This window comes from Zophobas morio, unplaced genomic scaffold, assembly GCF_036711695.1.
Source record: "Zophobas morio isolate AGI-343-1 ecotype UQ-CSIRO unplaced genomic scaffold, CSIRO_AGI_Zmor_V1 ptg000662l, whole genome shotgun sequence".
Lineage (NCBI taxonomy): Eukaryota > Metazoa > Arthropoda > Insecta > Coleoptera > Tenebrionidae > Zophobas > Zophobas morio.
The window spans coordinates 175-72,263 of NW_026972765.1; the positions used below are offsets into that span (position 1 = coordinate 175).

The 72,089-nt window shown below is 34.7% G+C and overlaps 1 protein-coding gene and 1 non-coding gene across 2 annotated transcripts; one reads left to right on the plus strand and one right to left on the minus strand.

Annotated features, from left to right (window-relative positions):
• Positions 1-22,854: 22,854 nt before the first annotated feature.
• On the plus strand, positions 22,855-26,178 carry LOC135121683 (uncharacterized). The gene is made up of 4 exons (XM_064045971.1): positions 22,855-23,051; positions 23,892-24,016; positions 24,071-24,278; positions 24,345-26,178. Exons 1-4 carry the CDS (start codon positions 22,855-22,857, stop codon positions 26,176-26,178), a joined length of 2,364 nt encoding a protein of 787 aa, XP_063902041.1.
• An 8,636-nt stretch (positions 26,179-34,814) lies between these two features.
• On the minus strand, positions 34,815-34,898 carry Trnal-uaa (transfer RNA leucine (anticodon UAA)). Its single transcript has one exon. It is a non-coding gene; the product is annotated as a tRNA-Leu (tRNA).
• Positions 34,899-72,089: the final 37,191 nt, after the last annotated feature.

A 72,089-nucleotide genomic window follows, 5' to 3' on the forward strand; every position in this document is an offset into this window, starting at 1 on the left:
AGTTTTCTTGTATCTACGAACGCCAGAATGCATAAAATTGACCTAAACGTCTCCTTTTCCTATTCTGAGTCGATTCTGCATGCTTTAAGTGTGTTTGGTGGCTCAGAACCATCAAAAAACGTTGAAATATAGTTCAAATTCAATAAAAATCGACAAAAATACAGTTTCTAGCTAAAATTTGATGGTTTCGTTGCACTTTCCGAGCCCGTAGGGTATCTGATTGGCTTAAAAGTACAAGAAAACACTTCAAAAGTGACGTTTCTGAAGAATTTTAACAGTTTTCTTGTATCTACGAACGCCAGAATGCATAAAATTGACCTAAACGTCTCCTTTTCCTATTCTGAGTCGATTCTGCATGCTTTAAGTGTGTTTGGTGGCTCAGAACCATCAAAAAACGTTTAAATATAGTTCAAATTCAATAAAAATCGACAAAAATACAGTTTCTAGCTAAAATTTGATGGTTTCGTTGCACTTTCCGAGCCCGTAGGGTATCTGATTGGCTTAAAAGTACAAGAAAACACTTCAAAAGTGACGTTTCTGAAGAATTTTAACAGTTTTCTTGTATCTACGAACGCCAGAATGCAAAAAATTGACCTAAACGTCTCCTTTTCCTATTCTGAGTCGATTCTGCATGCTTTAAGTGTGTTTGGTGGCTCAGAACCATCAAAAAACGTTGAAATATAGTTCAAATTCAATAAAAATCGACAAAAATACAGTTTCTAGCTAAAATTTGATGGTTTCGTTGCACTTTCCGAGCCCGTAGGGTATCTGATTGGCTTAAAAGTACAAGAAAACACTTCAAAAGTGACGTTTCTGAAGAATTTTAACAGTTTTCTTGTATCTACGAACGCCAGAATGCATAAAATTGACCTAAACGTCTCCTTTTCCTATTCTGAGTCGATTCTGCATGCTTTAAGTATGTTTGGTGGCTCAGAACCATCAAAAAACGTTGAAATATAGTTCAAATTCAATAAAAATCGACAAAAATACAGTTTCTAGCTAAAATTTGATGGTTTCGTTGCACTTTCCGAGCCCGTAGGGTATCTGATTGGCTTAAAAGTACAAGAAAACACTTCAAAAGTGACGTTTCTGAAGAATTTTAACAGTTTTCTTGTATCTACGAACGCCAGAATGCATAAAATTGACCTAAACGTCTCATTTTCCTATTCTGAGTCGATTCTGCATGCTTTAAGTGTGTTTGGTGGCTCAGAACCATCAAAAAACGTTGAAATATAGTTCAAATTCAATAAAAATCGACAAAAATACAGTTTCTAGCTAAAATTTGATGGTTTCGTTGCACTTTCCGAGCCCGTAGGGTATCTGATTGGCTTAAAAGTACAAGAAAACACTTCAAAAGTGACGTTTCTGAAGAATTTTAACAGTTTTCTTGTATCTACGAACGCCAGAATGCATAAAATTGACCTAAACGTCTCCTTTTCCTATTCTGAGTCGATTCTGCATGCTTTAAGTGTGTTTGGTGGCTCAGAACCATCAAAAAACGTTGAAATATAGTTCAAATTCAATAAAAATCGACAAAAATACAGTTTCTAGCTAAAATTTGATGGTTTCGTTGCACTTTCCGAGCCCGTAGGGTATCTGATTGGCTTAAAAGTACAAGAAAACACTTCAAAAGTGACGTTTCTGAAGAATTTTAACAGTTTTCTTGTATCTACGAACGCCAGAATGCAAAAAATTGACCTAAACGTCTCCTTTTCCTATTCTGAGTCGATTCTGCATGCTTTAAGTGTGTTTGGTGGCTCAGAACCATCAAAAAACGTTGAAATATAGTTCAAATTCAATAAAAATCGACAAAAATACAGTTTCTAGCTAAAATTTGATGGTTTCGTTGCACTTTCCGAGCCCGTAGGGTATCTGATTGGCTTAAAAGTACAAGAAAACACTTCAAAAGTGACGTTTCTGAAGAATTTTAACAGTTTTCTTGTATCTACGAACGCCAGAATGCATAAAATTGACCTAAACGTCTCCTTTTCCTATTCTGAGTCGATTCTGCATGCTTTAAGTATGTTTGGTGGCTCAGAACCATCAAAAAACGTTGAAATATAGTTCAAATTCAATAAAAATCGACAAAAATACAGTTTCTAGCTAAAATTTGATGGTTTCGTTGCACTTTCCGAGCCCGTAGGGTATCTGATTGGCTTAAAAGTACAAGAAAACACTTCAAAAGTGACGTTTCTGAAGAATTTTAACAGTTTTCTTGTATCTACGAACGCCAGAATGCATAAAATTGACCTAAACGTCTCATTTTCCTATTCTGAGTCGATTCTGCATGCTTTAAGTGTGTTTGGTGGCTCAGAACCATCAAAAAACGTTGAAATATAGTTCAAATTCAATAAAAATCGACAAAAATACAGTTTCTAGCTAAAATTTGATGGTTTCGTTGCACTTTCCGAGCCCGTAGGGTATCTGATTGGCTTAAAAGTACAAGAAAACACTTCAAAAGTGACGTTTCTGAAGAATTTTAACAGTTTTCTTGTATCTACGAACGCCAGAATGCATAAAATTGACCTAAACGTCTCCTTTTCCTATTCTGAGTCGATTCTGCATGCTTTAAGTGTGTTTGGTGGCTCAGAACCATCAAAAAACGTTGAAATATAGTTCAAATTCAATAAAAATCGACAAAAATACAGTTTCTAGCTAAAATTTGATGGTTTCGTTGCACTTTCCGAGCCCGTAGGGTATCTGATTGGCTTAAAAGTACAAGAAAACACTTCAAAAGTGACGTTTCTGAAGAATTTTAACAGTTTTCTTGTATCTACGAACGCCAGAATGCATAAAATTGACCTAAACGTCTCCTTTTCCTATTCTGAGTCGATTCTGCATGCTTTAAGTGTGTTTGGTGGCTCAGAACCATCAAAAAACGTTGAAATATAGTTCAAATTCAATAAAAATCGACAAAAATACAGTTTCTAGCTAAAATTTGATGGTTTCGTTGCACTTTCCGAGCCCGTAGGGTATCTGATTGGCTTAAAAGTACAAGAAAACACTTCAAAAGTGACGTTTCTGAAGAATTTTAACAGTTTTCTTGTATCTACGAACGCCAGAATGCATAAAATTGACCTAAAAGTCTCCTTTTCCTATTCTGAGTCGATTCTGCATGCTTTAAGTGTGTTTGGTGGCTCAGAACCATCAAAAAACGTTGAAATATAGTTCAAATTCAATAAAAATCGACAAAAATACAGTTTCTAGCTAAAATTTGATGGTTTCGTTGCACTTTCCGAGCCCGTAGGGTATCTGATTGGCTTAAAAGTACAAGAAAACACTTCAAAAGTGACGTTTCTGAAGAATTTTAACAGTTTTCTTGTATCTACGAACGCCAGAATGCATAAAATTGACCTAAACGTCTCCTTTTCCTATTCTGAGTCGATTCTGCATGCTTTAAGTGTGTTTGGTGGCTCAGAACCATCAAAAAACGTTGAAATATAGTTCAAATTCAATAAAAATCGACAAAAATACAGTTTCTAGCTAAAATTTGATGGTTTCGTTGCACTTTCCGAGCCCGTAGGGTATCTGATTGGCTTAAAAGTACAAGAAAACACTTCAAAAGTGACGTTTCTCAAGAATTTTAACAGTTTTCTTGTATCTACGAACGCCAGAATGCATAAAATTGACCTAAACGTCTCCTTTTCCTATTCTGAGTCGATTCTGCATGCTTTAAGTGTGTTTGGTGGCTCAGAACTATCAAAAAACGTTGAAATATAGTTCAAATTCAATAAAAATCGACAAAAATACAGTTTCTAGCTAAAATTTGATGGTTTCGTTGCACTTTCCGAGCCCGTAGGGTATCTGATTGGCTTAAAAGTACAAGAAAACACTTCAAAAGTGACGTTTCTGAAGAATTTTAACAGTTTTCTTGTATCTACGAACGCCAGAATGCATAAAATTGACCTAAACGTCTCCTTTTCCTATTCTGAGTCGATTCTGCATGCTTTAAGTGTGTTTGGTGGCTCAGAACCATCAAAAAACGTTGAAATATAGTTCAAATTCAATAAAAATCGACAAAAATACAGTTTCTAGCTAAAATTTGATGGTTTCGTTGCACTTTCCGAGCCCGTAGGGTATCTGATTGGCTTAAAAGTACAAGAAAACACTTCAAAAGTGACGTTTCTGAAGAATTTTAACAGTTTTCTTGTATCTACGAACGCCAGAATGCATAAAATTGACCTAAACGTCTCCTTTTCCTATTCTGAGTCGATTCTGCATGCTTTAAGTGTGTTTGGTGGCTCAGAACCATCAAAAAACGTTGAAATATAGTTCAAATTCAATAAAAATCGACAAAAATACAGTTTCTAGCTAAAATTTGATGGTTTCGTTGCACTTTCCGAGCCCGTTGGGTATCTGATTGGCTTAAAAGTACAAGAAAACACTTCAAAAGTAACGTTTCTGAAGAATTTTAACAGTTTTCTTGTATCTACGAACGCCAGAATGCATAAAATTGACCTAAACGTCTCCTTTTCCTATTCTGAGTCGATTCTGCATGCTTTAAGTGTGTTTGGTGGCTCAGAACCATCAAAAAACGTTGAAATATAGTTCAAATTCAATAAAAATCGACAAAAATACAGTTTCTAGCTAAAATTTGATGGTTTCGTTGCACTTTCCGAGCCCGTAGGGTATCTGATTGGCTTAAAAGTACAAGAAAACACTTCAAAAGTGACGTTTCTGAAGAATTTTAACAGTTTTCTTGTATCTACGAACGCCAGAATGCATAAAATTGACCTAAACGTCTCCTTTTCCTATTCTGAGTCGATTCTGCATGCTTTAAGTGTGTTTGGTGGCTCAGAACCATCAAAAAACGTTGAAATATAGTTCAAATTCAATAAAAATCGACAAAAATACAGTTTCTAGCTAAAATTTGATGGTTTCGTTGCACTTTCCGAGCCCGTAGGGTATCTGATTGGCTTAAAAGTACAAGAAAACACTTCAAAAGTGACGTTTCTGAAGAATTTTAACAGTTTTCTTGTATCTACGAACGCCAGAATGCATAAAATTGACCTAAACGTCTCCTTTTCCTATTCTGAGTCGATTCTGCATGCTTTAAGTGTGTTTGGTGGCTCAGAACCATCAAAAAACGTTGAAATATTGTTCAAATTCAATAAAAATCGACCAAAATACAGTTTCTAGCCAAAATTTGATGGTTTCGTTGCACTTTCCGAGCCCGTGGGGTATCTGATTGGCTTAAAAGTACAAGAAAACACTTCAAAAGTGACGTTTCTGAAGAATTTTAACAGTTTTCTTGTATCTACGAACGCCAGAATGCATAAAATTGACCTAAACGTCTCCTTTTCCTATTCTGAGTCGATTCTGCATGCTTTAAGTGTGTTTGGTGGCTCAGAACCATCAAAAAACGTTGAAATATAGTTTAAATTCAATAAAAATCGACAAAAATACAGTTTCTAGCTAAAATATGATGGTTTCGTTGCACTTTCCGAGCCCGTAGGGTATCTGATTGGCTTAAAAGTACAAGAAAACACTTCAAAAGTGACTTTTCTGAAGAATTTTAACAGTTTTCTTGTATCTACGAACGCCAGAATGCATAAAATTGACCTAAACGTCTCCTTTTCCTATTCTGAGTCGATTCTGCATGCTTTAAGTGTGTTTGGTGGCTCAGAACCATCAAAAAACGTTGAAATATAGTTCAAATTCAATAAAAATCGACAAAAATACAGTTTCTAGCTAAAATTTGATGGTTTCGTTGCACTTTCCGAGCCCGTAGGGTATCTGATTGGCTTAAAAGTACAAGAAAACACTTCAAAAGTGACGTTTCTGAAGAATTTTAACAGTTTTCTTGTATCTACGAACGCCAGAATGCATAAAATTGACCTAAACGTCTCCTTTTCCTATTCTGAGTCGATTCTGCATGCTTTAAGTGTGTTTGGTGGCTCAGAACCATCAAAAAACGTTGAAATATAGTTCAAATTCAATAAAAATCGACAAAAATACAGTTTCTAGCTAAAATTTGATGGTTTCGTTGCACTTTCCGAGCCCGTAGGGTATCTGATTGGCTTAAAAGTACTAGAAAACACTTCAAAAGTGACGTTTCTGAAGAATTTTAACAGTTTTCTTGTATCTACGAACGCCAGAATGCATAAAATTGACCTAAACGTCTCCTTTTCCTATTCTGAGTCGATTCTGCATGCTTTAAGTGTGTTTGGTGGCTCAGAACCATCAAAAAACGTTGAAATATAGTTCAAATTCAATAAAAATCGACAAAAATACAGTTTCTAGCTAAAATTTGATTGTTTCGTTGCACTTTCCGAGCCCGTTGGGTATCTGATTGGCTTAAAAGTACAAGAAAACACTTCAAAAGTGACGTTTCTGAAGAATTTTAACAGTTTTCTTGTATCTACGAACGCCAGAATGCATAAAATTGACCTAAACGTCTCCTTTTCCTATTCTGAGTCGATTCTGCATGCTTTAAGTGTGTTTGGTGGCTCAGAACCATCAAAAAACGTTGAAATATAGTTCAAATTCAATAAAAATCGACAAAAATACAGTTTCTAGCTAAAATTTGATGGTTTCGTTGCACTTTCCGAGCCCGTTGGGTATCTGATTGGCTTAAAAGTACAAGAAAACACTTCAAAAGTGACGTTTCTGAAGAATTTTAACAGTTTTCTTGTATCTACGAACGCCAGAATGCATAAAATTGACCTAAACGTCTCCTTTTCCTATTCTGAGTCGATTCTGCATGCTTTAAGTGTGTTTGGTGGCTCAGAACCATCAAAAAACGTTGAAATATAGTTCAAATTCAATAAAAATCGACAAAAATACAGTTTCTAGCTAAAATTTGATGGTTTCGTTGCACTTTCCGAGCCCGTAGGGTATCTGATTGGCTTAAAAGTACAAGAAAACACTTAAAAAGTGACGTTTCTGAAGAATTTTAACAGTTTTCTTGTATCTACGAACGCCAGAATGCATAAAATTGACCTAAACGTGTCCTTTTCCTATTCTGAGTCGATTCTGCATGCTTTAAGTGTGTTTGGTGGCTCAGAACCATCAAAAAACGTTGAAATATAGTTCAAATTCAATAAAAATCGACAAAAATACAGTTTCTAGCTAAAATTTGATGGTTTCGTTGCACTTTCCGAGCCCGTAGGGTATCTGATTGGCTTAAAAGTACAAGAAGACACTTCAAAAGTGACGTTTCTGAAGAATTTTAACAGTTTTCTTGTATCTACGAACGCCAGAATGCATAAAATTGACCTAAACGTCTCCTTTTCCTATTCTGAATCGATTCTGCATGCTTTAAGTGTGTTTGGTGGCTCAGAACCATCAAAAAACGTTGAAATATAGTTCAAATTCAATAAAAATCGACAAAAATACAGTTTCTAGCTAAAATTTGATGGTTTCGTTGCACTTTCCGAGCCCGTTGGGTATCTGATTGGCTTAAAAGTACAAGAAAACACTTCAAAAGTAACGTTTCTGAAGAATTTTAACAGTTTTCTTGTATCTACGAACGCCAGAATGCATAAAATTGACCTAAACGTCTCCTTTTCCTATTCTGAGTCGATTCTGCATGCTTTAAGTGTGTTTGGTGGCTCAGAACCATCAAAAAACGTTGAAATATAGTTCAAATTCAATAAAAATCGACAAAAATACAGTTTCTAGCTAAAATTTGATGGTTTCGTTGCACTTTCCGAGCCCGTAGGGTATCTGATTGGCTTAAAAGTACAAGAAAACACTTCAAAAGTGACGTTTCTGAAGAATTTTAACAGTTTTCTTGTATCTACGAACGCCAGAATGCATAAAATTGACCTAAACGTCTCCTTTTCCTATTCTGAGTCGATTCTGCATGCTTTAAGTGTGTTTGGTGGCTCAGAACCATCAAAAAACGTTGAAATATTGTTCAAATTCAATAAAAATCGACAAAAATACAGTTTCTAGCTAAAATTTGATGGTTTCGTTGCACTTTCCGAGCCCGTAGGGTATCTGATTGGCTTAAAAGTACAAGAAAACACTTCAAAAGTGACGTTTCTGAAGAATTTTAACAGTTTTCTTGTATCTACGAACGCCAGAATGCATAAAATTGACCTAAACGTCTCCTTTTCCTATTCTGAGTCGATTCTGCATGCTTTAAGTGTGTTTGGTGGCTCAGAACCATCAAAAAACGTTGAAATATAGTTCAAATTCAATAAAAATCGACAAAAATACAGTTTCTAGCTAAAATTTGATGGTTTCGTTGCACTTTCCGAGCCCGTTGGGTATCTGATTGGCTTAAAAGTACAAGAAAACACTTCAAAAGTGACGTTTCTGAAGAATTTTAACAGTTTTCTTGTATCTACGAACGCCAGAATGCATAAAATTGACCTAAACGTCTCCTTTTCCTATTCTGAGTCGATTCTGCATGCTTTAAGTGTGTTTGGTGGCTCAGAACCATCAAAAAACGTTGAAATATAGTTCAAATTCAATAAAAATCGACAAAAATACAGTTTCTAGCTAAAATTTGATGGTTTCGTTGCACTTTCCGAGCCCGTAGGGTATCTGATTGGCTTAAAAGTACAAGAAAACACTTCAAAAGTGACGTTTCTGAAGAATTTTAACAGTTTTCTTGTATCTACGAACGCCAGAATGCATAAAATTGACCTAAACGTGTCCTTTTCCTATTCTGAGTCGATTCTGCATGCTTTAAGTGTGTTTGGTGGCTCAGAACCATCAAAAAACGTTGAAATATAGTTCAAATTCAATAAAAATCGACAAAAATACAGTTTCTAGCTAAAATTTGATGGTTTCGTTGCACTTTCCGAGCCCGTAGGGTATCTGATTGGCTTAAAAGTACAAGAAGACACTTCAAAAGTGACGTTTCTGAAGAATTTTAACAGTTTTCTTGTATCTACGAACGCCAGAATGCATAAAATTGACCTAAACGTCTCCTTTTCCTATTCTGAGTCGATTCTGCATGCTTTAAGTGTGTTTGGTGGCTCAGAACCATCAAAAAACGTTGAAATATAGTTCAAATTCAATAAAAATCGACAAAAATACAGTTTCTAGCTAAAATTTGATGGTTTCGTTGCACTTTCCGAGCCCGTAGGGTATCTGATTGGCTTAAAAGTACAAGAAAACACTTCAAAAGTGACGTTTCTGAAGAATTTTAACAGTTTTCTTGTATCTACGAACGCCAGAATGCATAAAATTGACCTAAACGTCTCCTTTTCCTATTCTGAGTCGATTCTGCATGCTTTAAGTGTGTTTGGTGGCTCAGAACCATCAAAAAACGTTGAAATATAGTTCAAATTCAATAAAAATCGACAAAAATACAGTCTCTAGCTAAAATTTGATGGTTTCGTTGCACTTTCCGAGCCCGTAGGGTATCTGATTGGCTTAAAAGTACAAGAAAACACTTCAAAAGTGACGTTTCTGAAGAATTTTAACAGTTTTCTTGTATCTACGAACGCCAGAATGCATAAAATTGACCTAAACGTCTCCTTTTCCTATTCTGAGTCGATTCTGCATGCTTTAAGTGTGTTTGGTGGCTCAGAACCATCAAAAAACGTTGAAATATAGTTCAAATTCAATAAAAATCGACAAAAATACAGTTTCTAGCTAAAATTTGATGGTTTCGTTGCACTTTCCGAGCCCGTAGGGTATCTGATTGGCTTAAAAGTACAAGAAAACACTTCAAAAGTGACGTTTCTGAAGAATTTTAACAGTTTTCTTGTATCTACGAACGCCAGAATGCATAAAATTGATCTAAACGTCTCCTTTTCCTATTCTCAGTCGATTCTGCATGCTTTAAGTGTGTTTGGTGGCTCAGAACCATCAAAAAACGTTGAAATATAGTTCAAATTCAATAAAAATCGACAAAAATACAGTTTCTAGCTAAAATTTGATGGTTTCGTTGCACTTTCCGAGCCCGTAGGGTATCTGATTGGCTTAAAAGTACAAGAAAACACTTCAAAAGTGACGTTTCTGAAGAATTTTAACAGTTTTCTTGTATCTACGAACGCCAGAATGCATAAAATTGACCTAAACGTCTCCTTTTCCTATTCTGAGTCGATTCTGCATGCTTTAAGTGTGTTTGGTGGCTCAGAACCATCAAAAAACGTTGAAATATAGTTCAAATTCAATAAAAATCGACAAAAATACAGTTTCTAGCTAAAATTTGATGGTTTCGTTGCACTTTCCGAGCCCGTAGGGTATCTGATTGGCTTAAAAGTACAAGAAGACACTTCAAAAGTGACGTTTCTGAAGAATTTTAACAGTTTTCTTGTATCTACGAACGCCAGAATGCATAAAATTGACCTAAACGTCTCCTTTTCCTATTCTGAGTCGATTCTGCATGCTTTAAGTGTGTTTGGTGGCTCAGAACCATCAAAAAACGTTGAAATATAGTTCAAATTCAATAAAAATCGACAAAAATACAGTTTCTAGCTAAAATTTGATGGTTTCGTTGCACTTTCCGAGCCCGTAGGGTATCTGATTGGCTTAAAAGTACAAGAAAACACTTCAAAAGTGACGTTTCTGAAGAATTTTAACAGTTTTCTTGTATCTACGTACGCCAGAATGCATAAAATTGACCTAAACGTCTCCTTTTCCTATTCTGAGTCGATTCTGCATGCTTTAAGTGTGTTTGGTGGCTCAGAACCATCAAAAAACGTTGAAATATAGTTCAAATTCAATAAGAATCGACAAAAATACAGTTTCTAGCTAAAATTTGATGGTTTCGTTGCACTTTCCGAGCCCGTAGGGTATCTGATTGGCTTAAAAGTACAAGAAAACACTTCAGAAGTGACGTTTCTGAAGAATTTTAACAGTTTTCTTGTATCTACGAACGCCAGAATGCATAAAATTGACCTAAACGTCTCCTTTTCCTATTCTGAGTCGATTCTGCATGCTTTAAGTGTGTTTGGTGGCTCAGAACCATCAAAAAACGTTGAAATATAGTTCAAATTCAATAAAAATCGACAAAAATACAGTTTCTAGCTAAAATTTGATGGTTTCGTTGCACTTTCCGAGCCCGTAGGGTATCTGATTGCCTTAAAAGTACAAGAAAACACTTCAAAAGTGACGTTTCTGAAGAATTTTAACAGTTTTCTTGTATCTACGAACGCCAGAATGCATAAAATTGACCTAAACGTCTCCTTTTCCTATTCTGAGTCGATTCTGCATGCTTTAAGTGTGTTTGGTGGCTCAGAACCATCAAAAAACGTTGAAATATAGTTCAAATTCAATAAAAATCGACAAAAATACAGTTTCTAGCTAAAATTTGATGGTTTCGTTGCGCTTTCCGAGCCCGTAGGGTATCTGATTGGCTTAAAAGTACAAGAAAACACTTCAAAAGTGACGTTTCTGAAGAATTTTAACAGTTTTCTTGTATCTACGAACGCCAGAATGCATAAAATTGACCTAAACGTCTCCTTTTCCTATTCTGAGTCGATTCTGCATGCTTTAAGTGTGTTTGGTGGCTCAGAACCATCAAAAAACGTTGAAATATAGTTCAAATTCAATAAAAATCGACAAAAATACAGTTTCTAGCTAAAATTTGATGGTTTCGTTGCACTTTCCGAGCCCGTAGGGTATCTGATTGGCTTAAAAGTACAAGAAAACACTTCAAAAGTGACGTTTCTGAAGAATTTTAACAGTTTTCTTGTATCTACGAACGCCAGAATGCATAAAATTGACCTAAACGTCTCCTTTTCCTATTCTGAGTCGATTCTGCATGCTTTAAGTGTGTTTGGTGGCTCAGAACCATCAAAAAACGTTGAAGTATAGTTCAAATTCAATAAAAATCGACAAAAATACAGTTTCTAGCTAAAATTTGATGGTTTCGTTGCACTTTCCGAGCCCGTAGGGTATCTGATTGGCTTAAAAGTACAAGAAAACACTTCAAAAGTGACGTTTCTGAAGAATTTTAACAGTTTTCTTGTATCTACGAACGCCAGAATGCATAAAATTGATCTAAACGTCTCCTTTTCCTATTCTGAGTCGATTCTGCATGCTTTAAGTGTGTTTGGTGGCTCAGAACCATCAAAAAACGTTGAAATATAGTTCAAATTCAATAAAAATCGACAAAAATACAGTTTCTAGCTAAAATTTGATGGTTTCGTTGCACTTTCCGAGCCCGTAGGGTATCTGATTGACTTAAAAGTACAAGAAAACACTTCAAAAGTGACGTTTCTGAAGAATTTTAACAGTTTTCTTGTATCTACGAAAGCCAGAATGCACAAAATTGACCTAAACGTCTCCTTTTCCTATTCTGAGTCGATTCTGCATGCTTTAAGTGTGTTTGGTGGCTCAGAACCATCAAAAAACGTTGAAATATAGTTCAAATTCAATAAAAATCGACAAAAATACAGTTTCTAGCTAAAATTTGATGGTTTCGTTGCACTTTCCGAGCCCGTAGGGTATCTGATTGGCTTAAAAGTACAAGAAAACACTTCAAAAGTGACGTTTCTGAAGAATTTTAACAGTTTTCTTGTATCTACGAACGCCAGAATGCATAAAATTGACCTAAACGTCTCCTTTTCCTATTCTGAGTCGATTCTGCATGCTTTAAGTGTGTTTGGTGGCTCAGAACCATCAAAAAACGTTGAAATATAGTTCAAATTCAATAAAACTCGACAAAAATACAGTTTCTAGCTAAAATTTGATGGTTTCGTTGCACTTTCCGAGCCCGTAGGGTATCTGATTGGCTTAAAAGTACAAGAAAACACTTCAAAAGTGACGTTTCTGAAGAATTTTAACAGTTTTCTTGTATCTACGAACGCCAGAATGCATAAAATTGACCTAAACGTCTCCTTTTCCTATTCTGAGTCGATTCTGCATGCTTTAAGTGTGTTTGGTGGCTCAGAACCATCAAAAAACGTTGAAATATAGTTCAAATTCAATAAAAATCGACAAAAATACAGTTTCTAGCTAAAATTTGATGGTTTCGTTGCACTTTCCGAGCCCGTAGGGTATCTGATTGGCTTAAAAGTACAAGAAAACACTTCAAAAGTGACGTTTCTGAAGAATTTTAACAGTTTTCTTGTATCTACGAACGCCAGAATGCATAAAATTGATCTAAACGTCTCCTTTTCCTATTCTGAGTCGATTCTGCATGCTTTAAGTGTGTTTGGTGGCTCAGAACCATCAAAAAACGTTGAAATATAGTTCAAATTCAATAAAAATCGACAAAAATAAAAGTTTCTAGCTAAAATTTGATGGTTTCGTTGCACTTTCCGAGCCCGTAGGGTATCTGATTGGCTTAAAAGTACAAGAAAACACTTCAAAAGTGACGTTTCTGAAGAATTTTAACAGTTTTCTTGTATCTACGAACGCCAGAATGCATAAAATTGACCTAAACGTCTCCTTTTCCTATTCTGAGTCGATTCTGCATGCTTTAAGTGTGTTTGGTGGCTCAGAACCATCAAGAAACGTTGAAATATAGTTCAAATTCAATAAAAATCGACAAAAATACAGTTTCTAGCTAAAATTTGATGGTTTCGTTGCACTTTCCGAGCCCGTAGGGTATCTGATTGGCTTAAAAGTACAAGAAAACACTTCAAAAGTGACGTTTCTGAAGAATTTTAACAGTTTTCTTGTATCTACGAACGCCAGAATGCATAAAATTGACCTAAACGTCTCCTTTTCCTATTCTGAGTCGATTCTGCATGCTTTAAGTGAGTTTGGTGGCTCAGAACCATCAAAAAACGTTGAAATATAGTTCAAATTCAATAAAAATCGACAAAAATACAGTTTCTAGCTAAAATTTGATGGTTTCGTTGCACTTTCCGAGCCCGTAGGGTATCTGATTGGCTTAAAAGTACAAGAAAACACTTCAAAAGTGACGTTTCTGAAGAATTTTAACAGTTTTCTTGTATCTACGAACGCCAGAATGCATAAAATTGACCTAAACGTCTCCTTTTCCTATTCTGAGTCGATTCTGCATGCTTTAAGTGTGTTTGGTGGCTCAGAACCATCAAAAAACGTTGAAATATAGTTCAAATTCAATAAAAATCGACAAAAATACAGTTTCTAGCTAAAATTTGATGGTTTCGTTGCACTTTCCGAGCCCGTAGGGTATCTGATTGGCTTAAAAGTACAAGAAAACACTTCAAAAGTGACGTTTCTGAAGAATTTTAACAGTTTTCTTGTATCTACGAACGCCAGAATGCATAAAATTGACCTAAACGTCTCCTTTTCCTATTCTGAGTCGATTCTGCATGCTTTAAGTGTGTTTGGTGGCTCAGAACCATCAAGAAACGTTGAAATATAGTTCAAATTCAATAAAAATCGACAAAAATACAGTTTCTAGCTAAAATTTGATGGTTTCGTTGCACTTTCCGAGCCCGTAGGGTATCTGATTGGCTTAAAAGTACAAGAAAACACTTCAAAAGTGACGTTTCTGAAGAATTTTAACAGTTTTCTTGTATCTACGAACGCCAGAATGCATAAAATTGACCTAAACGTCTCCTTTTCCTATTCTGAGTCGATTCTGCATGCTTTAAGTGAGTTTGGTGGCTCAGAACCATCAAAAAACGTTGAAATATAGTTCAAATTCAATAAAAATCGACAAAAATACAGTTTCTAGCTAAAATTTGATGGTTTCGTTGCACTTTCCGAGCCCGTAGGGTATCTGATTGGCTTAAAAGTACAAGAAAACACTTCAAAAGTGACGTTTCTGAAGAATTTTAACAGTTTTCTTGTATCTACGAACGCCAGAATGCATAAAATTGACCTAAACGTCTCCTTTTCCTATTCTGAGTCGATTCTGCATGCTTTAAGTGTGTTTGGTGGCTCAGAACCATCAAAAAACGTTGAAATATAGTTCAAATTCAATAAAAATCGACAAAAATACAGTTTCTAGCTAAAATTTGATGGTTTCGTTGCACTTTCCGAGCCCGTAGGGTATCTGATTGGCTTAAAAGTACAAGAAAACACTTCAAAAGTGACGTTTCTGAAGAATTTTAACAGTTTTCTTGTATCTACGAACGCCAGAATGCATAAAATTGACCTAAACGTCTCCTTTTCCTATTCTGAGTCGATTCTGCATGCTTTAAGTGTGTTTGGTGGCTCAGAAAGTAGTTATATAGTGGGGCTGCTGGCTCAGGTCAAATGAGGTCAACCCGAGCTAGGAGCCCCACAACTTTTGATCGAGCGGTCATTGATCTTTTTGGTCGACAACTGACCTGGGCGTTCATTGACTCTTTGTGGCTGCAGGTGGCTGACATGTGCGTTGACCTTGCTTTTGCTCGGTCAAGCTGACGCAGCGATCCCCTTCCTATCTCGAGCAGGCTCGAGTAATACCCCACCATCTCTTTTGCGGTTATATAAACGTCGATTTACTTGTCAGTGATTTATTTAGTATTGTGCCTTCAATTGTTGAACAGATTGTAAATTTAAAATGTCGTCTTTTATTTCTGGTTTGAATAAAGAATCACAATTACAAGCTTTTGTGAGTGCAAAAACTTTAGAAGAAAACAAAAAGTTTTTAATTAAAAGTTTTAGTAAAAATCCTACAAAATACGGGGACAAAATATTTGTGCAACTGGAAGATTGCAGGACAATACTACCCGAGCGCTTTACTGAAAAATTCGACGATTCAGTAATCGACGATCTGAACAGAAAAATTGCCAACGGCTGGAAGTTGCATTTCGTCAACAAAGGACCGATCGGTCAAACAGTCAATATAGAATTCATTGAAGGATGAAAATAATGAAAAATAAGAAATATAATCTAAATATCGTTAAAACTTTGCATCGGAGATTAGATTTACATTTGGAACGTATTCGTTCCATAAAAGAAGCAATTAAGTTGTATGAAATAAGAAAAGGACTTAATAATCTTAAGCTGTAGAATTAATGATTTTAATAAATTATAATTAATCACTTACTGTGTTTTATTTCACCATCCTCGTACAAAATATTATTTTATGGTGAATCGTCATGAATAAAAGACGTGTGTGCTTCGATAATATACCTGTTATTTTCTTAATAAATGATAAAGAAAACCGAATTAATACTTGGTTATATGATGTTAGAAGATTTCAAATGAATGTGGAACGTTTCGAAATACAAATAAAACCGTTAATCGAAAAAATGATGGAGAAGAAGCGAAAATTTAGAGAAACAATCGAAAAGTTAGATTCACAATTGAAAATTATTCAACAAAGAAAATCAGTTAAATAACTTCTTCGAAAATTGGAATAATTCAAATTATATTATTATATAAATATAAATATTGTTTATTTCGTTTGGTGTGTTATTTTCACCAGTCCCATATAAAATTATTTAATTGCGATTAACCGTCACGAATAAAAGCCGTGTTTCTTCTGACAAAATTCCGTTTAAAATGGTCACTTAGGTTATTCATAACAGACAAAAAAATTATTTGTTTTGGGTCGAAAATAGGCCCAGACTACATAAACTTTTACCCAAACGACAAATAATAAACCGAACCACGCCCGTAATAATTTAAAATAAAATTTCAGCTGTCCGAAGCAAGTTTCTGTTGATTTAAGCTTATTTGCACTCGGAATCTTGTACATTACAAATAATTACGGATCAATCTAACGTAAAAATAATGATGCGAAACACGTCCGTAATTATTAGAATAAAATATCAAATGTCGGAAGGCGAGAGTGTGTTGTTTAAAATTAAAAAATGTCACTTACATCGTCGAAAACAGACAGTAAAATTATCCGTTCTTTCTCGAAAACATGCATACACACACATATCACAAAAACCACCATTTAGTGTCCACAACAAAGCAAGAAAACCACTTATTTTCCGATATAATTACGAATATTTTCACCTTAAAATTTGTAAACCGAAACGCGTCGTCGTCCGTCATTATAACAATATTCTTTCGCATCAGCAGATTCCTTCGGAACCACACGTTATTTTCTCATTAGACAGGGACGTATTCGGAAATATTTAAAAATAAGGAATTATCGCTTCAGGGTGCCATACAGCAGAAAGTTTGTTCACAAAAAAAGAAAAACGCATCTCTATAAACTAATGACACAATTTGTGTAAAAATAAATGAGGGTAAGGGGTGTAATAATTGTTTAAATATAAAAAAAATGTTTAACTCGAAAACGGTAAGAGATAGGAGGTTCGTGCAAAGAACAAAAAAGTTTCTAAAATACGAAACACATGCACCTGTCTTGACGGTTTTTAGTTTGAGTTTAGCATTTCGGAGAAAAGGGCAAAAGTTTGTGGTGACCAAACGGAATTAGTTAAAAATTTGTTTTTTGTGTCAAATTATTTTCGGATGAATAATCGATAGGTCCATATAATTAAATATGTGAAAATTTGAGTTTGGGGCGCAACAATTTTTGTCAAAAAAGGTTGTCAAAATTCGAAAAAAAGTTTTCCTTGAGCAGTAGGAAAGTAAATTAGAAGTTTTGGTGAAAAAAAAAATTTAAAAAATTCAAAGAATCCAAAGAAAAATTAAAACAAAAAAAATCTCAAAAAAAAAATCCAAATTTAGAAAAGTTTGTTTTTTCACAAAAACAAATGCATATTCATGAAGTACTATCTAATCGTGTGTAAAAATGATCATGACTCATAGGTGTATCTACCGTTTAAATAGAAAAAATTTTTGTTACTCGAAAATGGTAAGAGATAGGAGGTTCGTGTATAGGGCAGAAAAGATTGACAAAAACAAATAATATCGACAGCCGTCAACGGTTTTTCGCTAACTTTTGATATGACTGTGAAAAGGGCAAAAGTTTGTGGCGCCCAAACGGTAAAACTTAAAAAATAGATTTTTGTACCAAAATATTTCCGAATGAACGGTCTATAGGTCTACGTAGCAAAAAAAGTATTTTCATCTACCGTTTAGTAGTAATAACGAAAAAACCTTATAGCTCCTAAGGGGTAAGAGGTAGCATGTCGGTACAAGGGAACGGAAAAAAGCTAAAAAAATTAAGACACACGTTGAGCAAAAAAAATTTCGAAAAAAGTTGAAATTGAGGGAGAAAAGGGCAAAAGTTTCTAGTGCCCAAACGGTAAGAGATACGGTATCGGTTGTATACATCAAAACCTTCTTATGGAACGAACGGATAAGTTTGCTCAAAAAAATCGATTCTGTCCACGTCAACCTTGATACAGGAGCCATTTTTAGTTTTTTCAAGGTCGCTACGTAAAAATTTTTTCAGGTCGAAAAAAAGACCATCGAAAAAGGATTCGAATAAGCCCAACATGCAACACTTAAAAAAAAAAAAAAAAAAAAAAAAAAAGCGAAATAGGTTATTGTCTTTATATTTATTGTCACATGACTACTACCATCACCACTAAGTACACTAAGACATTAAAGAAAAAATTTCAAGTTTCAAAAACCAACAAAAAAACATCAAAAACCATCAAAAAGCACTATTAAAAAAAGAGATATATGTATATATTTGCTGCTTCCACTACTTCTATCACTACAACAATTTGCTACCACTACAACAATTTGCTACCACTACAACACTAAACACTACTATATATACTATACCCTATACACTATACACTATACACTATATACACTATTCACTGTACAAAATTAATCCTATTTAATAAGTTTTTTACTTCTTCAGCACTGCTTTCACAATTTTTCAAGTTTTTGTTGAGATCATAGAGTTCTTTTTTGGCTTCCGCAAGAAGTCTTTGATAATCACACACTTTTTTCTCATATTGTTTGACGTTTTTTTCACACCTCGTCTTTTTTTTCAGGAGGTCGAACCTTTTCTTTTTATGGGTTCGTTCGGCCTCCCGACACTTCGAACGGAAAGACGCCAGAAGTTCCGGTGCCGTGGATGGCGACTGGAACTCATCCTCGCTGTCCACAGTTCGAGGTGTCGGGGGTGGTGTCCGGCGGATCGGTTGCCCTTCCTCCTCTTCCTGCTGTTGCTGCTGATGGTGCACTGATGGGGAGCGTACATCAGCATCAGGAACAGGAAGAGTTGCATTCGTCTCTTGTTGTTGTTGTTGCTGTTGCTCCTCAGGGGTTGCCTGCATGTTCTCACACAACGCCCTCAATAACTTCATGTTCTTTCCACCATTTTCCTCATCGCCATCGAACATAGATGGCGTCAAGTCGATATCGAGAGGAGACGGCTGCTGGTAGGAACATGAGGGCTGTGGAGAACTGGGCTCTGGAGATCTTAATCGACTCATCTCCTCCTCCGAGAGCTCAGAGATAAGTCTCATAGGGGGTGGTGGTGATGATGGACGGCAATTATTATTATTGGGTGGCTACAAAATATATAAACATTACTTAGTTATTATTAAAAAGAGAAAAAGCAATCGCAATAATAATGCAAATATATAATAGATAAAAATAAAAAAAAAACCTACCTGAATGACGATATTTTCCAGAATATTAATTTTTGGTTTTTTTAAACTCAGGGAAAATTTCATTTTTATTGCAGGGACACTGTACACACACACACACACAGAGAGAGAGAATAAAAATAACTAATGACAATTATAAGTAACTACTCTAAATATATAGGAAAAATAATGCAGAATATACAAAAAAATAAACAATGTAGAGGGGTTAAATGCCGAATCAGCAGTTTTTCATGTCCATATATGGACATTTTAAAGATTGATCCAAATCAGAGAAATGCAATTCAGCAATTTTTGAAGACGTGCTTTTCTCGGAAATTAAGAGTTCAAGGTTATGAAAAAACCTATTTCTGTGAGAAATGCAATTCGGCAATTCCATAAACACGTGCTCTTCACGGAACTTAAGAGTTCAAGGTCATGAAAAAACTATTTCCGTGAGAACTGCAATTCAGCAATCCAAGCCTCACTGTGATGAAGCACATGTATATAAGACGTATTGGTGTTCTATAAATTTATCAGTTCAGTTCACACATCAGATATGTTTCCACTGAAAGAGAGTCTTTTGGTTTCTCGCGATCTTGATATAGATTCATTGAATGAAGAGAAACGTTGTATCATTCAAGCAATCGAAAGTTTGTTACGACAAAAATTTCCATTGTGCAGAAAATTCATGGCTGGTGGATGTGCCGCATTTCTATTGAACCGAACCTCTTCATATACGGACATTGATATTTATATAGAAAAAAATGAAAATATAGAAGAATGGGCTAAGGATAACTGCCAAGCTAACCGAATCTCTATTTACGTTTATCAATCCAAATGGCCTTGCTGTTATTTGAATTTTGAAGGTTTTCTATTTAACCTTATTTTTATTGAACCTCGTCCTCAAATTTCCTTGGAAGCCAGAATACTAAGAATTCTCAAATCTTTCGATTTAACGATATGCAAAGTGGCAATGTATTTTTCAAGTGGAGTAAATCCAGTACTTGTTGAATGGAAATTAACAGATGTGAATTTCGACAATGTTGAAAAAAAAGATCGCATCACCAAATATAAGAAAAGAATTGCGAAAAAGGAAGTACGATTTGAACCAAACAATTTAGCTATGTCAGCATATACTGTAGTGGTAGATCACGATGATTCCTGTGTTGCTGCTAATAATTTGAAAAATATTAAATAATTTATTGTTGTGTTAAATCGTAGTGCTGATGCTGTTAGAAAAAAAAAAATTATAGAATATATGTGAAATAAAACTAATAAATGTAAATAATTGTTTTATTGAATCCGTACATTCATACATTTTCAAACATTTGTTGGATTATTGGGTTTGCTACAATGAGTGAAACATATTAACACTAAATAAAGTAACACACAAAATATAATTACAAAAATAATTGCTCCTGCAGAAGTAAATATCCAGATCCAGGGTTTTGCCAAACAATATTGTGTAGCATTTTCACCGCTAGAACTTTTGTATCCACTATAATCGTTAATAGTGGTGATATTTGGTGACTTGCATCGGCTTCTGTTTTTGAAGACAAATTCTAGTTGATACTGCAGTTGGCTGGAAACGGATACATTTTTTGAATAAAACATAACTAACTGATCATGTCCATCTTTAATTTCTATCATTTTTCTACAAGTACATTCTTTATTTCTAACCAGAGTTTGTAAATGTACATCTGTAACATTGCTATCAGTGAATAAATACAAATCTTTCTGTATTAAAATGGTCGATAAAATAAGTGTGCAGTTTAAGCCTAACATTGTTTGGATAGAATGAGTACTTTGTTGTTGCGAAGTAACCTATATATGTATTCAACAGCACCACCACCACCACCACCACAATTAGCACTAACGGCTCGCCAAATCCCAGCATGCTACTATTACGGTCATTATCGAGAATATGAGAAAAAGTGAAGCAGACCACACATGATCGTTTCTTAAACAAAAATCAAAGATTTCCTTTGAATTGTTACTACTGTTAATATTTTCGATTATTAACCATTGAGAAAATTGTCGATTTCCTTGTTCTGTTTTTATCTTGTAAGCCAAATAATTTTGCGTTGTGATATTTTTCGCATAGAAGAGATGATAACTGGTTTCGATTATATTGATCGGAGTCATTTTTTCCCAACATTCCTTTTCATACGTCTGAATATACAGAAGAGTTATGTTTGGCGTGGTATAGATATATAAGTTGTTTTCAACAAGCGCACTTAATAGTACCATCACGTTGATAGGCAGAAACATTTTAGACTAGTTATGTTCTTGTATACACACACTCGAATAGCAAGCTTGTAGAGGTGGTAAGTCATGGTAGGGTGGTAGCGATAAACGGACCGAAACAAATTACTATAATTATTTTATTATTTTCTTCTAAAAACTGACTTATAATTATTGATTGCCGTTCTGTCCAGAAGCAGCTCCCTACTCATGGAGGGGACGTACGTTTGACTAATTTCATTATCCCAGTTGTTTGGGCATTCTATTATTGGCGGTGGTGGTGGTGCTCGTGGTGGTGGTGATGGTGGCGTATGGGATGCTCTGGAAGCAGCCTCACGAAGACATCTCTCCCGCTCCCAGGCCTCACGATGACAATTAAAAATATGGCGCTTCAATCGGCTCTCAAGAAGCCTATGGCTTCTGTCAAACGGGCATATGACAAATTGCTCTAAATAAAAAAAAAAGAAAAACAATTAGGATTTTTATTTAATAGTAATAAAGACAAGCTTACCCATTTTGTTGTTTATATATATTTTTCTTAAGTGTTGAGGACTGACTGTGATCTTCAATTTGTTGAGGACTGTTATAACTCTTGCGGGTGATCTCCCATTTATACACATTATCAATCCCCACTCTTGCTATTTTCCTCCACTTTTACTACAGATTACATTTTCTTAATTACGCTGAAGTTGATAATTTAGTTGTTTTTCTGAGCTTGCAAAAATACGCGTCTCATTTTTCGCTGATTTTTATTAAATTTGTTGAGTTGTGAGTTACAATCGGAAATTTCGTTCACATATAAATAAGAAGGTATTCCACAGAAAAATAAAGAAAAATAATAGTGCTCTTCTTTCTACTGTGATAAACAAGTTCGACAGCAAAAAAAAAAAAAGAAATGCATCCGCAGGAAACAGTGACGGCTATATGTAAAGGCTCGCTTAAGCTAATTCATGAATATATTAGTAAAATCAAAACAATCGAAGAAATTAAAAATTTTTTAGTATATATAAATACCAGCATTAGAATAATTAGAAAAGCACTTAGATGTAAAATACATCGAGAAAATATTTTAGAAAATGCTAATTCCTTAGAAACAAGTCTAGCTTATTTAAAATTTTACCGCTTCAAGCTTTTAAATAAAAAAAAACAATTGTCTCTAAAAATTGGAGAAGGTTATTTTAAAAGAGACAAATTTAAACCTACGGCAAACGTAACCTGGCAAGACATAGAATCTTGTTTTGAACAAAGAATTCGTACAGGATTTATAATTAATCATCACATTAAAGATCCTCTTCAGTTTTTTCGACAATCTTTTAAATGTTTTATGTTTAGAATTAGAAAAGAGCTAAAAAACACGATGCTAAAAGTAAATGTAATTTTTTCGGCAAATTTTATTAAACCGCACTCTGGTGAAACAGACGTTAAAACATTCTCCACAAAAAATCAGCACATTGATGCATATACAGATTTAAAGCAATGGTACGAAGAGAACGTTGTTGATAAGATAATGAAGAAATTAGAAGAATTTGCGGAAAAGGACTCCGGTTGGGCGTTGTATGAGATTTTAGGATTGAAAATTAACATAAATAAATATGATCCAATCAAATTTGGTTACTCAACTTTCGTGTCCACACCAGCTTGCATTAAAAAAAAACATGCAATAATTAATGTTCAAAATGATGATGAATATTGTTTTCTATGGGCAATAGTTTCAGCTTTATTCCCTACCGATAAAAATTCACATCGAAAATCGTCGTATCCACACTTCAAAAATGTGTTGAAATATGATAATTTAGACTTTCCAATCACAATTAAAGACATTCAAAAATTTGAAGAACTCAACAATCTTGCAATTAATTTGTACTGCATCGAGGAGAAAAAAGTTTTACCTTGTCGTTTAAGCACAAGGTTTTTAAATTCTAATAAAGTAATTAATTTGCTTATGCTACCTGCTGAAACACAAATACAAAATACAAAAAACGACAATGATCACTTTGAAGATCGTCAATTGCTCTATCATTTCGTATGGATCAAAAATTTGTCAGCTCTTTTAGCTAAGCAACTTTCCCTCCATAAATGTAAATTTTATATATGCGAAAGATGTTTAAATCATTTCACTACAGAGGAGTTACTCCAAAAACATAAAACTACATGTCAGAGTATTAATAAATATTCCATAAGATTGCCATCAGAAAACGAAAATTATTTGTATTTTCAAAATTATAGATATCAAGAGAAAGTACCTTTTACTATATACGCAGATCTCGAGAGTATTCTTCTTGATTATTCAAAAGACCACATGTCCACTACTTGTAAAACCAATCCTTATCAAAAACATGTTGCATACAGTGTTGCATACTATTTTCACTGTTCATATGATAATTCTCTTTCCAGATTTCGTTTGTATCGAGGTAAAGATTGCATCCAATGGTTTGTTCAAGAGTTAAATCAATTGTCTCATTTTTGTAACAACAAATTTCAAAACATTATATCTATGGAAAAATTAACTACACAAGAACGTGAGCAGTTTGAATCCTCACAAATATGTCATATATGTAAAAAAACATTTTCAGAAAATAACGTTAAAGTGCGCGATCATAATCACTTAACTGGAATGTATAGGGGCGCTGCACATCAGAATTGTAATTTAAATTATAAAGATATTTGTGTTATACCTGTGGTGTTTCATAATATGAGTGGATATGACGCACATTTTTTTATTAAAGAACTTTCAAATTCAATAAAAGGTGACATTAAATTGCTTCCCATCAATAAAGAAAGGTATATTTCATTTACTAAATTTGTCGATGATACAAAAGTTAGTTTACGATTTATTGATTCTTTCAGATTTATGCCCTACAGTTTAGACAAGCTTTCTTCCAATTTAGATAATTCACAAAAAATTATTACTCAGACAAATTGTAATAATATGGAAGAATTTTATTTGTTAAACAGAAAAGGAGTGTTTCCTTATGATTATATAAATTCCTGGGAGAAACTCCTTGAAACAAAACTACCCGAAAAAAAGGAATTTTATAGCCGCTTATACGAACAAGATGTTAAAGATGAAGATTATTCTCACGCTATCAAAGTTTGGAATACTTTCAATATTCGTACATTAGGAGAATATTCCGATTTATATTTAAAAACAGATGTGCTTCTTCTAGCCGACGTATTCGAAGCATTTCGAACTACGTGTTTAAATACTTATCAACTTGATCCCTTACATTATTATACTGCACCAGGTTTAACATTTGATGCCATGTTAAAAACGACAAAAATTAAACTAGAACTCTTAACGGACATAGATAAAGTCCTTTTTGTGGAGAGAGGTATTAGAGGTGGAGTTTCCCAATGTTCTAATAGATACGGTAAAGCCAATAATAAGTACATGAATAAAGACGAATATGATCCTTCACAAGATAGTACCTATTTAATGTATTTTGATGTTAATAACCTTTACGGAGCGGCAATGTCTCAATGTTTACCGTATGGGAAATTTGAATTTGTAGAAAATTTCAATATTTCAGATATCTTAGATACTTCTGATAATTCCACAACTGGTTATATTATTGAATGCGATTTGGATTATCCAGTAGATTTGCATGAAATACATAGCGATTTACCTTTAGCTCCAGAGCACATGATACCTCCCATTTCAAGATCTAAACTTAAAAAGTTGTTATTGACTTTATATCCTAAGAAAAATTATGTTATACATTATAGGAATTTAAAAATGTATATAAAATTTGGTATGAAAATAAAATGTGTACATCGTGTTCTTAAATTCGAACAGTCTGCGTGGTTAAAGGAATATATAGATTTAAATACAAGGCTTAGACAGCAAGCGAAGAACGATTTTGAAAAAGATTTTTTTAAATTAATGATTAACGCTATTTATGGTAAATGCATGGAAAATGTTCGAAAACATAGGGATATTCGATTGGTCAGTAAATGGGAGGGACGATGGGGAGTTCGTTCTCTTATTTCTAAACCAAATTTTCACAGTTCCGTTGTATTTGATGATGATTCAGCTATCATCGAAATGAGTAAATTAGAGGTGTTTTTAAATAAACCAATTTATGTCGGTTTTTGTATTTTAGATATTTCTAAAACTTTTCTCTATGAATTCCACTATGGTTATATTAAGGAAACATTTAACAATAATGCAAAGTTGCTTTACACCGACACTGACAGTCTAATTTACGAATTTCATGTAGGTGATATATACGAATATATTAAGAAAGATTCTCATCGGTTTGATACTTCAGACTATGATTTGTATAATGTTTATGGTATAGAACAAAAAAATAAAAAAGTGCCAGGTTTGATGAAAGATGAAAATAACGGTAAGATTATGTTAGAATTTGTGGGTCTCAGATCGAAAATGTATGCATATAGAGTTGCAAAGGATGATTTTAATAAAAAGGTAGTTAAGAAATCCAAAGGTAGTACGAAAGCTTCACTTAAAACAATAACATTCGAAAATTATAAAGAATGCTTATTTAATAGCCGAAATTACGAAAAGTCCCAAAATCTCATCAAATCAAAACATCATATTGTTTACACAATAAAACAGGAGAAAATAGTTCTCAGCCATAATGATGATAAGAGAATTGTTACAAGATTTGCAACGGATACGCGACCTTGGGGATATCATATTTCGCCACCAGAAATGTGAAGAGTGGGGAATTATAATATAAAAGCAGTTTAAGTTAGCTGATGATTTATTCGATGTTGGTGATTTCACATTACTACAATGTCTGACTTGAGACAGTTTGTTGATTTGCAAGCATTTTGTGCATCCGAAAATGTGTATAAAATTTATCTTCGCGCCGCTGCGAATGATAGGACAAAATTAAATTTGTTCCTTTACATTATTGAAAAAGCCGAATTTATTGTACCGGATGAAGTATTTAAATGGATTGCTGAAAATGAAGTTGGTTTTTTTACTCTTGACATATGTGTACTCCTACAAAAGAAACAATCTCTTGACAGTTATATTGATGCATTTCTAAATATATGTGAAAGAGACAACATTGAAAATTTAAATTATGCTTCTTTGGAGTTTTTAATGACCACCAACTACCTTGATAATTCACTAGTTTATAAATCTTTTATTTATAAATTATTAAGTGATCATCGCTGGCAGAATCTGGGGGATATCTTCTATCCTGTTGAAAATATCCAGAAAAATTACCGACGGATCGAGCAATGTGTTGACGAATTTATGTGTCGAGCTGCATATTTGGCAAATCACAAAGCACTCACTACATTCTTTGAGGCTCTAACGATAATCAATTACGATTCCTTCACATTTAAACCCTCTGAAAATCAGGAGCACAAAAGAATTTTCACCTGGCTCAAAAAGAACATTGTCAAAGGTGAAGCTAATCCTGAATTACCATTAGGATGGACCGAAGGACCAGATGCAGCAAGATGGCCCTCAATTAAATTAGATGATTATAAGAAAACTTTAGATGTAATTTTTGGTTGTCATAAATAAAATACACAAAAATGGTTGTATATGTAGTTTTATTTACCCCTCAAACATAATACATTAATTTTAAATACAGTAACATTTTAAATTATTCACAACACTCTGACGACATCTTGTGCAGGAATGTATTTTACCATTCGGTCGTGAAGAATAAGACAGTAGGCTGTGGTGTCTGCTGGAATACCTGCGGTCGTTTCAAACCACAACGTAATTGTAACGGGGCCTCTCTTCAAAGCTTCCGTTTGTTTAGAACAGTCGATTACTACTATGGGTGTCTTTTCTTTAAATTCATCCTTATCGAATAATGGCTCGCTAGTTTTGGATAAGAACGATGTCTGGAACTCTTTAAACATATCATAGAGAATTGCATAACGATTATTTGTGAAATCAACATTCAAGTTGTCGTAGGGATACATGGTATCGTTAAGATACAATTTGACATCTCTCAGATTACAATGATCAAATTGACTGTAGTTTTTCTTCAATTGATTTTTTCTTCCCTGTTGCAATGCAAAAAGTATGTACTGAGGTTTTTCTAAGGAAGTTTTAATAGTCCAAGTATTAGTTATCGATTGAACTGGTGGCGCAAATTCATGTAATTCTTTACTTCTAAACATAATATCCAATTCCCTGTTGCTTCTTACAATATCGATCAAGGCGATCCTTTCGGCATCGGACACGGACAAGTGATGCATTTTCCAGCATATTTTACTAAGTTCTACTTTAATTTTGTATTTATCATTTGAAGAAATTAAAGCATTTACATCGGTATTAGAACGAACTAAAACAAGCTCTTGTCTTACATTCAAAATAGCCTTTTTGAAATCTTCGCAAAAGCCAAAAATTATTTTTAATGGAATCGAAACTTCAAAAGTTCCATTTTCTTTAATTATATTCGAATCTTTTTTAGGAAACCATCCAGCATTCTCTAGAGCTACGCTTTCATTACTGTTATACGTTACATATCCTTTCATGGTGGACGCTAACCCTGGGTTTCTAATACTATCCACAACGACTCCAGCAATTTCATATCTTATTTGATTAAACAACAAAAGAACGCCATTATTTACAAATTTGATTTCTGGTTTCTGTACAATTTCATCGATTTCATTTTTCACAATAATCTTACCCTCTATATGCAATGTACTCAAATGAGGAAAAGTGTATAAATCTTGATGTTCAATTGGAATTCTTATTTCATCATCATAGTTATATGAACTGTTAGAATAAGGCAAGTGTGTATGTCTTTCTCCATAATAAATTGAATGATCATATGCAGCTTTTTCGTTTACGTTTAATATTTCAAAATTCATTGCTGTTTTTTATACTGGATAAAAATATTATTTCAAAACCGTTAATCCTAGAGATTCAAGAAATCTACGATTCCCTAATGTTAAACGTTTGATCCTTGTAGAAGGACTGACTGATTTTCTTTTCATCGTCCTATTTATATATACCGAATTTCGGTTTTTTAGATTTTCATTAAAAATAATACCCATCACGTGAGCTTCTTAAGATGCAAACGTACACCCACCTCTTCACCTCTAAAACTAACAATATTTCCTTCTTGATCTGTTATTTTAACGATTATCTCATCTATTTGTTTCGTATTAATTGGTAGATATATAACATTTAATGGTCGCTCCACTATTTTGTAACCGGGAGGTACTGTTGGAAAAAATTGATGTATTACGTGAACGGGATTTCCGTTCTTATATGAACCAGTTACTATATTACAATAAACGCAAAGAGCATTCACTTTTAAAATTTTTGCTGGAAAATCTGATATATGAGTTTTATGCGCTTTCAGAATGTTGTTCTTAAATCCTAATAAACTTCCTAAGGAATCCTTTCTTGAAAAATTTATATCAAGGGTACATTTAACTTCCGATTTTAATGTATTATTATTTCCTCTGATTATTAAGTTTGGTGTTGACATTTTAAATTTCTTTATTCTATTTCCGTATTCGTCAGTTTGGTATTGAAAATAATGTTCCATATAGTTTTTGATTTCTTTATTTAAATACGACTCAATGTCTTCTATTTCATAAGAACCCTCGGGAATTTCTATATAATGCTCTTTTTTGTCTGGTGTAAAAAAATAAAATTTGTTATTATTGTTATCGATATTTGGAAAAGAATTCCAAGTAACCAAACTTTCTAATCCTAAAGCATAGTTATAATCTTCCAAGATAATTGGTGGATAGTATCTGCTCGAAAGTACAGAACTGTTTCCATCCAATGAAAATACGTTCGACATCGTAGTACTTGCTTCAACGACACTATCAATTGAACTAAAACGCTCTAACTTCGAACAATTTTATTTGTAACAGTTATATAGAAATCGTAGACATAAATGTCCACAATTAATAGTTTTAAAAGTCTGTAAAGCTTGATGATTATATACTATATTACAGGAACCGTTGCTCTGTAAATATTTGATCAGTTCAAGAGGTGGCCTCAAATCTCCATAACTATCGAAGTATATAGCTTCATTTCGAGTTTTTTTATAAGCTGTCCAATGTGTTCCAGAACCTTCCTTATTGTCTAGATTTAATATACCACACTCATTAAGGTGCACTTTATTTGGAAGCGAATCTTTCATAAAAACTCCTCTGAAGCGAGGAATTTTCAAACGCTTTACATATTTGCAAATGTCGATGTTGGTGAGAGCATGTTTTGGAAGATTTATCGGGAGTTCTTTTGAAATTTTGATGGGGCTAAAAAAAGACCATATCCTCTTTTATATGGTTTCAAATATAATCCACTCCCTGACTTTCCTACAGCTATCGACTCCATTTTCTGATTGTGTCTTTGGTTTTCTTTCAACTGTTCTTTAGCTGATTTAGCATCGTTAACAGCTTTTGCAACGGCTGCTGCACCACCACCTAAAGATCCCAGAGCGCCTAAAGCGGCAAATATTGGTAGTAGAGGTAAAAATCCACCACTTTTCGGTATGGGTATTATACGTCTGTGACGAAGAGGTCTCACTCTCTTTTTTCCTTTTGATGATTTTACTGCTCTCATGGCCACTTTTACAGCATCCTTCATATTCTTAAATTTCTTATTTTTTAAAGCAAGCCTGGCGGATTTTCTTAAAACGTTAAAATTCAAGGCCTTTCCACGTCTAATAGTTTTTCTTTTGATTCGACAACCCATACCAAGTTTTATTTTAGCTTTCATAGCAGCCGCAACACCTAAAGCAGCAGCTTTTTCCCCGAAAGATGCGTCCGAAGAACGTAGTCTAAGTTTTGCTTTATCTAATAGAACTTTATCGGCTTTATGTCGATTTTCCAAATCTTTATGTTCACTGTAAGCTATATCGTGAAATTTGCAAGCTTCGTCTAATTGATTTCGACCTTTATCTCCTCTTGCTAATCGTTTTTCTAATTTAGTTCCTGGTCCACAAAAGTTATAACCCGGAATATGAAGTTCAAACGGTAATTTATTAATAACCGAATTTACGATCCCACGTCCACAATATGTTTTTCTGTAGGTCTCACTACGACGACTGTTCCTTGTTCGCTTCGTAATCTTCATTTATACTCAAACTTTCGTATCAGCTAAAATACTAATGGAATCGTAGAAAAATTTAGTATTTATACCCCTCCACATGTCGGTTTCTTAATTAGATGTCGAAATGCGTTTGATCCCTCAAAACCTTAAATTGCCGATAAGCAATAACGATATCAAAATTAACAGTGAGAATAAAAGACACGGAGATCTTTTACCATCGACAGTAAGATGTATAATTGTCGGACCGTCTAATTGCGGAAAAACTAATGTTATGATAGGTTTAATCGAACATCCAAATGGTTTAAGATTTGAAAATGTCTACGTGTATTCTAAATCTCTTTTCCAACCAAAATATCAATATTTGGAAAATCTTCTAAAACCTATTAAAGGTATAAATTTTTATAGTTTTAACAATTTCGACAATAACAACATACCACCAGCGCACAAAGCTAAAACTAATTCTGTCTTCATTTTTGACGACGTGGCATGTGACAAGCAAAATTTAATGAAAGAATATTTTAGCATGGGACGACACAGAAATATAGATTGTTTTTATTTATGTCAAACATACACATGTATTCCTAAACATCTAATAAGAGACAACGCAAATTTTATTATTTTATTTAAGCAAGATAATTTAAACTTGCGTCATATTTATGATGATCATATCGGTACTGATATCACATTTGATAAATTTAAAGAAATCTGTTCATTTTGCTGGCAAAATAGTTATGAATTTTTAGTAGTCGATAAAGAGAACGAAATTCGTAGTGGTAGGTTTAGAAAAGGATTTGATAATTTCATTGACCCATTTCCATAATTTCAGTCTATAAAAGTATCTTAAACCGTCAACATGCCAGTTCCTGTAAAATATAAATGTCCAAAATGTGGAGGTGAAACAGATACCCCTAACTTACCCTGTATATATTGCTATTATAAAGATCATATAAGAGATCATTACAAAACAAAACATGTGCATCTATACTATTGAAATATGAAAAAAAAAAAAAAAACTAGTCTTTTTTATAGAATGTTTGTGAAATGTTGCATACGTATATAAGCCTTTAATTCAAATAGATTAATTCAGTTTATTTGTATTTTCGAAAGTCTTAGGAGACATGGATTCGAAAATATCAGATGTGCTTGATTTAAAAAAGAAATTGATTAAGAAAAGAAAAGATTTACAAAGAAAATTAGAACTAATTAAAGCAACTCAAAGAAATGAAGAAAAAAAGTATGAACCCCTTACCAAACATTTGGAAACATTAATTGAGAGAAGAAGTGAATCTGCAATAAAAAGTAATCAAGATGTGAAAACAAAAAATGCATCGAACATTGAGCACAGTACACCAACAAAGCGAAAGTTGGAAAATACAATTCTATCTCCTGTTCGTGCCAAAAAAACTATCAATAATACACCAATGCAAGAAGAAATTTTCACACCAAGACAAAAAAGAATTGCTACAAAAGTTACTAACCTTGTGAAAAGAATCGATACAATCAAAAACGAAAAAGAACAAGGAATGAGTCCGATTAGTTCAAAATATGATATTCTGTCACAGGGAGATTTCGAGGAATCAATAAATAAAACAGATGCACAGAACAATGTGTTCGAATACATTCCCGAAAAAGACAATGATAATTACAACTTCGATGAAGTTCTTGAAAAATCTGTTCAATTAAGTAAAAATTATATTAAAAACATCGTTGATACAGATGTTTACAACGAATATTTAAATGATTTTGATGAATTACCGAGAAAATATATTGACGAAATGCATCACGATACAGAAAGTAAATTTGATCACAGAACAGGCGTAAGACATGACACGTTCTCAGAGAAATTTTACATTGGTTCGAAGGAGGTACAATTTGTAGGTCCAGATATAAAAATAGATAATGAGATATTTATAGGGACGCCTGGAATTTATGAACTCATTTTTAAAAAGAAGCCTATTCATTTTACTGTGGAAGACAAAGAAATATACAAAAAAATTCTAGAAAAAACTAATGCATATCGAAGAAATTTCGATGAAAATGATCGAATATTGGGTACAAGTTCTATGAAATACAAAAATATTATAGGACCATTGTTCTCAACTCTCACGAAGTATAAAAAGCCGAAGAAAGGTGGTCAAGTATTGTTTAAAGAAGTAAACGCAAATAAAGTTGATTATGTGTATTGGGAAGATCCAAATGAATTAGTTGAAAGACTGAAGTTGTTAGTCGCTTCCCAGACAGCAGGCCACTCAGGTCACCAAAACGAAATCGTTTCTATAATAGAAGAACTACGCGAAGCTAAAATTATTGCTTAATATGACTCTGGATAAATTCGGACGTCATTTGCTGAAACATACTAAACTTTCAGATTCAGTTGACGATGCTATGATTACTATTTCGAACTATATGTTCTATAATCTAATATTTCACTTCGAATCAGCTAAAACCATCGAAAACACGTACATATTAAAGTCTAAAGAAACTCACTACACGTTTCCTTTAGAAATTGGTTCAATTGCAAAATTAAATATTACTAGCAATGAAATAAATATTTGTGTAAATAACAAAATATTTAATAGAGAAGAAATGGAAGGACTTTCATTACGTAACGGTGACCGTATCTCGTTCAAATATGCCTTCAATAAAACAGAAAATGTACCGGATTTGTTCGCTGAAATGATAATAAAATGCCCTGTGAATTTTGAAGAATCATTAGTTACGTCCGAGAAAGCATATTATAAACACAAGAGCAATAAAAATGAAGCGCAAGAAGGTGTATGAACCAACTCCCATTAAAAGAGATATTGTTGCAGAACTGCACAAACCTGTAAGAATTAATTTTACACGACGTAAGGTGATAATTAAGGGTATTAACGAAACATTACAAGCAGATTTAGTGGAAATGATACCGTATGCTAAGACAAATAGAGGATACAAATATATACTTATTGTTATTGACTGTTTCTCAAAATATGTGTGGGCTGTTCCAGTAAAATCGAAAGATTCTCAACAAATAACGACTGCAATGGAAACAATTTTATCCAAGATCGTATGGTTACCCAAAAATTTACAAACAGATCAAGGAAAAGAATTCTATAATGTAAAGTTTCAAAATCTTATGAAAAAATACAAAATTAATCATTACAGTGTTTACAGTTTAAAAAAGGCCTCAATCGTTGAAAGAGTAAATCGCACATTGAAAAATTTAATGTGGAAAGAATTTAGTTTGCAAGGAAATTATAAATGGTTAGATTTATTGCCAAATGTAGTACATCAATATAATAATTCTTATCATCGTACTATAAAAATGAAACCCTCACAAGTTAACAAAAGTAATGACAAAGCTATTCTAAAAGCTGCTTATACTCGCATTAAAATAGTTAGCAATAAACAAAAATTTACAGTTGGTGACAACGTAAGAATAAGTAAATATCGTGGAATCTTTGATAAGGGATACACACCCAATTGGTCAAATGAAATTTTCGTAATAAGGAAAATTAATCTCACTAATCCCATCACATATTTTTTGAAAGATGAAAAGGGTGAAAACATTTTAGGTGGCTTCTATGAAATGGAACTACTAAAAGTTAAGCATCCAGGTGTGTATCTCGTTGAAAAAGTTTTAAAAAAGAAAGGCAACCAACTGTATGTCAAGTGGTTAGGATTTAATAGCACCCACAATAGTTGGATTGATAGAAAAACAATTGCATAGTCGCTTCCTTCTCAGTCAGTCGAAATAATTGACAAGATGAAGTTGGTTGTAGTTGACGTACAAGGTTTTACTCTGCAAGAATTCATTGTAAAAGAACTTACGATATACGATGGAATTAACACAATACATGAAACATTCAAATCCACCAAACAATTCAACGAACTCGATGAAAAAACCAAGAAACAAGCCAGATATCTAGAACGTTACCATCACATGTTGAGATTTAATGACGGCTCCAAGGATCAGATATTTGCAAAAGAAATTTTGCTCAAATACATCAAGGAACATGGAGTGGAGGTCTTATATGTAAAAGGAAAATGTAAAGAAAATTATCTCATGGAAACGCTAGGAAAAGACTGCCCCAAAGTTGTGAACCTCGAAACAATTGAAGACTGTGTGAAATTGCCTAAAGAAATCCCATCATGTGATAATCATATATCTAACAATAAAAAATGTTACTGTTCTTTAAATAATGCTAAGTGTCTATACAATTGGTTGTATGAAATATTTCCTCAATAAATGACGTAATATTAAATTGTGTTTCATTTAAACGCAAAACAAAACTGTAGAACTGCATACAAAAAAAAACTGTCAGGTGTGGGATTCGAACCCACGCTCTCTTTCGAGAATCAGAGCTTAAATCTGACGCCTTAAACCGCTCGGCCAACCTGACTACGGACATAGAGTCAGATAGATCGAGCACAAGGCGATGACAAAGCAAGGTCAACGCCGAGGTCAGTCACGTTCATACACAAACAGTCAATTGTCGACCAAAAAGATCAATGACCGCTCGATCAAAAGTTGTGGGGCTCCTAGCTCGGGTTGACCTCATTTGACCTGAGCCAGCAGCCCCACTATATAACTACTAATATAGTTCAAATTCAATAAAAATCGACAAAAATACAGTTTCTAGCTAAAATTTGATGGTTTCGTTGCACTTTCCGAGCCCGTAGGGTATCTGATTGGCTTAAAAGTACAAGAAAACACTTCAAAAGTGACGTTTCTGAAGAATTTTAACAGTTTTCTTGTATCTACGAACGCCAGAATGCATAAAATTGACCTAAACGTCTCCTTTTCCTATTCTGAGTCGATTCTGCATGCTTTAAGTGTGTTTGGTGGCTCAGAACCATCAAAAAACGTTGAAATATAGTTCAAATTCAATAAAAATCGACAAAAATACAGTTTCTAGCTAAAATTTGATGGTTTCGTTGCACTTTCCGAGCCCGTAGGGTATCTGATTGGCTTAAAAGTACAAGAAAACACTTCAAAAGTGACGTTTCTGAAGAATTTTAACAGTTTTCTTGTATCTACGAACGCCAGAATGCATAAAATTGACCTAAACGTCTCCTTTTCCTATTCTGAGTCGATTCTGCATGCTTTAAGTGTGTTTGGTGGCTCAGGACCATCAAAAAACGTTGAAATATAGTTCAAATTCAATAAAAATCGACAAAAATACAGTTTCTAGCTAAAATTTGATGGTTTCGTTGCACTTTCCGAGCCCGTAGGGTATCTGATTGGCTTAAAAGTACAAGAAAACACTTCAAAAGTGACGTTTCTGAAGAATTTTAACAGTTTTCTTGTATCTACGAACGCCAGAATGCACAAAATTGACCTAAACGTCTCCTTTTCCTATTCTGAGTCGATTCTGCATGCTTTAAGTGTGTTTGGTGGCTCAGAACCATCAAAAAACGTTGAAATATAGTTCAAATTCAATAAAAATCGACAAAAATACAGTTTCTAGCTAAAATTTGATGGTTTCGTTGCACTTTCCGAGCCCGTAGGGTATCTGATTGGCTTAAAAGTACAAGAAAACACTTCAAAAGTGACGTTTCTGAAGAATTTTAACAGTTTTCTTGTATCTACGAAAGCCAGAATGCATAAAATTGACCTAAACGTCTCCTTTTCCTATTCTGAGTCGATTCTGCATGCTTTAAGTGTGTTTGGTGGCTCAGAACCATCAAAAAACGTTGAAATATAGTTCAAATTCAATAAAAATCGACAAAAATACAGTTTCTAGCTAAAATTTGATGGTTTCGTTGCACTTTCCGAGCCCGTAGGGTATCTGATTGGCTTCAAAGTACAAGAAAACACTTCAAAAGTGACGTTTCTGAAGAATTTTAACAGTTTTCTTGTATCTACGAACGCCAGAATGCATAAAATTGACCTAAACGTCTCCTTTTCCTATTCTGAGTCGATTCTGCATGCTTTAAGTGTGTTTGGTGGCTCAGAACCATCAAAAAACGTTGAAATATAGTTCAAATTCAATAAAAATCGACAAAAATACAGTTTCTAGCTAAAATTTGATGGTTTCGGTGCACTTTCCGAGCCCGTAGGGTATCTGATTGGCTTAAAAGTACAAGAAAACACTTCAAAAGTGACGTTTCTGAAGAATTTTAACAGTTTTCTTGTATCTACGAACGCCAGAATGCATAAAATTGACCTAAACGTCTCCTTTTCCTATTCTGAGTCGATTCTGCATGCTTTAAGTGTGTTTGGTGGCTCAGAACCATCAAAAAACGTTGAAATATAGTTCAAATTCAATAAAAATCGACAAAAATACAGTTTCTAGCTAAAATTTGATGGTTTCGTTGCACTTTCCGAGCCCGTAGGGTATCTGATTGGCTTAAAAGTACAAGAAAACACTTCAAAAGTGACGTTTCTGAAGAATTTTAACAGTTTTCTTGTATCTACGAACGCCAGAATGCATAAAATTGACCTAAACGTCTCCTTTTCCTATTCTGAGTCGATTCTGCATGCTTTAAGTGTGTTTGGTGGCTCAGAACCATCAAAAAACGTTGAAATATAGTTCAAATTCAATAAAAATCGACAAAAATACAGTTTCTAGCTAAAATTTGATGGTTTCGTTGCACTTTCCGAGCCCGTAGGGTATCTGATTGGCTTAAAAGTACAAGAAAACACTTCAAAAGTGACGTTTCTGAAGAATTTTAACAGTTTTCTTGTATCTACGAACGCCAGAATGCATAAAATTGACCTAAACGTCTCCTTTTCCTATTCTGAGTCGATTCTGCATGCTTTAAGTGTGTTTGGTGGCTCAGAACCATCAAAAAACGTTGAAATATAGTTCAAATTCAATAAAAATCGACAAAAATACAGTTTCTAGCTAAAATTTGATGGTTTCGTTGCACTTTCCGAGCCCGTAGGGTATCTGATTGGCTTAAAAGTACAAGAAAACACTTCAAAAGTGACGTTTCTGAAGAATTTTAACAGTTTTCTTGTATCTACGAACGCCAGAATGCATAAAATTGACCTAAACGTCTCCTTTTCCTATTCTGAGTCGATTCTGCATGCTTTAAGTGTGTTTGGTGGCTCAGAACCATCAAAAAACGTTGAAATATAGTTCAAATTCAATAAAAATCGACAAAAATACAGTTTCTAGCTAAAATTTGATGGTTTCGTTGCACTTTCCGAGCCCGTAGGGTATCTGATTGGCTTAAAAGTACAAGAAAACACTTCAAAAGTGACGTTTCTGAAGAATTTTAACAGTTTTCTTGTATCTACGAACGCCAGAATGCATAAAATTGACCTAAACGTCTCCTTTTCCTATTCTGAGTCGATTCTGCATGCTTTAAGTGTGTTTGGTGGCTCAGAACCATCAAAAAACGTTGAAATATAGTTCAAATTCAATAAAAATCGACAAAAATACAGTTTCTAGCTAAAATTTGATGGTTTCGTTGCACTTTCCGAGCCCGTAGGTTATCTGATTGGCTTAAAAGTACAAGAAAACACTTCAAAAGTGACGTTTCTGAAGAATTTTAACAGTTTTCTTGTATCTACGAACGCCAGAATGCATAAAATTGACCTAAACGTCTCCTTTTCCTATTCTGAGTCGATTCTGCATGCTTTAAGTGTGTTTGGTGGCTCAGAACCATCAAAAAACGTTGAAATATAGTTCAAATTCAATAAAAATCGACAAAAATACAGTTTCTAGCTAAAATTTGATGGTTTCGTTGCACTTTCCGAGCCCGTTGGGTATCTGATTGGCTTAAAAGTACAAGAAAACACTTCAAAAGTGACGTTTCTGAAGAATTTTAACAGTTTTCTTGTATCTACGAACGCCAGAATGCATAAAATTGACCTAAACGTCTCCTTTTCCTATTCTGAGTCGATTCTGCATGCTTTAAGTGTGTTTGGTGGCTCAGAACCATCAAAAAACGTTGAAATATAGTTCAAATTCAATAAAAATCGACAAAAATACAGTTTCTAGCTAAAATTTGATGGTTTCGTTGCACTTTCCGAGCCCGTAGGGTATCTGATTGGCTTAAAAGTACAAGAAAACACTTCAAAAGTGACGTTTCTGAAGAATTTTAACAGTTTTCTTGTATCTACGAACGCCAGAATGCATAAAATTGACCTAAACGTCTCCTTTTCCTATTCTGAGTCGATTCTGCATGCTTTAAGTGTGTTTGGTGGCTCAGAACCATCAAAAAACGTTGAAATATAGTTCAAATTCAATAAAAATCGACAAAAATACAGTTTCTAGCTAAAATTTGATGGTTTCGTTGCACTTTCCGAGCCCGTAGGGTATCTGATTGGCTTAAAAGTACAAGAAAACACTTCAAAAGTGACGTTTCTGAAGAATTTTAACAGTTTTCTTGTATCTACGAACGCCAGAATGCATAAAATTGACCTAAACGTCTCCTTTTCCTATTCTGAGTCGATTCTGCATGCTTTAAGTGTGTTTGGTGGCTCAGAACCATCAAAAAACGTTGAAATATAGTTCAAATTCAATAAAAATCGACAAAAATACAGTTTCTAGCTAAAATTTGATGGTTTCGTTGCACTTTCCGAGCCCGTAGGGTATCTGATTGGCTTAAAAGTACAAGAAAACACTTCAAAAGTGACGTTTCTGAAGAATTTTAACAGTTTTCTTGTATCTACGAACGCCAGAATGCATAAAATTGACCTAAACGTCTCCTTTTCCTATTCTGAGTCGATTCTGCATGCTTTAAGTGTGTTTGGTGGCTCAGAACCATCAAAAAACGTTGAAATATAGTTCAAATTCAATAAAAATCGACAAAAATACAGTTTCTAGCTAAAATTTGATGGTTTCGTTGCACTTTCCGAGCCCGTAGGGTATCTGATTGGCTTAAAAGTACAAGAAAACACTTCAAAAGTGACGTTCCTGAAGAATTTTAACAGTTTTCTTGTATCTACGAACGCCAGAATGCATAAAATTGACCTAAACGTCTCGTTTTCCTATTCTGAGTCGATTCTGCATGCTTTAAGTGTGTTTGGTGGCTCAGAACCATCAAAAAACGTTGAAATATAGTTCAAATTCAATAAAAATCGACAAAAATACAGTTTCTAGCTAAAATTTGATGGTTTCGTTGCACTTTCCGAGCCCGTAGGTTATCTGATTGGCTTAAAAGTACAAGAAAACACTTCAAAAGTGACGTTTCTGAAGAATTTTAACAGTTTTCTTGTATCTACGAACGCCAGAATGCATAAAATTGACCTAAACGTCTCCTTTTCCTATTCTGAGTCGATTCTGCATGCTTTAAGTGTGTTTGGTGGCTCAGAACCATCAAAAAACGTTGAAATATAGTTCAAATTCAATAAAAATCGACAAAAATACAGTTTCTAGCTAAAATTTGATGGTTTCGTTGCACTTTCCGAGCCCGTAGGGTATCTGATTGGCTTAAAAGTACAAGAAAACACTTCAAAAGTGACGTTTCTAAAGAATTTTAACAGTTTTCTTGTATCTACGAACGCCAGAATGCATAAAATTGACCTAAACGTCTCCTTTTCCTATTCTGAGTCGATTCTGCATGCTTTAAGTGTGTTTGGTGGCTCAGAACCATCAAAAAACGTTGAAATATAGTTCAAATTCAATAAAAATCGACAAAAATACAGTTTCTAGCTAAAATTTGATGGTTTCGTTGCACTTTCCGAGCCCGTAGGGTATCTGATTGGCTTAAAAGTACAAGAAAACACTTCAAAAGTGACGTTTCTGAAGAATTTTAACAGTTTTCTTGTATCTACGAACGCCAGAATGCATAAAATTGACCTAAACGTCTCCTTTTCCTATTCTGAGTCGATTCTGCATGCTTTAAGTGTGTTTGGTGGCTCAGAACCATCAAAAAACGTTGAAATATAGTTCAAATTCAATAAAAATCGACAAAAATACAGTTTCTAGCTAAAATTTGATGGTTTCGTTGCACTTTCCGAGCCCATAGGGTATCTGATTGGCTTAAAAGTACAAGAAAACATTTCAAAAGTGACGTTTCTGAAGAATTTTAACAGTTTTCTTGTATCTACGAACGCCAGAATGCATAAAATTGACCTAAACGTCTCCTTTTCCTATTCTGAGTCGATTCTGCATGCTTTAAGTGTGTTTGGTGGCTCAGAACCATCAAAAAACGTTGAAATATAGTTCAAATTCAATAAAAATCGACAAAAATACAGTTTCTAGCTAAAATTTGATGGTTTCGTTGCACTTTCCGAGCCCGTTGGGTATCTGATAGGCTTAAAAGTACAAGAAAACACTTCAAAAGTGACGTTTCTGAAGAATTTTAACAGTTTTCTTGTATCTACGAACGCCAGAATGCATAAAATTGACCTAAACGTCTCCTTTTCCTATTCTGAGTCGATTCTGCATGCTTTAAGTGTGTTTGGTGGCTCAGAACCATCAAAAAACGTTGAAATATAGTTCAAATTCAATAAAAATCGACAAAAATACAGTTTCTAGCTAAAATTTGATGGTTTCGTTGCACTTTCCGAGCCCGTAGGGTATCTGATTGGCTTAAAAGTACAAGAAAACACTTCAAAAGTGACGTTTCTGAAGAATTTTAACAGTTTTCTTGTATCTACGAACGCCAGAATGCATAAGATTGACCTAAACGTCTCCTTTTCCTATTCTGAGTCGATTCTGCATGCTTTAAGTGTGTTTGGTGGCTCAGAACCATCAAAAAACGTTGAAATATAGTTCAAATTCAATAAAAATCGACAAAAATTCAGTTTCTAGCTAAAATTTGATGGTTTCGTTGCACTTTCCGAGCCCGTAGGGTATCTGATTGGCTTAAAAGTACAAGAAAACACTTCAAAAGTGACGTTTCTGAAGAATTTTAACAGTTTTCTTGTATCTACGAACGCCAGAATGCATAAAATTGACCTAAACGTCTCCTTTTCCTATTCTGAGTCGATTCTGCATGCTTTAAGTGTGTTTGGTGGCTCAGAACCATCAAAAAACGTTGAAATATAGTTCAAATTCAATAAAAATCGACAAAAATACAGTTTCTAGCTAAAATTTGATGGTTTCGTTGCACTTTCCGAGCCCATAGGGTATCTGACTGGCTTAAAAGTACAAGAAAACATTTCAAAAGTGACGTTTCTGAAGAATTTTAACAGTTTTCTTGTATCTACGAACGCCAGAATGCATAAAATTGACCTAAACGTCTCCTTTTCCTATTCTGAGTCGATTCTGCATGCTTTAAGTGTGTTTGGTGGCTCAGAACCATCAAAAAACGTTGAAATATAGTTCAAATTCAATAAAAATCGACAAAAATACAGTTACTAGCTAAAATTTGATGGTTTCGTTGCACTTTCCGAGCCCGTAGGGTATCTGATTGGCTTAAAAGTACAAGAAAACACTTCAAAAGTGACGTTTCTGAGGAATTTTAACAGTTTTCTTGTATCTACGAACGCCAGAATGCACAAAATTGACCTAAACGTCTCCTTTTCCTATTCTGAGTCGATTCTGCATGCTTTAAGTGTGTTTGGTGGCTCAGAACCATCAAAAAACGTTGAAATATAGTTCAAATTCAATAAAAATCGACAAAAATACAGTTTCTAGCTAAAATTTGATGGTTTCGTTGCACTTTCCGAGCCCGTAGGGTATCTGATTGGCTTAAAAGTACAAGAAAACACTTCAAAAGTGACGTTTCTGAAGAATTTTAACAGTTTTCTTGTATCTACGAACGCCAGAATGCATAAAATTGACCTAAACGTCTCCTTTTCCTATTCTGAGTCGATTCTGCATGCTTTAAGTGTGTTTGGTGGCTCAGAACCATCAAAAAACGTTGAAATATAGTTCAAATTCAATAAAAATCGACAAAAATACAGTTTCTAGCTAAAATTTGATGGTTTCGTTGCACTTTCCGAGCCCATAGGGTATCTGATTGGCTTAAAAGTACAAGAAAACATTTCAAAAGTGACGTTTCTGAAGAATTTTAACAGTTTTCTTGTATCTACGAACGCCAGAATGCATAAAATTGACCTAAACGTCTCCTTTTCCTATTCTGAGTCGATTCTGCATGCTTTAAGTGTGTTTGGTGGCTCAGAACCATCAAAAAACGTTGAAATATAGTTCAAATTCAATAAAAATCGACAAAAATACAGTTTCTAGCTAAAATTTGATGGTTTCGTTGCACTTTCCGAGCCCGTTGGGTATCTGAAAGGCTTAAAAGTACAAGAAAACACTTCAAAAGTGACGTTTCTGAAGAATTTTAACAGTTTTCTTGTATCTACGAACGCCAGAATGCATAAAATTGACCTAAACGTCTCCTTTTCCTATTCTGAGTCGATTCTGCATGCTTTAAGTGTGTTTGGTGGCTCAGAACCATCAAAAAACGTTGAAATATAGTTCAAATTCAATAAAAATCGACAAAAATACAGTTTCTAGCTAAAATTTGATGGTTTCGTTGCACTTTCCGAGCCCGTAGGGTATCTGATTGGCTTAAAAGTACAAGAAAACACTTCAAAAGTGACGTTTCTGAAGAATTTTAACAGTTTTCTTGTATCTACGAACGCCAGAATGCATAAAATTGACCTAAACGTCTCCTTTTCCTATTCTGAGTCGATTCTGCATGCTTTAAGTGTGTTTGGTGGCTCAGAACCATCAAAAAACGTTGAAATATAGTTCAAATTCAATAAAAATCGACAAAAATTCAGTTTCTAGCTAAAATTTGATGGTTTCGTTGCACTTTCCGAGCCCGTAGGGTATCTGATTGGCTTAAAAGTACAAGAAAACACTTCAAAAGTGACGTTTCTGAAGAATTTTAACAGTTTTCTTGTATCTACGAACGCCAGAATGCATAAAATTGACCTAAACGTCTCCTTTTCCTATTCTGAGTCGATTCTGCATGCTTTAAGTGTGTTTGGTGGCTCAGAACCATCAAAAAACGTTGAAATATAGTTCAAATTCAATAAAAATCGACAAAAATACAGTTTCTAGCTAAAATTTGATGGTTTCGTTGCACTTTCCGAGCCCGTTGGGTATCTGATTGGCTTAAAAGTACAAGAAAACACTTCAAAAGTGACGTTTCTGAAGAATTTTAACAGTTTTCTTGTATCTACGAACGCCAGAATGCATAAATTTGACCTAAACGTCTCCTTTTCCTATTCTGAGTCGATTCTGCATGCTTTAAGTGTGTTTGGTGGCTCAGAACCATCAAAAAACGTTGAAATATAGTTCAAATTCAATAAAAATCGACAAAAATACAGTTTCTAGCTAAAATTTGATGGTTTCGTTGCACTTTCCGAGCCCGTGGGGTATCTGATTGGCTTAAAAGTACAAGAAAACACTTCAAAAGTGACGTTTCTGAAGAATTTTAACAGTTTTCTTGTATCTACGAACGCCAGAATGCATAAAATTGACCTAAACGTCTCCTTTTCCTATTCTGAGTCGATTCTGCATGCTTTAAGTGTGTTTGGTGGCTCAGAACCATCAAAAAACGTTGAAATATAGTTCAAATTCAATAAAAATCGACAAAAATTCAGTTTCTAGCTAAAATTTGATGGTTTCGTTGCACTTTCCGAGCCCGTAGGGTATCTGATTGGCTTAAAAGTACAAGAAAACACTTCAAAAGTGACGTTTCTGAAGAATTTTAACAGTTTTCTTGTATCTACGAACGCCAGAATGCATAAAATTGACCTAAACGTCTCCTTTTCCTATTCTGAGTCGATTCTGCATGCTTTAAGTGTGTTTGGTGGCTCAGAACCATCAAAAAACGTTGAAATATAGTTCAAATTCAATAAAAATCGACAAAAATACAGTTTCTAGCTAAAATTTGATGGCTTCGTTGCACTTTCCGAGCCCGTAGGGTATCTGATTGGCTTAAAAGTACAAGAAAACACTTCAAAAGTGACGTTTCTGAAGAATTTTAACAGTTTTCTTGTATCTACGAACGCCAGAATGCATAAAATTGACCTAAACGTCTCCTTTTCCTATTCTGAGTCGATTCTGCATGCTTTAAGTGTGTTTGGTGGCTCAGAATCATCAAAAAACGTTGAAATATAGTTCAAATTCAATAAAAATCGACAAAAATACAGTTTCTAGCTAAAATTTGATGGTTTCGTTGCACTTTCCGAGCCCGTAGGGTATCTGATTGGCTTAAAAGTACAAGAAAACACTTCAAAAGTGACGTTTCTGAAGAATTTTAACAGTTTTCTTGTATCTACGAACGCCAGAATGCATAAAATTGACCTAAACGTCTCCTTTTCCCATTCTGAGTCGATTCTGCATGCTTTAAGTGTGTTTGGTGGCTCAGAACCATCAAAAAACGTTGAAATATAGTTCAAATTCAATAAAAATCGACAAAAATACAGTTTCTAGCTAAAATTTGATGGTTTCGTTGCACTTTCCGAGCCCGTAGGTTATCTGATTGGCTTAAAAGTACAAGAAAACACTTCAAAAGTGACGTTTCTGAAGAATTTTAACAGTTTTCTTGTATCTACGAACGCCAGAATGCATAAAATTGACCTAAACGTCTCCTTTTCCTATTCTGAGTCGATTCTGCATGCTTTAAGTGTGTTTGGTGGCTCAGAACCATCAAAAAACGTTGAAATTTAGTTCAAATTCAATAAAAATCGACAAAAATACAGTTTCTAGCTAAAATTTGATGGTTTCGTTGCACTTTCCGAGCCCGTAGGGTATCTGATTGGCTTAAAAGTACAAGAAAACACTTCAAAAGTGACGTTTCTGAAGAATTTTAACAGTTTTCTTGTATCTACGAACGCCAGAATGCATAAAATTGACCCAAACGTCTCCTTTTCCTATTCTGAGTCGATTCTGCATGCTTTAAGTGTGTTTGGTGGCTCAGAACCATCAAAAAACGTTGAAATATAGTTCAAATTCAATAAAAATCGACAAAAATACAGTTTCTAGCTAAAATTTGATGGTTTCGTTGCACTTTCCGAGCCCGTAGGGTATCTGATTGGCTTAAAAGTACAAGAAAACACTTCAAAAGTGACGTTTCTGAAGAATTTTAACAGTTTTCTTGTATCTACGAACGCCAGAATGCATAAAATTGACCTAAACGTCTCCTTTTCCTATTCTGAGTCGATTCTGCATGCTTTAAGTGTGTTTGGTGGCTCAGAACCATCAAAAAACGTTGAAATATAGTTCAAATTCAATAAAAATCGACAAAAATACAGTTTCTAGCTAAAATTTGATGGTTTCGTTGCACTTTCCGAGCCCGTAGGGTATCTGATTGGCTTAAAAGTACAAGAAAACACTTCAAATGTGACGTTTCTGAAGAATTTTAACAGTTTTCTTGTATCTACGAACGCCAGAATGCATAAAATTGACCTAAACGTCTCCTTTTCCTATTCTGAGTCGATTCTGCATGCTTTAAGTGTGTTTGGTGGCTCAGAACCATCAAAAAACGTTGAAATATAGTTCAAATTCAATAAAAATCGACAAAAATACAGTTTCTAGCTAAAATTTGATGGTTTCGTTGCACTTTCCGAGCCCGTAGGGTATCTGATTGGCTTAAAAGTACAAGAAAACACTTCAAAAGTGACGTTTCTGAAGAATTTTAACAGTTTTCTTGTATCTACGAACGCCAGAATGCATAAAATTGACCTAAACGTCTCCTTTTCCTGTTCTGAGTCGATTCTGCATGCTTTAAGTGTGTTTGGTGGCTCAGAACCATCACAAAACGTTGAAATATAGTTCAAATTCAATAAAAATCGACAAAAATATAGTTTCTAGCTAAAATTTGATGGTTTCGTTGCACTTTCCGAGCCCGTAGGGTATCTGATTGGCTTAAAAGTACAAGAAAACACTTCAAAAGTGACGTTTCTGAAGAATTTTAACAGTTTTCTTGTATCTACGAACGCCAGAATGCATAAAATTGACCTAAACGTCTCCTTTTCCTATTCTGAGTCGATTCTGCATGCTTTAAGTGTGTTTGGTGGCTCAGAACCATCAAAAAACGTTGAAATATAGTTCAAATTCAATAAAAATCGACAAAAATACAGTTTCTAGCTAAAATTTGATGGTTTCGTTGCACTTTCCGAGCCCGTAGGGTATCTGATTGGCTTAAAAGTACAAGAAAACACTTCAAAAGTGACGTTTCTGAAGAATTTTAACAGTTTTCTTGTATCTACGAACGCCAGAATGCATAAAATTGACCTAAACGTCTCCTTTTCCTATTCTGAGTCGATTCTGCATGCTTTAAGTGTGTTTGGTGGCTCAGAACCATCAAAAAACGTTGAAATATAGTTCAAATTCAATAAAAATCGACAAAAATACAGTTTCTAGCTAAAATTTGATGGTTTCGTTGCACTTTCCGAGCCCGTAGGGTATCTGATTGGCTTAAAAGTACAAGAAAACACTTCAAAAGTGACGTTTCTGAAGAATTTTAACAGTTTTCTTGTATCTACGAACGCCAGAATGCATAAAATTGACCTAAACGTCTCCTTTTCCTATTCTGAATCGATTCTGCATGCTTTAAGTGTGTTTGGTGGCTCAGAACCATCAAAAAACGTTGAAATATAGTTCAAATTCAATAAAAATCGACAAAAATACAGTTTCTAGCTAAAATTTGATGGTTTCGTTGCACTTTCCGAGCCCGTAGGGTATCTGATTGGCTTAAAAGTACAAGAAAACACTTCAAAAGTGACGTTTCTGAAGAATTTTAACAGTTTTCTTGTATCTACGAACGCCAGAATGCATAAAATTGACCTAAACGTCTCCTTTTCCTATTCTGAGTCGATTCTGCATGCTTTAAGTGTGTTTGGTGGCTCAGAACCATCAAAAAACGTTGAAATATAGTTCAAATTCAATAAAAATCGACAAAAATACAGTTTCTAGCTAAAATTTGATGGTTTCGTTGCACTTTCCGAGCCCGTAGGGTATCTGATTGGCTTAAAAGTACAAGAAAACACTTCAAAAGTGACGTTTCTGAAGAATTTTAACAGTTTTCTTGTATCTACGAACGCCAGAATGCATAAAATTGACCTAAACGTCTCCTTTTCCTATTCTGAGTCGATTCTGCATGCTTTAAGTGTGTTTGGTGGCTCAGAACCATCAAAAAACGTTGAAATATAGTTCAAATTCAATAAAAATCGACAAAAATACAGTTTCTAGCTAAAATTGGATGGTTTCGTTGCACTTTCCGAGCCCGTAGGGTATCTGATTGGCTTAAAAGTACAAGAAAACACTTCAAAAGTGACGTTTCTGAAGAATTTTAACAGTTTTCTTGTATCTACGAACGCCAGAATGCATAAAATTGACCTAAACGTCTCCTTTTCCTATTCTGAGTCGATTCTGCATGCTTTAAGTGTGTTTGGTGGCTCAGAACCATCAAAAAACGTTGAAATATAGTTCAAATTCAATAAAAATCGACAAAAATACAGTTTCTAGCTAAAATTTGATGGTTTCGTTGCACTTTCCGAGCCCGTAGGGTATCTGATTGGCTTAAAAGTACAAGAAAACACTTCAAAAGTGACGTTTCTGAAGAATGTTAACAGTTTTCTTGTATCTACGAACGCCAGAATGCATAAAATTGACCTAAACGTCTCCTTTTCCTATTCTGAGTCGATTCTGCATGCTTTAAGTGGGTTTGGTGGCTCAGAACCATCAAAAAACGTTGAAATATAGTTCAAATTCAATAAAAATCGACAAAAATACAGTTTCTAGCTAAAATTTGATGGTTTCGTTGCACTTTCCGAGCCCGTAGGGTATCTGATTGGCTTAAAAGTACAAGAAAACACTTCAAAAGTGACGTTTCTGAAGAATTTTAACAGTTTTCTTGTATCTACGAACGCCAGAATGCATTAAATTGACCTAAACGTCTCCTTTTCCTATTCTGAGTCGATTCTGCATGCTTTAAGTGTGTTTGGTGGCTCAGAACCATCAAAAAACGTTGAAATATAGTTCAAATTCAATAAAATCGACAAAAATACAGTTTCTAGCTAAAATTTGATGGTTTCGTTGCACTTTCCGAGCCCGTAGGGTATCTGATTGGCTTAAAAGTACAAGAAAACACTTCAAAAGTGACGTTTCTGAAGAATTTTAACAGTTTTCTTGTATCTACGAACGCCAGAATGCATTAAATTGACCTAAACGTCTCCTTTTCCTATTCTGAGTCGATTCTGCATGCTTTAAGTGTGTTTGGTGGCTCAGAACCATCAAAAAACGTTGAAATATAGTTCAAATTCAATAAAAATCGACAAAAATACAGTTTCTAGCTAAAATTTGATGGTTTCGTTGCACTTTCCGAGCCCGTAGGGTATCTGATTGGCTTAAAAGTACAAGAAAACACTTCAAAAGTGACGTTTCTGAAGAATTTTAACAGTTTTCTTGTATCTACGAACGCCAGAATGCATAAAATTGACCTAAACGTCTCCTTTTCCTATTCTGAGTCGATTCTGCATGCTTTAAGTGTGTTTGGTGGCTCAGAACCATCAAAAAACGTTGAAATATAGTTCAAATTCAATAAAAATCGACAAAAATACAGTTTCTAGCTAAAATTTGATGGTTTCGTTGCACTTTCCGAGCCCGTAGGGTATCTGATTGGCTTAAAAGTACAAGAAAACACTTCAAAAGTGACGTTTCTGAAGAATTTTAACAGTTTTCTTGTATCTACGAACGCCAGAATGCATAAAATTGACCTAAACGTCTCCTTTTCCTATTCTGAGTCGATTCTGCATGCTTTAAGTGTGTTTGGTGGCTCAGAACCATCAAAAAACGTTGAAATATAGTTCAAATTCAATAAAAATCGACAAAAATACAGTTTCTAGCTAAAATTTGATGGTTTCGTTGCACTTTCCGAGCCCGTAGGGTATCTGATTGGCTTAAAAGTACAAGAAAACACTTCAAAAGTGACGTTTCTGAAGAATTTTAACAGTTTTCTTGTATCTACGAACGCCAGAATGCATAAAATTGACCTAAACGTCTCCTTTTCCTATTCTGAGTCGATTCTGCATGCTTTAAGTGTGTTTGGTGGCTCAGAACCATCAAAAAACGTTGAAATATAGTTCAAATTCAATAAAAATCGACAAAAATACAGTTTCTAGCTAAAATTTGATGGTTTCGTTGCACTTTCCGAGCCCGTTGGGTATCTGATTGGCTTAAAAGTACAAGAAAACACTTCAAAAGTGACGTTTCTGAAGAATTTTAACAGTTTTCTTGTATCTACGAACGCCAGAATGCATAAAATTGACCTAAACGTCTGCTTTTCCTATTCTGAGTCGATTCTGCATGCTTTAAGTGTGTTTGGTGGCTCAGAACCATCAAAAAACGTTGAAATATAGTTCAAATTCAGTAAAAATCGACAAAAATACAGTTTCTAGCTAAAATTGGATGGTTTCGTTGCACTTTCCGAGCCCGTAGGGTATCTGATTGGCTTAAAAGTACAAGAAAACACTTCAAAAGTGACGTTTCTGAAGAATTTTAACAGTTTTCTTGTATCTACGAACGCCAGAATGCATAAAATTGACCTAAACGTCTCCTTTTCCTATTCTGAGTCGATTCTGCATGCTTTAAGTGTGTTTGGTGGCTCAGAACCATCAAAAAACGTTGAAATATAGTTCAAATTCAATAAAAATCGACAAAAATACAGTTTCTAGCTAAAATTTGATGGTTTCGTTGCACTTTCCGAGCCCGTAGGGTATCTGATTGGCTTAAAAGTACAAGAAAACACTTCAAAAGTGACGTTTCTGAAGAATTTTAACAGTTTTCTTGTATCTACGAACGCCAGAATGCATAAAATTGACCTAAACGTCTCCTTTTCCTATTCTGAGTCGATTCTGCATGCTTTAAGTGTGTTTGGTGGCTCAGAACCATCAAAAAACGTTGAAATATTGTTCAAATTCAATAAAAATCGACAAAAATACAGTTTCTAGCTAAAATTTGATGGTTTCGTTGCACTTTCCGAGCCCGTAGGGTATCTGATTGGCTTAAAAGTACAAGAAAACACTTCAAAAGTGACGTTTCTGAAGAATTTTAACAGTTTTCTTGTATCTACGAACGCCAGAATGCATAAAATTGACCTAAACGTCTCCTTTTCCTATTCTGAGTCGATTCTGCATGCTTTAAGTGTGTTTGGTGGCTCAGAACCATCAAAAAACGTTGAAATATACTTCAAATTCAATAAAAATCGACAAAAATACAGTTTCTAGCTAAAATTTGAAGGTTTCGTTGCACTTTCCGAGCCCGTAGGGTATCTGATTGGCTTAAAAGTACAAGAAAACACTTCAAAAGTGACGTTTCTGAAGAATTTTAACAGTTTTCTTGTATCTACGAACGCCAGAATGCATAAAATTGACCTAAACGTCTCCTTTTCCTATTCTGAGTCGATTCTGCATGCTTTAAGTGTGTTTGGTGGCTCAGAACCATCAAAAAACGTTGAAATATAGTTCAAATTCAATAAAAATCGACAAAAATACAGTTTCTAGCTAAAATTTGATGGTTTCGTTGCACTTTCCGAGCCCGTAGGGTATCTGATTGGCTTAAAAGTACAAGAAAACACTTCAAAAGTGACGTTTCTGAAGAATTTTAACAGTTTTCTTGTATCTACGAACGCCAGAATGCATAAAATTGACCTAAACGTCTCCTTTTCCTATTCTGAGTCGATTCTGCATGCTTTAAGTGTGTTTGGTGGCTCAGAACCATCAAAAAACGTTGAAATATAGTTCAAATTCAATAAAAATCGACAAAAATACAGTTTCTAGCTAAAATTTGATGGTTTCGTTGCACTTTCCGAGCCCGTAGGGTATCTGATTGGCTTAAAAGTACAAGAAAACACTTCAAAAGTGACGTTTCTGAAGAATTTTAACAGTTTTCTTGTATCTACGAACGCCAGAATGCATAAAATTGACCTAAACGTCTCCTTTTCCTATTCTGAGTCGATTCTGCATGCTTTAAGTGTGTTTGGTGGCTCAGAACCATCAAAAAACGTTGAAATATAGTTCAAATTCAATAAAAATCGACAAAAATACAGTTTCTAGCTAAAATTTGATGGTTTCGTTGCACTTTCCGAGCCCGTAGGGTATCTGATTGGCTTAAAAGTACAAGAAAACACTTCAAAAGTGACGTTTCTGAAGAATTTTAACAGTTTTCTTGTATCTACGAACGCCAGAATGCATAAAATTGACCTAAACGTCTCCTTTTCCTATTCTGAGTCGATTCTGCATGCTTTAAGTGTGTTTGGTGGCTCAGAACCATCAAAAAACGTTGAAATATAGTTCAAATTCAGTAAAAATCGACAAAAATACAGTTTCTAGCTAAAATTGGATGGTTTCGTTGCACTTTCCGAGCCCGTAGGGTATCTGATTGGCTTAAAAGTACAAGAAAACACTTCAAAAGTGACGTTTCTGAAGAATTTTAACAGTTTTCTTGTATCTACGAACGCCAGAATGCATAAAATTGACCTAAACGTCTCCTTTTCCTATTCTGAGTCGATTCTGCATGCTTTAAGTGTGTTTGGTGGCTCAGAACCATCAAAAAACGTTGAAATATAGTTCAAATTCAATAAAAATCGACAAAAATACAGTTTCTAGCTAAAATTTGATGGTTTCGTTGCACTTTCCGAGCCCGTAGGGTATCTGATTGGCTTAAAAGTACAAGAAAACACTTCAAAAGTGACGTTTCTGAAGAATTTTAACAGTTTTCTTGTATCTACGAACGCCAGAATGCATAAAATTGACCTAAACGTCTCCTTTTCCTATTCTGAGTCGATTCTGCATGCTTTAAGTGTGTTTGGTGGCTCAGAACCATCAAAAAACGTTGAAATATAGTTCAAATTCAATAAAAATCGACAAAAATACAGTTTCTAGCTAAAATTTGATGGTTTCGTTGCACTTTCCGAGCCCGTAGGGTATCTGATTGGCTTAAAAGTACAAGAAAACACTTCAAAAGTGACGTTTTTGAAGAATTTTAACAGTTTTCTTGTATCTACGAACGCCAGAATGCATAAAATTGACCTAAACGTCTCCTTTTCCTATTCTGAGTCGATTCTGCATGCTTTAAGTGTGTTTGGTGGCTCAGAACCATCAAAAAACGTTGAAATATAGTTCAAATTCAATAAAAATCGACAAAAATACAGTTTCTAGCTAAAATTTGATGGTTTCGTTGCACTTTCCGAGCCCGTAGGGTATCTGATTGGCTTAAAAGTACAAGAAAACACTTCAAAAGTGACGTTTCTGAAGAATTTTAACAGTTTTCTTGTATCTACGAACGCCAGAATGCATAAAATTGACCTAAACGTCTCCTTTTCCTATTCTGAGTCGATTCTGCATGCTTTAAGTGTGTTTGGTGGCTCAGAACCATCAAAAAACGTTGAAATATAGTTCAAATTCAATAAAAATCGACAAAAATACAGTTTCTAGCTAAAATTTGATGGTTTCGTTGCACTTTCCGAGCCCGTAGGGTATCTGATTGGCTTAAAAGTACAAGAAAACACTTCAAAAGTGACGTTTCTGAAGAATTTTTACAGTTTTCTTGTATCTACGAACGCCAGAATGCACAAAATTGACCTAAACGTCTCCTTTTGCTATTCTGAGTCGATTCTGCATGCTTTAAGTGTGTTTGGTGGCTCAGAACCATCAAAAAACGTTGAAATATAGTTCAAATTCAATAAAAATCGACAAAAATACAGTTTCTAGCTAAAATTTGATGGTTTCGTTGCACTTTCCGAGCCCGTAGGGTATCTGATTGGCTTAAAAGTACAAGAAAACACTTCAAAAGTGACGTTTCTGAAGAATTTTAACAGTTTTCTTGTATCTACGAACGCCAGAATGCATAAAATTGACCTAAACGTCTCCTTTTCCTATTCTGAGTCGATTCTGCATGCTTTAAGTGTGTTTGGTGGCTCAGAACCATCAAAAAACGTTGAAATATAGTTCAAATTCAATAAAAATCGACAAAAATACAGTTTCTAGCTAAAATTTGATGGTTTCGTTGCACTTTCCGAGCCCGTAGGGTATCTGATTGGCTTAAAAGTACAAGAAAACACTTCAAAAGTGACGTTTCTGAAGAATTTTAACAGTTTTCTTGTAACTACGAACGCCAGAATGCATAAAATTGACCTAAACGTCTCCTTTTCCTATTCTGAGTCGATTCTGCATGCTTTAAGTGTGTTTGGTGGCTCAGAACCATCAAAAAACGTTGAAATATAGTTCAAATTCAATAAAAATCGACAAAAATACAGTTTCTAGCTAAAATTTGATGGTTTCGTTGCACTTTCCGAGCCCGTAGGGTATCTGATTGGCTTAAAAGTACAAGAAAACACTTCAAAAGTGACGTTTCTGAAGAATTTTAACAGTTTTCTTGTATCTACGAACGCCAGAATGCATAAAATTGACCTAAACGTCTCCTTTTCCTATTCTGAGTCGATTCTGCATGCTTTAAGTGTGTTTGGTGGCTCAGAACCATCAAAAAACGTTGAAATATAGTTCAAATTCAATAAAAATCGACAAAAATACAGTTTCTAGCTAAAATTTGATGGTTTCGTTGCACTTTCCGAGCCCGTAGGGTATCTGATTGGCTTAAAAGTACAAGAAAACACTTCAAAAGTGACGTTTCTGAAGAATTTTAACAGTTTTCTTGTATCTACGAACGCCAGAATGCATAAAATTGACCTAAACGTCTCCTTTTCCTATTCTGAGTCGATTCTGCTTGCTTTAAGTGTGTTTGGTGGCTCAGAACCATCAAAAAACGTTGAAATATAGTTCAAATTCAAAAAAATCGACAAAAATACAGTTTCTAGCTAAAATTTGATGGTTTCGTTGCACTTTCCGAGCCCGTAGGGTATCTGATTGGCTTAAAAGTACAAGAAAACACTTCAAAAGTGACGTTTCTGAAGAATTTTAACAGTTTTCTTGTATCTACGAACGCCAGAATGCATAAAATTGACCTAAACGTCTCCTTTTCCTATTCTGAGTCGATTCTGCATGCTTTAAGTGTGTTTGGTGGCTCAGAACCATCAAAAAACGTTGAAATATAGTTCAAATTCAATAAAAATCGACAAAAATACAGTTTCTAGCTAAAATTTGATGGTTTCGTTGCACTTTCCGAGCCCGTAGGGTATCTGATTGGCTTAAAAGTACAAGAAAACACTTCAAAAGTGACGTTTCTGAAGAATTTTAACAGTTTTCTTGTATCTACGAACGCCAGAATGCATAAAATTGACCTAAACGTCTCCTTTTCCTATTCTGAGTCGATTCTGCATGCTTTAAGTGTGTTTGGTGGCTCAGAACCATCAAAAAACGTTGAAATATAGTTCAAATTCAATAAAAATCGACAAAAATACAGTTTCTAGCTAAAATTTGATGGTTTCGTTGCACTTTCCGAGCCCGTAGGTTATCTGATTGGCTTAAAAGTACAAGAAAACACTTCAAAAGTGACGTTTCTGAAGAATTTTAACAGTTTTCTTGTATCTACGAACGCCAGAATGCATAAAATTGACCTAAACGTCTCCTTTTCCTATTCTGAGTCGATTCTGCATGCTTTAAGTGTGTTTGGTGGCTCAGAACCATAAAAAAACGTTGAAATATAGTTCAAATTCAATAAAAATCGACAAAAATACAGTTTCTAGCTAAAATTTGATGGTTTCGTTGCACTTTCCGAGCCCGTAGGGTATCTGATTGGCTTAAAAGTACAAGAAAACACTTCAAAAGTGACGTTTCTGAAGAATTTTAACAGTTTTCTTGTATCTACGAACGCCAGAATGCATAAAATTGACCTAAACGTCTCCTTTTCCTATTCTGAGTCGATTCTGCATGCTTTAAGTGTGTTTGGTGGCTCAGAACCATCAAAAAACGTTGAAATATAGTTCAAATTCAATAAAAATCGACAAAAATACAGTTTCTAGCTAAAATTTGATGGTTTCGTTGCACTTTCCGAGCCCGTAGGGTATCTGATTGGCTTAAAAGTACAAGAAAACACTTCAAAAGTGACGTTTCTGAAGAATTTTAACAGTTTTCTTGTATCTACGAACGCCAGAATGCAAAAAATTGACCTAAACGTCTCCTTTTCCTATTCTGAGTCGATTCTGCATGCTTTAAGTGTGTTTGGTGGCTCAGAACCATCAAAAAACGTTGAAATATAGTTCAAATTCAATAAAAATCGACAAAAATACAGTTTCTAGCTAAAATTTGATGGTTTCGTTGCACTTTCCGAGCCCGTAGGGTATCTGATTGGCTTAAAAGTACAAGAAAACACTTCAAAAGTGACGTTTCTGAAGAATTTTAACAGTGTTCTTGTATCTACGAACGCCAGAATGCACAAAATTGACCTAAACGTCTCCTTTTCCTATTCTGAGTCGATTCTGCATGCTTTAAGTGTGTTTGGTGGCTCAGAACCATCAAAAAACGTTGAAATATAGTTCAAATTCAATAAAAATCGACAAAAATACAGTTTCTAGCTAAAATTTGATGGTTTCGTTGCACTTTCCGAGCCCGTAGGGTATCTGATTGGCTTAAAAGTACAAGAAAACACTTCAAAAGTGACGTTTCTGAAGAATTTTAACAGTTTTCTTGTATCTACGAACGCCAGAATGCATAAAATTGACCTAAACGTCTCCTTTTCCTATTCTGAGTCGATTCTGCATGCTTTAAGTGTGTTTGGTGGCTCAGAACCATCAAAAAACGTTGAAATATAGTTCAAATTCAATAAAAATCGACAAAAATACAGTTTCTAGCTAAAATTTGATGGTTTCGTTGCACTTTCCGAGCCCGTAGGGTATCTGATTGGCTTAAAAGTACAAGAAAACACTTCAAAAGTGACGTTTCTGAAGAATTTTAACAGTTTTCTTGTATCTACGAACGCCAGAATGCATAAAATTGACCTAAACGTCTCCTTTTCCTATTCTGAGTCGATTCTGCATGCTTTAAGTGTGTTTGGTGGCTCAGAACCATCAAAAAACGTTGAAATATAGTTCAAATTCAATAAAAATCGACAAAAATACAGTTTCTAGCTAAAATTTGATGGTTTCGTTGCACTTTCCGAGCCCGTTGGGTATCTGATAGGCTTAAAAGTACAAGAAAACACTTCAAAAGTGACGTTTCTGAAGAATTTTAACAGTTTTCTTGTATCTACGAACGCCAGAATGCATAAAATTGACCTAAACGTCTCCTTTTCCTATTCTGAGTCGATTCTGCATGCTTTAAGTGTGTTTGGTGGCTCAGAACCATCAAAAAACGTTGAAATATAGTTCAAATTCAATAAAAATCGACAAAAATACAGTTTCTAGCTAAAATTTGATGGTTTCGTTGCACTTTCCGAGCCCGTAGGGTAACTGATTGGCTTAAAAGTACAAGAAAACACTTCAAAAGTGACGTTTCTGAAGAATTTTAACAGTTTTCTTGTATCTACGAACGCCAGAATGCATAAAATTGACCTAAACGTCTCCTTTTCCTATTCTGAGTCGATTCTGCATGCTTTAAGTGTGTTTGGTGGCTCAGAACCATCAAAAAACGTTGAAATATAGTTCAAATTCAATAAAAATCGACAAAAATTCAGTTTCTAGCTAAAATTTGATGGTTTCGTTGCACTTTCCGAGCCCGTTGGGTATCTGATTGGCTTAAAAGTACAAGAAAACACTTCAAAAGTGACGTTTCTGAAGAATTTTAACAGTTTTCTTGTATCTACGAACGCCAGAATGCATAAAATTGACCTAAACGTCTCCTTTTCCTATTCTGAGTCGATTCTGCATGCTTTAAGTGTGTTTGGTGGCTCAGAACCATCAAAAAACGTTGAAATATAGTTCAAATTCAATAAAAATCGACAAAAATACAGTTTCTAGCTAAAATTTGATGGTTTCGTTGCACTTTCCGAGCCCATAGGGTATCTGATTGGCTTAAAAGTACAAGAAAACATTTCAAAAGTGACGTTTCTGAAGAATTTTAACAGTTTTCTTGTATCTACGAACGCCAGAATGCATAAAATTGACCTAAACGTCTCCTTTTCCTATTCTGAGTCGATTCTGCATGCTTTAAGTGTGTTTGGTGGCTCAGAACCATCAAAAAACGTTGAAATATAGTTCAAATTCATTAAAAATCGACAAAAATACAGTTTCTAGCTAAAATTTGATGGTTTCGTTGCACTTTCCGAGCCCGTTGGGTATCTGATTGGCTTAAAATTACAAGAAAACACTTCAAAAGTGACGTTTCTGAAGAATTTTAACAGTTTTCTTGTATCTACGAACGCCAGAATGCATAAATTTGACCTAAACGTCTCCTTTTCCTATTCTGAGTCGATTCTGCATGCTTTAAGTGTGTTTGGTGGCTCAGCACCATCAAAAAACGTTGAAATATAGTTCAAATTCAATAAAAATCGACAAAAATACAGTTTCTAGCTAAAATTTGATGGTTTCGTTGCACTTTCCGAGCCCGTAGGGTATCTGATTGGCTTAAAAGTACAAGAAAACACTTCAAAAGTGACGTTTCTGAAGAATTTTAACAGTTTTCTTGTATCTACGAACGCCAGAATGCATAAAATTGACCTAAACGTCTCCTTTTCCTATTCTGAGTCGATTCTGCATGCTTTAAGTGTGTTTGGTGGCTCAGAACCATCAAAAAACGTTGAAATATAGTTCAAATTCAATAAAAATCGACAAAAATTCAGTTTCTAGCTAAAATTTGATGGTTTCGTTGCACTTTCCGAGCCCGTAGGGTATCTGATTGGCTTAAAAGTACAAGAAAACACTTCAAAAGTGACGTTTCTGAAGAATTTTAACAGTTTTCTTGTATCTACGAACGCCAGAATGCATAAAATTGACCTAAACGTCTCCTTTTCCTATTCTGAGTCGATTCTGCATGCTTTAAGTGTGTTTGGTGGCTCAGAACCATCAAAAAACGTTGAAATATAGTTCAAATTCAATAAAAATCGACAAAAATACAGTTTCTAGCTAAAATTTGATGGCTTCGTTGCACTTTCCGAGCCCGTAGGGTATCTGATTGGCTTAAAAGTACAAGAAAACACTTCAAAAGTGACGTTTCTGAAGAATTTTAACAGTTTTCTTGTATCTACGAACGCCAGAATGCATAAAATTGACCTAAACGTCTCCTTTTCCTATTCTGAGTCGATTCTGCATGCTTTAAGTGTGTTTGGTGGCTCAGAACCATCAAAAAACGTTGAAATATAGTTCAAATTCAATAAAAATCGACAAAAATACAGTTTCTAGCTAAAATTTGATGGTTTCGTTGCACTTTCCGAGCCCTTAGGGTATCTGATTGGCTTAAAAGTACAAGAAAACACTTCAAAAGTGACGTTTCTGAAGAATTTTAACAGTTTTCTTGTATCTACGAACGCCAGAATGCATAAAATTGACCTAAACGTCTCCTTTTCCCATTCTGAGTCGATTCTGCATGCTTTAAGTGTGTTTGGTGGCTCAGAACCATCAAAAAACGTTGAAATATAGTTCAAATTCAATAAAAATCGACAAAAATACAGTTTCTAGCTAAAATTTGATGGTTTCGTTGCACTTTCCGAGCCCGTAGGTTATCTGATTGGCTTAAAAGTACAAGAAAACACTTCAAAAGTGACGTTTCTGAAGAATTTTAACAGTTTTCTTGTATCTACGAACGCCAGAATGCATAAAATTGACCTAAACGTCTCCTTTTCCTATTCTGAGTCGATTCTGCATGCTTTAAGTGTGTTTGGTGGCTCAGAACCATCAAAAAACGTTGAAATATAGTTCAAATTCAATAAAAATCGACAAAAATACAGTTTCTAGCTAAAATTTGATGGTTTCGTTGCACTTTCCGAGCCCGTAGGGTATCTGATTGGCTTAAAAGTACAAGAAAACACTTCAAAAGTGACGTTTCTGAAGAATTTTAACAGTTTTCTTGTATCTACGAACGCCAGAATGCATAAAATTGACCTAAACGTCTCCTTTTCCTATTCTGAGTCGATTCTGCATGCTTTAAGTGTGTTTGGTGGCTCAGAACCATCAAAAAACGTTGAAATATAGTTCAAATTCAATAAAAATCGACAAAAATACAGTTTCTAGCTAAAATTTGATGGTTTCGTTGCACTTTCCGAGCCCGTAGGTTATCTGATTGGCTTAAAAGTACAAGAAAACACTTCAAAAGTGACGTTTCTGAAGAATTTTAACAGTTTTCTTGTATCTACGAACGCCAGAATGCATAAAATTGACCTAAACGTCTCCTTTTCCTATTCTGAGTCGATTCTGCATGCTTTAAGTGTGTTTGGTGGCTCAGAACCATCAAAAAACGTTGAAATATAGTTCAAATTCAATAAAAATCGACAAAAATACAGTTTCTAGCTAAAATTTGATGGTTTCGTTGCACTTTCCGAGCCCGTAGGGTATCTGATTGGCTTAAAAGTACAAGAAAACACTTCAAAAGTGACGTTTCTGAAGAATTTTAACAGTTTTCTTGTATCTACGAACGCCAGAATGCATAAAATTGACCTAAACGTCTCCTTTTCCTATTCTGAGTCGATTCTGCATGCTTTAAGTGTGTTTGGTGGCTCAGAACCATCAAAAAACGTTGAAATATAGTTCAAATTCAATAAAAACCGACAAAAATACAGTTTCTAGCTAAAATTTGATGGTTTCGTTGCCCTTTCCGAGCCCGTAGGGTATCTGATTGGCTTAAAAGTACAAGAAAACACTTCAAAAGTGACGTTTCTGAAGAATTTTAACAGTTTTCTTGTATCTACGAACGCCAGAATGCATAAAATTGACCTAAACGTCTCCTTTTCCTATTCTGAGTCGATTCTGCATGCTTTAAGTGTGTTTGGTGGCTCAGAACCATCAAAAAACGTTGAAATATAGTTCAAATTCAATAAAAATCGACAAAAATACAGTTTCTAGCTAAAATTTGATGGTTTCGTTGCACTTTCCGAGCCCGTAGGGTATCTGATTGGCTTAAAAGTACAAGAAAACACTTCAAAAGTGACGTTTCTGAAGAATTTTAACAGTTTTCTTGTATCTATGAACGCCAGAATGCATAAAATTGACCTAAACGTCTCCTTTTCCTATTCTGAGTCGATTCTGCATGCTTTAAGTGTGTTTGGTGGCTCAGAACCATCAAAAAACGTTGAAATATAGTTCAAATTCAATAAAAATCGACAAAAATAGAGTTTCTAGCTAAAATTTGATGGTTTCGTTGCACTTTCCGAGCCCGTAGGGTATCTGATTGGCTTAAAAGTACAAGAAAACACTTCAAAAGTGACGTTTCTGAAGAATTTTAACAGTGTTCTTGTATCTACGAACGCCAGAATGCACAAAATTGACCTAAACGTCTCCTTTTCCTATTCTGAGTCGATTCTGCATGCTTTAAGTGTGTTTGATGGCTCAGAACCATCAAAAAACGTTGAAATATAGTTCAAATTCAATAAAAATCGACAAAAATACAGTTTCTAGCTAAAATTTGATGGTTTCGTTGCACTTTCCGAGCCCGTAGGTTATCTGATTGGCTTAAAAGTACAAGAAAACACTTCAAAAGTGACGTTTCTGAAGAATTTTAACAGTTTTCTTGTATCTACGAACGCCAGAATGCATAAAATTGACCTAAACGTCTCCTTTTCCTATTCTGAGTCGATTCTGCATGCTTTAAGTGTGTTTGGTGGCTCAGAACCATCAAAAAACGTTGAAATATAGTTCAAATTCAATAAAAATCGACAAAAATACAGTTTCTAGCTAAAATTTGATGGTTTCGTTGCACTTTCCGAGCCCGTAGGGTATCTGATTGGCTTAAAAGTACAAGAAAACACTTCAAAAGTGACGTTTCTGAAGAATTTTAACAGTTTTCTTGTATCTACGAACGCCAGAATGCATAAAATTGACCTAAACGTCTCCTTTTCCTATTCTGAGTCGATTCTGCATGCTTTAAGTGTGTTTGGTGGCTCAGAACCATCAAAAAACGTTAAAATATAGTTCAAATTCAATAAAAATCGACAAAAATACAGTTTCTAGCTAAAATTTGATGGTTTCGTTGCACTTTCCGAGCCCGTAGGGTATCTGATTGGCTTAAAAGTACAAGAAAACACTTCAAAAGTGACGTTTCTGAAGAATTTTAACAGTTTTCTTGTATCTACGAACGCCAGAATGCATAAAATTGACCTAAACGTCTCCTTTTCCTATTCTGAGTCGATTCTGCATGCTTTAAGTGTGTTTGGTGGCTCAGAACCATCAAAAAACGTTGAAATATAGTTCAAATTCAATAAAAATCGACAAAAATACAGTTTCTAGCTAAAATTTGATGGTTTCGTTGCACTTTCCGAGCCCGTAGGGTATCTGATTGGCTTAAAAGTACAAGAAAACACTTCAAAAGTGACGTTTCTGAAGAATTTTAACAGTTTTCTTGTATCTACGAACGCCAGAATGCATAAAATTGACCTAAACGTCTCCTTTTTCTATTCTGAGTCGATTCTGCATGCTTTAAGTGTGTTTGGTGGCTCAGAACCATCAACAAACGTTGAAATATAGTTCAAATTCAATAAAAATCGACAAAAATACAGTTTCTAGCTAAAATTTGATGGTTTCGTTGCACTTTCCGAGGCGTAGGGTATCTGATTGGCTTAAAAGTACAAGAAAACACTTCAAAAGTGACGTTTCTGAAGAATTTTAACAGTTTTCTTGTATCTACGAACGCCAGAATGCATAAAATTGACCTAAACGTCTCCTTTTCCTATTCTGAGTCGATTCTGCATGCTTTAAGTGTGTTTGGTGGCTCAGAACCATCAAAAAACGTTGAAATATAGTTCAAATTCAATAAAAATCGACAAAAATACAGTTTCTAGCTAAAATTTGATGGTTTCGTTGCACTTTCCGAGCCCGTAGGGTATCTGATTGGCTTAAAAGTACAAGAAAACACTTCAAAAGTGACGTTTCTGAAGAATTTTAACAGTTTTCTTGTATCTACGAACGCCAGAATGCATAAAATTGACCTAAACGTCTCCTTTTCCTATTTTGAGTCGATTCTGCATGCTTTAAGTGTGTTTGGTGGCTCAGAACCATCAAAAAACGTTGAAATATAGTTCAAATTCAATAAAAATCGACAAAAATTCAGTTTCTAGCTAAAATTTTATGGTTTCGTTGCACTTTCCGAGCCCGTAGGGTATCTGATTGGCTTAAAAGTACAAGAAAACACTTCAAAAGTGACGTTTCTGAAGAATTTTAACAGTTTTCTTGTATCTACGAACGCCAGAATGCATAAAATTGACCTAAACATCTCCTTTTCCTATTCTGAGTCGATTCTGCATGCTTTAAGTGTGTTTGGTGGCTCAGAACCATCAAAAAACGTTGAAATATAGTTCAAATTCAATAAAAATCGACAAAAATACAGTTTCTACCTAAAATTTGATGGTTTCGTTGCACTTTCCGAGCCCGTAGGGTATCTGATTGGCTTAAAAGTACAAGAAAACACTTCAAAAGTGACGTTTCTGAAGAATTTTAACAGTTTTCTTGTATCTACGAACGCCAGAATGCATAAAATTGACCTAAACGTCTACTTTTCCTATTCTGAGTCGATTCTGCATGCTTTAAGTGTGTTTGGTGGCTCAGAACCATCAAAAAACCTTGAAATATAGTTCAAATTCAATAAAAATCGATAAAAATACAGTTTCTAGCTAAAATTTGATGGTTTCGTTGCACTTTCCGAGCCCGTAGGGTATCTGATTGGCTTAAAAGTACAAGAAAACACTTCAAAAGTGACGTTTCTGAAGAATTTTAACAGTTTTCTTGTATCTACGAACGCCAGAATGCATAAAATTGACCTAAACGTCTCCTTTTCCTATTCTGAGTCGATTCTGCATGCTTTAAGTGTGTTTGGTGGCTCAGAACCATCAAAAAACGTTGAAATATAGTTCAAATTCAATAAAAATCGACAAAAATACAGTTTCTAGCTAAAATTTGATGGTTTCGTTGCACTTTCCGAGCCCGTAGGTTATCTGATTGTCTTAAAAGTACAAGAAAACACTTCAAAAGTGACGTTTCTGAAGAATTTTAACAGTTTTCTTGTATCTACGAACGCCAGAATGCATAAAATTGACCTAAACGTCTCCTTTTCCTATTCTGAGTCGATTCTGCATGCTTTAAGTGTGTTTGGTGGCTCAGAACCATCAAAAAACGTTGAAATATAGTTCAAATTCAATAAAAATCGACAAAAATACAGTTTCTAGCTAAAATTTGATGGTTTCGTTGCACTTTCCGAGCCCGTAGGGTATCTGATTGGCTTAAAAGTACAAGAAAACACTTCAAAAGTGACGTTTCTGAAGAATTTTAACAGTTTTCTTGTATCTACGAACGCCAGAATGCATAAAATTGACCTAAACGTCTCCTTTTCCTATTCTGAGTCGATTCTGCATGTTTTAAGTGTGTTTGGTGGCTCAGAACCATCAAAAAACGTTGAAATATAGTTCAAATTCAATAAAAATCGACAAAAATACAGTTTGTAGCTAAAATTTGATGGTTTCGTTGCACTTTCCGAGCCCGTAGGGTATCTGATTGGCTTAAAAGTACAAGAAAACACTTCAAAAGTGACGTTTCTGAAGAATTTTAACAGTTTTCTTGTATCTACGAACGCCAGAATGCATAAAATTGACCTAAACGTCTACTTTTCCTATTCTGAGTCGATTCTGCATGCTTTAAGTGTGTTTGGTGGCTCAGAACCATCAAAAAACGTTGAAATATAGTTCAAATTCGATAAAAATCGACAAAAATACAGTTTCTAGCTAAAATTTGATGGTTTCGTTGCACTTTCCGAGCCCGTAGGGTATCTGATTGGCTTAAAAGTACAAGAAAACACTTCAAAAGTGACGTTTCTGAAGAATTTTAACAGTTTTCTTGTATCTACGAACGCCAGAATGCATAAAATTGACCTAAACGTCTCCTTTTCCTATTCTGAGTCGATTCTGCATGCTTTAAGTGTGTTTGGTGGCTCAGAACCATCAAAAAACGTTGAAATATAGTTCAAATTCAATAAAAATCGACAAAAATACAGTTTCTAGCTAAAATTTGATGGTTTCGTTGCACTTTCCGAGCCCGTAGGGTATCTGATTGGCTTAAAAGTACAAGAAAACACTTCAAAAGTGACGTTTCTGAAGAATTTTTACAGTTTTCTTGTATCTACGAACGCCAGAATGCATAAAATTGACCTAAACGTCTCCTTTTCCTATTCTGAGTCGATTCTGCATGCTTTAAGTGTGTTTGGTGGCTCAGAACCATCAAAAAACGTTGAAATATAGTTCAAATTCAATAAAAATCGACAAAAATACAGTTTCTAGAAAAAATTTGATGGTTTCGTTGCACTTTCCGAGCCCGTAGGGTATCTGATTGGCTTAAAAGTACAAGAAAACACTTCAAAAGTGACGTTTCTGAAGAATTTTAACAGTTTTCTTGTATCTACGAACGCCAGAATGCATAAAATTGACCTAAACGTCTCCTTTTCCTATTCTGAGTCGATTCTGCATGCTTTAAGTGTGTTTGGTGGCTCAGAACCATCAAAAAACGTTGAAATATAGTTCAAATTCAATAAAAATCGACAAAAATACAGTTTCTAGAAAAAATTTGATGGTTTCGTTGCACTTTCCGAGCCCGTAGGGTATCTGATTGGCTTAAAAGTACAAGAAAACACTTCAAAAGTGACGTTTCTGAAGAATTTTAACAGTTTTCTTGTATCTACGAACGCCAGAATGCATAAAATTGACCTAAACGTCTCCTTTTCCTATTCTGAGTCGATTCTGCATGCTTTAAGTGTGTTTGGTGGCTCAGAACCATCAAAAAACGTTGAAATATAGTTCAAATTCAATAAAAATCGACAAAAATACAGTTTCTAGCTAAAATTTGATGGTTTCGTTGCACTTTCCGAGACCGTAGGGTATCTGATTGGCTTAAAAGTACAAGAAAACACTTCAAAAGTGACGTTTCTGAAGAATTTTAACAGTTTTCTTGTATCTACGAACGCCAGAATGCATAAAATTGACCTAAACGTCTCCTTTTCCTATTCTGAGTTGATTCTGCATGCTTTAAGTGTGTTTGGTGGCTCAGAACCATCAAAAAACGTTGAAATATAGTTCAAATTCAATAAAAATCGACAAAAATACAGTTTCTAGCTAAAATTTGATGGTTTCGTTGCACTTTCCGAGCCCGTAGGGTATCTGATTGGCTTAAAAGTACAAGAAAACACTTCAAAAGTGACGTTTCTGAACAATTTTAACAGTTTTCTTGTATCTACGAACGCCAGAATGCATAAAATCGACCTAAACGTCTCCTTTTCCTATTCTGAGTCGATTCTGCATGCTTTAAGTGTGTTTGGTGGCTCAGAACCATCAAAAAACGTTGAAATATAGTTCAAATTCAATAAAAATCGACAAAAATACAGTTTCTAGCTAAAATTTGATGGTTTCGTTGCACTTTCCGAGCCCGTAGGGTATCTGATTGGCTTAAAAGTACAAGAAAACACTTCAAAAGTGACGTTTCTGAAGAATTTTAACAGTTTTCTTGTATCTACGAACGCCAGAATGCATAAAATTGACCTAAACGTCTCCTTTTCCGATTCTGAGTCGATTCTGCATGCTTTAAGTGTGTTTGGTGGCTCAGAACCATCAAAAAACGTTGAAATATAGTTCAAATTCAATAAAAATCGACAAAAATACAGTTTCTAGCTAAAATTTGATGGTTTCGTTGCACTTTCCGAGCCCGTAGGGTATCTGATTGGCTTAAAAGTACAAGAAAACACTTCAAAAGTGACGTTTCTGAAGAATTTTAACAGTTTTCTTGTATCTACGAACGCCAGAATGCATAAAATTGACCTAAACGTCTCCTTTTCCTATTCTGAGTCGATTCTGCATGCTTTAAGTGTGTTTGGTGGCTCAGAACCATCAAAAAACGTTGAAATATAGTTCAAATTCAATAAAAATCGACAAAAATACAGTTTCTAGCTAAAATTTGATGGTTTCGTTGCACTTTCCGAGCCCGTAGGGTATCTGATTGGCTTAAAAGTACAAGAAAACACTTCAAAAGTGACGTTTCTGAAGAATTTTACCAGTTTTCTTGTATCTACGAACGCCAGAATGCATAAAATTGACCTAAACGTCTCCTTTTCCTATTCTGAGTCGATTCTGCATGCTTTAAGTGTGTTTGGTGGCTCAGAACCATCAAAAAACGTTGAAATATAGTTCAAATTCAATAAAAATCGACAAAAATACAGTTTCTAGCTAAAATTTGATGGTTTCGTTGCACTTTCCGAGCCCGTAGGGTATCTGATTGGCTTAAAAGTACAAGAAAACACTTCAAAAGTGACGTTTCTGAAGAATTTTAACAGTTTTCTTGTATCTACGAACGCCAGAATGCATAAAATTGACCTAAACGTCTCCTTTTCCTATTCTGAGTCGATTCTGCATGCTTTAAGTGTGTTTGGTGGCTCAGAACCATCAAAAAACGTTGAAATATAGTTCAAATTCAATAAAAATCGACAAAAATACAGTTTCTAGCTAAAATTTGATGGTTTCGTTGCACTTTCCGAGCCCGTAGGGTATCTGATTGGCTTAAAAGTACAAGAAAACACTTCAAAAGTGACGTTTCTGAAGAATTTTAACAGTTTTCTTGTATCTACGAACGCCAGAATGCATAAAATTGACCTAAACGTCTCCTTTTCCTATTCTGAGTCGATTCTGCATGCTTTAAGTGTGTTTGGTGGCTCAGAACCATCAAAAAACTTTGAAATATAGTTCAAATTCAATAAAAATCGACAAAAATACAGTTTCTAGCTAAAATTTGATGGTTTCGTTGCACTTTCCGAGCCCGTAGGGTATCTGATTGGCTTAAAAGTACAAGAAAACACTTCAAAAGTGACGTTTCTAAAGAATTTTAACAGTTTTCTTGTATCTACGAACGCCAGAATGCATAAAATTGACCTAAACGTCTCCTTTTCCTATTCTGAGTCGATTCTGCATGCTTTAAGTGTGTTTGGTGGCTCAGAACCATCAAAAAACGTTGAAATATAGTTCAAATTCAATAAAAATCGACAAAAATACAGTTTCTAGCTAAAATTTGATGGTTTCGTTGCACTTTCCGAGCCCGTAGGGTATCTGATTGGCTTAAAAGTACAAGAAAACACTTCAAAAGTGACGTTTCTGAAGAATTTTAACAGTTTTCTTGTATCTACGAACGCCAGAATGCATAAAATTGACCTAAACGTCTCCATTTCCTATTCTGAGTCGATTCTGCATGCTTTAAGTGTGTTTGGTGGCTCAGAACCATCAAAAAACGTTGAAATATAGTTCAAATTCAATAAAAATCGACAAAAATACAGTTTCTAGCTAAAATTTGATGGTTTCGTTGCACTTTCCGAGCCCGTAGGGTATCTGATTGGCTTAAAAGTACAAGAAAACACTTCAAAAGTGACGTTTCTGAAGAATTTTAACAGTTTTCTTGTATCTACGAACGCCAGAATGCATAAAATTGACCTAAACGTCTCCTTTTCCTATTCTGAGTCGATTCTGCATGCTTTAAGTGTGTTTGGTGGCTCAGAACCATCAAAAAACGTTGAAATATAGTTCAAATTCAATAAAAATCGACAAAAATACAGTTTCTAGCTAAAATTTGATGGTTTCGTTGCACTTTCCGAGCCCGTAGGGTATCTGATTGGCTTAAAAGTACAAGAAAACACTTCAAAAGTGACGTTTCTGAAGAATTTTAACAGTTTTCTTGTATCTACGAACGCCAGAATGCATAAAATTGACCTAAACGTCTCCTTTTCCTATTCTGAGTCGATTCTGCATGCTTTAAGTGTGTTTGGTGGCTCAGAACCATCAAAAAACGTTGAAATATAGTTCAAATTCAATAAAAATCGACAAAAATACAGTTTCTAGCTAAAATTTGATGGTTTCGTTGCCCTTTCCGAGCCCGTAGGGTATCTGATTGGCTTAAAAGTACAAGAAAACACTTCAAAAGTGACGTTTCTGAAGAATTTTAACAGTTTTCTTGTATCTACGAACGCCAGAATGCATAAAATTGACCTAAACGTCTCCTTTTCCTATTCTGAGTCGATTCTGCATGCTTTAAGTGTGTTTGGTGGCTCAGAACCATCAAAAAACGTTGAAATATAGTTCAAATTCAATAAAAATCGACAAAAATACAGTTTCTAGCTAAAATTTGATGGTTTCGTTGCACTTTCCGAGCCCGTAGGGTATCTGATTGGCTTAAAAGTACAAGAAAACACTTCAAAAGTGACGTTTCTGAAGAATTTTAACAGTTTTCTTGTATCTACGAACGCCAGAATGCATAAAATTGACCTAAACGTCTCCTTTTCCTATTCTGAGTCGATTCTGCATGCTTTAAGTGTGTTTGGTGGCTCAGAACCATCAAAAAACGTTGAAATATAGTTCAAATTCAATAAAAATCGACAAAAATACAGTTTCTAGCTAAAATTTGATGGTTTCGTTGCACTTTCCGAGCCCGTAGGGTATCTGATTGGCTTAAAAGTACAAGAAAACACTTCAAAAGTGACGTTTCTGAAGAATTTTAACAGTTTTCTTGTATCTACGAACGCCAGAATGCATAAAATTGACCTAAACCTCTCCTTTTCCTATTCTGAGTCGATTCTGCATGCTTTAAGTGTGTTTGGTGGCTCAGAACCATCAAAAAACGTTGAAATATAGTTCAAATTCAATAAAAATCGACAAAAATACAGTTTCTAGCTAAAATTTGATGGTTTCGTTGCACTTTCCGAGCCCGTTGGGTATCTGATTGGCTTAAAAGTACAAGAAAACACTTCAAAAGTGACGTTTCTGAAGAATTTTAACAGTTTTCTTGTATCTACGAACGCCAGAATGCATAAAATTGACCTAAACGTCTCCTTTTCCTATTCTGAGTCGATTCTGCATGCTTAAAGTGTGTTTGGTGGCTCAGAACCATCAAAAAACGTTGAAATATAGTTCAAATTCAATAAAAATCGACAAAAATACAGTTTCTAGCTAAAATTTGATGATTTCGTTGCACTTTCCGAGCCCGTTGGGTATCTGATTGGCTTAAAAGTACAAGAAAACACTTCAAAAGTGACGTTTCTGAAGAATTTTAACAGTTTTCTTGTATCTACGAACGCCAGAATGCATAAAATTGACCTAAACGTCTCCTTTTCCTATTCTGAGTCGATTCTGCATGCTTTAAGTGTGTTTGGTGGCTCAGAACCATCAAAAAACGTTGAAATATAGTTCAAATTCAATAAAAATCGACAAAAATACAGTTTCTAGCTAAAATTTGATGGTTTCGTTGCACTTTCCGAGCCCGTAGGGTATCTGATTGGCTTAAAAGTACAAGAAAACACTTCAAAAGTGACGTTTCTGAAGAATTTTAACAGTTTTCTTGTATCTACGAACGCCAGAATGCATAAAATTGACCTAAACGTCTCCTTTTCCTATTCTGAGTCGATTCTGCATGCTTTAAGTGTGTTTGGTGGCTCAGAACCATCAAAAAACGTTGAAATATAGTTCAAATTCAATAAAAATCGACAAAAATACAGTTTCTAGCTAAAATTTGATGGTTTCGTTGCACTTTCCGAGCCCGTAGGGTATCTGATTGGCTTAAAGGTACAAGAAAACACTTCAAAAGTGACGTTTCTGAAGAATTTTAACAGTTTTCTTGTATCTACGAACGCCAGAATGCATAAAATTGACCTAAACGTCTCCTTTTCCTATTCTGAGTCGATTCTGCATGCTTTAAGTGTGTTTGGTGGCTCAGAACCATCAAAAAACGTTGAAATATAGTTCAAATTCAATAAAAATCGACAAAAATACAGTTTCTAGCTAAAATTTGATGGTTTCGTTGCACTTTCCGAGCCCGTAGGGTATCTGATTGGCTTAAAAGTACAAGAAAACACTTCAAAAGTGACGTTTCTGAAGAATTTTAACAGTTTTCTTGTATCTACGAACGCCAGAATGCATAAAATTGACCTAAACCTCTCCTTTTCCTATTCTGAGTCGATTCTGCATGCTTTAAGTGTGTTTGGTGGCTCAGAACCATCAAAAAACGTTGAAATATAGTTCAAATTCAATAAAAATCGACAAAAATACAGTTTCTAGCTAAAATTTGATGGTTTCGTTGCACTTTCCGAGCCCGTTGGGTATCTGATTGGCTTAAAAGTACAAGAAAACATTTCAAAAGTGACGTTTCTGAAGAATTTTAACAGTTTTCTTGTATCTACGAACGCCAGAATGCATAAAATTGACGTAAACGTCTCCTTTTCCTATTCTGAGTCGATTCTGCATGCTTTAAGTGTGTTTGGTGGCTCAGAACCATCAAAAAACGTTGAAATATAGTTCAAATTCAATAAAAATCGACAAAAATACAGTTTCTAGCTAAAATTTGATGGTTTCGTTGCACTTTCCGAGCCCGTAGGGTATCTGATTGGCTTAAAAGTACAAGAAAACACCTCAAAAGTGACGTTTCTGAAGAATTTTAACAGTTTTCTTGTATCTACGAACGCCAGAATGCATAAAATTGACCTAAACGTCTCCTTTTCCTATTCTGAGTCGATTCTGCATGCTTTAAGTGTGGATGGTGGCTCAGAACCATCAAAAAACTTTGAAATATAGTTCAAATTCAATAAAAATCGACAAAAATACAGTTTCTAGCTAAAATTTGATGGTTTCGTTGCACTTTCCGAGCCCGTTGGGTATCTGATTGGCTTAAAAGTACAAGAAAACACCTCAAAAGTGACGTTTCTGAAGAATTTTAACAGTTTTCTTGTATCTACGAACGCCAGAATGCATAAAATTGACCTAAACGTCTCCTTTTCCTATTCTGAGTCGATTCTGCATGCTTTAAGTGTGGATGGTGGCTCAGAACCATCAAAAAACTTTGAAATATAGTTCAAATTCAATAAAAATCGACAAAAATACAGTTTCTAGCTAAAATTTGATGGTTTCGTTGCACTTTCCGAGCCCGTAGGGTATCTGATTGGCTTAAAAGTACAAGAAAACACTTCAAAAGTGACGTTTCTGAAGAATTTTAACAGTTTTCTTGTATCTACGAACGCCAGAATGCATAAAATTGACCTAAACGTCTCCTTTTCCTATTCTGAGTCGATTCTGCATGCTTTAAGTGTGTTTGGTGGCTCAGAACCATCAAAAAACGTTGAAATATAGTTCAAATTCAATAAAAATCGACAAAAATACAGTTTCTAGCTAAAATTTGATGGTTTCGTTGCACTTTCCGAGCCCGTAGGGTATCTGATTGGCTTAAAAGTACAAGAAAACACTTCAAAAGTGACGTTTCTGAAGAATTTTAACAGTTTTCTTGTATCTACGAACGCCAGAATGCATAAATTTGACCTAAACGTCTCCTTTTCCTATTCTGAGTCGATTCTGCATGCTTTAAGTGTGTTTGGTGGCTCAGAACCATCAAAAAACGTTGAAATATAGTTCAAATTCAATAAAAATCGACAAAAATACAGTTTCTAGCTAAAATTTGATGGTTTCGTTGCACTTTCCGAGCCCGTAGGGTATCTGATTGGCTTAAAAGTACAAGAAAACACTTCAAAAGTGACGTTTCTGAAGAATTTTAACAGTTTTCTTGTATCTACGAACGCCAGAATGCATAAATTTGACCTAAACGTCTCCTTTTCCTATTCTGAGTCGATTCTGCATGCTTTAAGTGTGTTTGGTGGCTCAGAACCATCAAAAAACGTTGAAATATAGTTCAAATTC

Bases quoted from the DNA above. Each gene is read 5' to 3' on its own strand.
- LOC135121683 (XM_064045971.1), top strand. From the start codon at position 22,855: ATGCTAAAAGTAAATGTAATTTTTTCGGCAAATTTTATTAAACCGCAC. The intron at 24,017-24,070 runs GTGAGCAGTTTG...AAACATTTTCAG, and splicing joins AAAATTAACTACACAAGAAC to AAAATAACGTTAAAGTGCGC. The intron at 24,279-24,344 runs GTATATTTCATT...TGATTCTTTCAG, and splicing joins CTTCCCATCAATAAAGAAAG to ATTTATGCCCTACAGTTTAG.